The sequence below is a fragment of the Theobroma umbraticum genome, unplaced genomic scaffold, assembly GCF_002168275.2.
Source record: "Theobroma umbraticum cultivar Fairchild unplaced genomic scaffold, ASM216827v3 scaffold_51.0, whole genome shotgun sequence".
Lineage (NCBI taxonomy): Eukaryota > Viridiplantae > Streptophyta > Magnoliopsida > Malvales > Malvaceae > Theobroma > Theobroma umbraticum.
Window position 1 is genome coordinate 2,169,103 of NW_018397260.1, and position 72,089 is coordinate 2,241,191.

General features: G+C 32.6%; 4 protein-coding genes across 5 annotated transcripts; 2 read left to right on the forward strand and 2 right to left on the reverse strand.

Annotated features, from left to right (window-relative positions):
• Positions 1-3,827: 3,827 nt before the first annotated feature.
• LOC110416082 (exocyst complex component SEC5A-like) lies at positions 3,828-19,748 on the reverse strand. Its single transcript, XM_021427914.2, has 21 exons — positions 18,912-19,748; positions 18,678-18,829; positions 18,337-18,431; positions 16,910-17,104; positions 16,611-16,738; positions 16,363-16,521; positions 14,962-15,066; positions 13,488-13,562; positions 12,557-12,694; positions 12,272-12,457; positions 11,890-12,018; positions 10,164-10,290; positions 9,880-10,090; positions 8,184-8,299; positions 7,856-8,090; positions 7,533-7,626; positions 5,986-6,063; positions 5,821-5,877; positions 5,431-5,580; positions 4,741-4,956; positions 3,828-4,303 (listed from the first exon to the last, which is right to left on the reverse strand). Exons 1-21 carry the CDS (start codon positions 19,308-19,310, stop codon positions 4,082-4,084), a joined length of 3,267 nt encoding a protein of 1,088 aa, XP_021283589.1. The 5' UTR covers positions 19,311-19,748; the 3' UTR covers positions 3,828-4,081.
• A 4,745-nt stretch (positions 19,749-24,493) lies between these two features.
• LOC110417425 (ubiquitin interaction motif-containing protein) lies at positions 24,494-32,768 on the forward strand. Of its 2 annotated transcripts, none has more exons than XM_021429786.2 (7): positions 24,494-25,196; positions 29,258-29,336; positions 29,943-30,094; positions 30,800-30,923; positions 31,028-31,213; positions 31,419-31,490; positions 31,630-32,768. In XM_021429786.2, exons 1-7 carry the CDS (start codon positions 24,805-24,807, stop codon positions 32,452-32,454), a joined length of 1,830 nt encoding a protein of 609 aa, XP_021285461.1. In that variant the 5' UTR covers positions 24,494-24,804; the 3' UTR covers positions 32,455-32,768. The 2 variants fall into 2 exon arrangements, with proteins under 2 accessions (XP_021285461.1, XP_021285462.1); XM_021429787.2 differs by lacking the exon at positions 24,494-25,196 and adding an exon at positions 25,804-28,057.
• A 1,775-nt stretch (positions 32,769-34,543) lies between these two features.
• On the forward strand, positions 34,544-37,682 carry LOC110417426 (Ubiquitin carboxyl-terminal hydrolase family protein). The gene is made up of 2 exons (XM_021429789.1): positions 34,544-35,000; positions 35,731-37,682. Exons 1-2 carry the CDS (start codon positions 34,985-34,987, stop codon positions 37,029-37,031), a joined length of 1,317 nt encoding a protein of 438 aa, XP_021285464.1. The 5' UTR covers positions 34,544-34,984; the 3' UTR covers positions 37,032-37,682.
• Positions 37,683-66,448: 28,766 nt separating this feature from the next.
• On the reverse strand, positions 66,449-68,547 carry LOC110416941 (vacuolar iron transporter homolog 4-like). The gene has a single exon (XM_021429089.1). The coding sequence runs from the start codon at positions 67,404-67,406 to the stop codon at positions 66,723-66,725; it is 684 nt and encodes a 227-aa protein (XP_021284764.1). The 5' UTR covers positions 67,407-68,547; the 3' UTR covers positions 66,449-66,722.
• Positions 68,548-72,089: the final 3,542 nt, after the last annotated feature.

Genomic DNA, 72,089 nt, shown 5'->3' on the forward strand with positions numbered 1-72,089 from the left:
CTTAAATAATTAGATTGCTAAAATTTGGTTAATTATGGAAAAGTTGGCATTTTTCGAAAGCCATGAATAATTAATATTTTTATATTCTGATGTGTTTAAAGGGGAAAATGGAGTTAAACCAACTTGTTGGCAAGATAGAGGGAGATTGGAGACTAAAGACCAAAGCTTGGTTAGAAGTATCTTCAATTTGTCACTGTGAGTGGGTTTGAATTAAAATGCATGTAATGCATGACACCTTGATAAAGGCACTGCCATGGTATTAACATGTGTGTGTGTGTGTGTGTATGATTGCCAAGATGTAAGTGCCTAGCCAAAAGAACTAAACTATTGAATTGGTGTTTGTGTGTTGTGATGTGAGTCACATGGTCGGCCTATGCTATGTGTACCTAGACTAGGATGTCTTCAGGCTACAATGAACCTTAGGAGCAAATTTCCTTATGCAAAGGATATGTTAAGAGAATTTGATCCAACAATGCCTTTGAGATTTAGAGGCACATAGAACCTAACCGAGCTTAAAGACGATTAAAGCTTGATAAATGTGAATTGAGATTTGATAAGGAAAATGTGAATGATAAAGGCATGATGGCCTTATTTGTGGATTTATGTTTCCATCAGAGGGATGAATTTTGGACGTTGATCCGATTTGTGGATGAGTGGAGTTTAGATCCCTCTTGTGACTGTGTGCTTGCAAGGATGGTGGTAAACAAGGAAGGTGGCATTAATCCCACTTGTGATTCATGCTTGCAATGCTTTAATGCCATCCATTGAGATTACTCTGGGTGATGTTGACCGTCAGGAGACTACTCCTATTGATGAATTTGATTCTCCACCAACTATTTCAACACTGTACATGATTTGTTCTCTACCTATTGCTTCGGCAAACGCGTAATCTGTTCTCCGCCAACGATTTTGCCTTGAGTGTGATTTGATTCTCCACCGGTTAGCCATCGAGTGTGATTTAACTGTGTCCAGGGGAGGAACACACATTGATTTGATTTGTATATAACATGAGATAGCCATGGAAAGGCTTAGATAAATATTAAATGAACCTCATGTGATGCTTCGACAACTAGAGTGTACCGTGGAGAATAATTTGAATAACTTTGACTAGCTTCAAGAGTAAGCCTAACGATGTGTGATAATCTTCGAAAACATTGAGGATGATGTTATGCCCTCACATTGGAGACTTTAGGGATAATGATATACCCTGTATTTGAAAATGTTTGCTAGAATATCTAGATGCACAAACAGTGTATATATTTTATATATGCATTTAATATATATGATTTCTGTCTATCTGATCCAGTCACTAAGTATTATAGCACTCACCCAATTATATCCCATGTGCAAATAAATAGTCCACAGAGCTGTGTGGTAAAGGTCATTCTGCGACAAATCGATTTTAGCATCTGGTAAGTTCCCATCTGCTATGTCACGCCGCTACGTTAGTCATGAGCTTTCGCTCCGTACTTAATTTGTTGTGTATATAAGCACGTTGTGCCATATGAATTTATGTATAAGGGTTGTTATATACGAATCCACCTTAAATGACCAACGTATAACCTTATAAACATTTATATGAATTATGTTTCAAGGATAATGTATTATATTTAGTTTTATTGTGAATATTTAATTATTGAATCTCATGGCTTTGTGTTATATGATTTTAGATTTTAACACTTACTCAGATCTAGAGAGCTTACTTGCTAGACTCGCACCGATCACACACCCCTAAATTAGGTCGTGACAATTCAGATTTGAGTAGCTCAAAATTAACAATTACCCTAATCATTGACGTCACTAGTTGTGACAGTTGCAAGACCGACTTTTTCTTTCTTTTTGTTGTGCTTAGGACTTATATTCTTTATTGCTGTGCACGAGTTATTGGACGTTCTCTTTCAAGGTCTTTATTAGGACTGTTGCTGTGTCTGTCAAGAAACCTAGGCTCATCTAATTTTGTGTTAACACTAGGAACTTTGGTGAAATTCTGCTCTCGGAAAATTCGAATGATCTGGGAAGGGGCTCTATTTTGAGGGGTTAGATTTGTTGTATATTCACTTGCTTCAAGGGTTTATGTTGTCGCATAAGCATCTTCCCTTCTCAGTTAACCTTTTTGGTAATCTGCACATTTGTGCCTTTTATTAATCCAAGTTTCCCACCTTTCAAAAAGAAAATAAAATTTATACTATCATGGAGCACAATTCAGAGAGGTCCTTTAAAATATGGTAATGGTCCTACTAGTCAATATTTGAACAAGGATCTATCAGTTAAAATCTATAACTTATGATGATTTTTGGGAGGAAGTAGAGGGAAGAAAGTAAAAGAGGCTATTTGAGGGAGGAAGGACCACTTGGGGAAAAGAAAAGGCGGAAGAAATGAAGAGGTAGAATGACTGGTCAGAAAGGACAAGGAGAAACAAAGTAAAAGAATACACAGTGAGATAAAGACGGAAGAAGAGAGAAGTTACAATGGATAGAAGGTCGACATGCCCCTCACCCCACCTACTACCCACCCTACGAGTCAACATTAGGTAGGGCCGAACCGCTCCCCTTGCCTTGTACACCGACCAAATCTTGCCCACTTTCCCAATTGCGGGAGGAAAGAAAGCAAAATGTGTTGGACTTTTCTTTTTTTATTTTCCCATATTTTTATTTTATTTTCTTTAATTTTATTATAAAAATAATAATATAATGTTTAAAAAAAAATTTAAATTATTTAAAAATTTTAACAAATTTTTATTTTTATATAACATTCAATCAAGCTCTGTATTTTTATTTTTAATTAAATAAATTTTTATAATTAATAATTGATTAATTGTCATTAGTCATATGTTCACATTATGTTGACGTAAATGTTGAAAAATATCACATGATTATATAATTATGTTTTATCAACATATCGCATCATTTTTAATTATAATATATCAATATATCACGTAACAAAATAACAAGTAATATTTTAACTAATTTAATAATTAGTTTTAAAATTTTATTTGAGTCAAAATAAAAGTATAAATGTTTATTTAATTTAAAATAAAAGTATAAAAAGTTGATTAAAGGTAATAAAAAATAAAAATTTATTCGAATTTTTTTTGAATAATTTACCGTCTTTTTAAGTATTATGCCAAAAATAAATTTAAAAAAATAAAAAAGTAAAATAAAATATCTTAACCTCTTTAAGTTTTGATCATAATTCTACACATATTTATTAGTATTTAAAATTAATAATCTGTCACAAACATATAAATGATGTTAATAGATATACGTGAAATGTCTTAAATATTTTTTTTACACTCTTTTTTGATGAATTAGAGAAAATTTTTTAAATGAAAAATTATAATTTACATAATGTGTTAATTACCCGAAAGAAATTTTTTAAACGAACTATTTATTTCAAATTCTGATAGATCCGTATGAAATTATAATTAAAACTTAAAAATTAAGAGATTTTACCTTAATAATATAAGTTTAGTCAATTAATTTGTTCTTACAAAGGGGAATGAAAGATAGGAAGTACAATTTTTTTCACTTTCTACAATAAAACATGTTTTTGGCCTTTCGTGAAAATTAAAATAAACAAATTTGGACCTTTTTCTTCAATTTTTTTTCCTTCATTCTTTATTTTTTAAGCTTTTCCCCTTATTCTTCTTCAAAAATAAAAGGTTATGATTTCGAATAATTTTAGAAAAAAAAAATGAAGTAAACATACATAACTGATCTATCAATTTGTATTTTTTAAATTAACAAAATTTTAGGTTTTTCTTGAAAGAAATAAACATATAAAAATTTATATTCCTAAAAGTTAAGAGAAACCCCAACGACATCACGTGACTTTATCACACTTTAATAAGTTGATGATCCAAAATTTTTAACCACAGATCAAAATTATGTGCCCATTGATACAAAATATGGCAAAAAAATATATGGTAACAACCTAACTACTATCAAGGCAATTGAAGCTCTTAGAACAAATAAATACAGATTTCATACGAAATTATGCGTATCAACGAGTACAATACAACTACACATGAACATGGGCAATTTTATTTTTTTTTAAAGAATACTGATGGCTGCCGGCTAATTTATCTGCGCCTACGCTGGGTGAAACTTGGGGATCCCATAGCTTGTGTGCCTCTGTAATTTCTGCTGGGAGAGTCCATTGAACCTCTAAAAGAAGCGTATGCAGCTTTAGCTGATTCGGGAGCAGATTCCAATGGAAGTGACTCCACAAAGCATGCTGTATTGATGCGGGTCCTCTCGAGCTCTGCTTGAAGCAATTCTGAGCTATACTGCTGTGCAAGAGCCTGGGAAAAACCATAAACAAGTTAAGATCATGTCCACAGAGTGGAAACCAAACCACACAAGATGGATTTACTGAAAAAGCTATGATCATTGCTTCTCCCACAAAACTAAACTGGGAAACACATAACAAATCAGATAGATTTAACTTCAGAGCATAGACACTATAGTAACTCATCCCAACACTGTCTGAACCTACATGGAATCCTCACATGACAATAACCTCGTCAATTAGTTCAGTAATTCTCAAAAATGCAATTCTCACTCCTACTTCATCTTAATGAGACTATGATTTCATAAAAACAACTGAATATCAACAGCCAACTTGTTTGAAATTTCTCCATAAAGAACCAGTATCTTAAAAGAACAAGGAAGATATCCTAGAAGGAAGATAACTGACACAAACAAAAAAGGAAGATATCCTAGAAGACGAGAATCTTACAATCAGGTCATCAGGAGATACAGACACCCCTTGCTGCCTCTCATCTGCAAGAGCATCTTCACTTCCACGAGTTGGTCGCCGATGGTGCCCCGGATTTTCAACAATTTCAGAGATGCTTTCAGTGGCTTTCTCTAACAGCACCCCTTGCAAAGACTTCATAGACTCCCTAGCATCAGCTGTGAAATACGGATTTAAAATGGTCTCGAAATATTCAAGCTGCAGAAGACACATCTCACAGAAATCAACCATCTAAGCCACTGAATTAATAGAGTAATCATCAATACAGGTATAGTAAAGTAAAAGAAATCCATGAGCAGCCAATTGATCTTAAGCATAAAAAGGAAACATCAACCCCGTCAACCATTTCATTCTCAAAATGTGAGAGGAAAACTGGAAGAGCAAGAAGGGAGAGACAGGGTTGATAAACGTGTATATGCCAAATAGGAGTACATACTAATATATGAAAAAAAAAAAAAAAACAAGGACAAACCACAACAATGTGTTCCAATTTCTAACACATGTTAAAATCACAAAGCAAAAGCATCAGTTATTCTAAAAAACTTCGGTTGCCCACCATGCTAGTGGTCAATAGTAAGTATCCAACCATTGAAGCACACAAAAAGGAAACAGTAATTAATGGGTCAGATTCAAGATCATTACAATAACTGAAGTAAAATGCAATTATAATACCTCAAGCATGAGCTGGCAGAAACCATTTGCATCAAGTGAACTGAGATCTTTAGTCTCATTCTCATTGAAAAGGCTGATAAAAGTATCAATCAGACCTTCCACAAGAATCCCAAGTGTCTTGTCCAAGAGGGGCTTAGCACCAGCAAAGACCTGGATGAGGAATTAGTCACTTTAATAGACAAATTGAGTTTATTACCAAAAATAATTACTTAAACAGATCACGACAGATGATGCTTCAAATCCTGAAGAGTTCTCTGACAGACTGTCAACAAGATAAATGATAAAAATAATCGTTTATGCAGGTAAAATCCACAAACAACAGTGACATCCAAAAAAAACTTAGAATGCAATAATCTAAGATCACATGGCCACACAGATGGTGGTAAGTACCTCAGCATGTACAGCTACCAGAGTATGTAATAACTCAACAGCTGCATCTCTCACACCCTGAAGATAGGAGCAATTCATGTTACCCCTTGAGTAAAAATCAATACTTGCTAAGCTGACCAGAGGGAAAAAAACTGATAAGCAATTATGAAATCACAAAATCCTTACTTTTACTGCAGGTGCTGATCCCCACTGAACACCAGAGTCCAACAAATAGTTCATGGCAGCTGACCTAATCAAATTTGCCTGATGAGAAAACAAATAATTAAAAAATTAAAAACTAAAGAAATAATGGCCACAAACAAGTCACAATGGAAAAGTATTTCATGGAACATGGTTCATATTTGGCATTTAATCAGCTTGAATGAACACATACAGAAGCCAGCCTCCTAACTTCCCTTCAGAAATATAAGGATAAAACAAATTCAAGTATTCAGACAACTAACAACTCCTTATTTCCATGAAAAGTATAATAGCAATAAGAGCATACAGATGTTACAGAAGGTAGACATCCTTTGCAACAACAAAAGAACTGGGAAGGCGTTAACCGACAAGAACCTGCAACAAGGCTAATAGAAAACAATATTTAAATTATGGGTTTAAATGGTACAGGGGAACAGCAATTTTCTATGCCAGCTGATATTTCTTTAACCACCAACTACTCCTAATAGAAAACAATATTTCAATGTGGTTCTAAAATACAATCTATTTCAATTTCTAGATAGCTCATTTCTCAGGTGGTTCGTATCTTGCTCCTTCCGGTAAGACATACAAATTAGTTTTTGTTTTCCTATTATTATTCTAACTGCGATGCAACAAACAACATCAGAGAGCATAGCATTCTGTATAAACATATTCAAGTAAATTAGTATTTCACAGATTTCCGTTCTTCCAAACTATACATCCATGGCAGTTGGTTAAACAGCAAGGTGCACTTAAAACCTAAAAGTAGAAAGATTCAAACTCTTGATAGGATGATGTTCTCCTCTGTATTATCACAAAAAGATGAAAGAGGATAAAAAGTGAGTAGCCTGTCTAACAACTCAATGGTTTTTCACAGGTTGTGGGGTCATATTAGCTCAAATAGCTTGTTTAATACTCCCAGCAAATGCATCCAGCACCATGGTTCATGGTGCTTCAAAGCTTATTGACTTTCTCACTTGTCTCTGCTTGCACCGTCACAGCAAAAACACAAGCATTATTTTTGGACCTATAAACCAATTAGCTTACATCACGCAGTAAGGACTTAATTTTTTTAATTGATACTGCTTACAGCTTTATAATTTAAACCAAAATAAGTATCACTTTAAACAAATTAGCTTCATGATTTTGCCTAGTAAATCCAGATTGTGATTTTTCAAGAGGATGAATCTAGGATGTTCACATCTTAACATTGAGCTCAGCAATCAGAATGAAAGCAAAAATTAAGATTAGAATCAGCTGAGCATTAATTATTTTTATTGCCATGCAGAGTCATTTTTATGATCAGAAGCAAATATGCTAAGCCAGTATACCAGTGTTCATGGCTTCCAACTCAACTTTCCAATCAGTTGATAATTCTCGTAGGTCCATCAAAAGGCTCACAAGCTTACTCTTTTTTTCCGTTCAAACTTTTTCTCTGTTTGTATGTTTGTGCTTGTTATCTTTCCAAAAATATAACAATAAAAATAACATCTGGTAACTACAACAAAATTTAGCAAGAAATTTTGCCATACCTTTGCATAAGTATACTGCTCAAGGACCTTTTCTTCAAGTCCAGAGAAAGACATTAACAGATCTTGTATGTCAGAGTCATCTTCATCTTTTTCCCTACAGCATTGACAAGCCATAAATGAGCAAATATAGTGCATAATATAAGCAACAGATCAACTTGAATTAACATGGTTTGGGAGAGCTAGGTGGGCCAAGTTGATTCCTTCTGCTAAGGTTAGGGGTATCATTATGCTACCACAAGAAAGAATGACCCTAAATATCCCGCAATAACAGTTTCAACTTTATTGATGCTCGAGGTATTACTAGCAAAAGAATTCCACCATACCTAGATTGGAGCCAAATGCATTTGTACTTGTTGTACAACTCAGAAGAAAGCTCATCTTTGCAATATCCAATATTACTTAAAACTATTAACAACCGTTGATGTGGATCAACAACACTTCCTGGGAGATCAGATGATAACTTGTTCTCTGGTTCATGAGAATACCCATTTTGCAAATGCAGACTTTCTTTGATTGATTTGTTTTGCGCAAGCTCACTTCCAATATGCTCTAGATGACCTGATCAACATGAACATCATGAAAGCATCATGACTAACCAGGCAACTGTACTAAAATTTTCCAGACCAAATAAGATACTGTTGTCCATCATACCAGCAAAATCCAGGAAACAATTTAGAAATGCAAGCCTCACGGATTCTTGGATTTCTTGAAGTTGTGCAAACATATCTTCAAATTTTGTAGCCTCGCTCCTCAGAGACTGAATCATCCTTTGGATAAAGAAAGAAGGGGGAAGACATATTAAACAGCTTTAAAAGAAGAGTATAATCAACTCTCCAAGAATAGATTGATAACAATATAATGCATAAAAGCATCTTTCCTGAGATTTGAAAGAGGGTGAGGAAAGAAAATTTTCACTAGGAGAAACCAAAAATATATGCTTCCTCAATTATATGTAATATCATTGGATACTGAATATTATAAATAGCTATCAAATACACTTGTATTACAAAATATGGATAAACAAAAACAAAGCCTTTTCTCACTGGCCGGCCATATTACAAAGTATGGATAAATAAAACCATTCATATAACTTGACAACTCTATAAAATTTGAAAGTTCTTCCAATTTGCAATAATGCTGGGGAATCAGAAATACTCCTACCAATGATCTGCTCGTTTTATATCATGGCAGATCAGTAACCAATGCCTTTCATTTTGACATGGCAGAGAACATGCTAAGAACAGCCTAAGGCTATTTAAGTTTGTTCTGATTTAAAATTATATTGAAAAAAAGCACAATCTGCCTAACTAGCACAATTCTCAGATTTGACAAATACTATAATAATATAAAAGTTCTTCAAATTTGCAGTAGTACCTTGAAACAGAAATACTCCTACAGAGGATCTTCTGGTTTTATATCACGGCACGTCAGTAACCAATGCTTTCATAAATTTGACACAGCCACAAACAAGCTAAGAGAAAAGCTTAAGGCTATTCAAATTTCTTCTAATTTTAAAAAATAAGAAATGCATAACATATTAAAAAAATTTAAAAGTAAAAATCAAACCCACATCAAGTTGAGCTCAAGTTCACAAGCCCGAGAACTAACTAGCAACTTAATTGGAAGGCTCTCAGCCCATTAGGGCTCCGTTTGAGTAATGCTTTTGCTACTTCCTTTTTCTTTTTATTCAATTTTCATTTTTTTCATTTCACTTTTTATTCATTTTTTGCAAAAACAAGTAACAAAAAACAAATTAACCAAACAGATTTGCTCATGAACCCTCAAAACCAGCTCATATATGTTTGTGTCTAACTCATTTAACAAGTACATTCAGAAAAAAGGGATCTAGGTTGTGATTGAGTCCAGCTTGAGCAAGCTTCTCGTTGAACCAAGCCCAAGCTGAGCATCAACAGCTTAGCTCATTGTAGCCTAGACGAAACCAGAGACTATTTGAGACATCACTTATCTTCAGCAGATGTTCATGGTAAACCACCATCATAATGCAATTAGTAAGGAGAAGTGCTTCAAACATGGAAACTTTTTTCCTTTCTGGTTGCATAGGGAAGATGAAGGCAGCAGTCATACATTGGTCTTTTCGTAGTCATCTCTAGTCAGCAATATCAGAGCCTAAATCACACTTTGACAACCCATATCAAAGACCTCACATAAAAAGGCCATTTGCACATCTGTCCAATAGGTTATGGGCAACCTCACTAAGCTTGATCCATGTTAAAACCACTTACAAACATCATGAAACAAATATAAAAAAACTACTTACACTAACCACACAACACTATAACTAATTATGCCTCTTACAAATTCAACATCATAATCTCTAGATACTTACATATTGATCTGATCCATTGCTGAAGCCATAACTGAACGGAAAGCCAGAGGTAAATAAGAGATAGCATATGGAGATTTGTTCCTTTCAAGAATAGATACTGGGACCCATGCTTCATCTTTTGTTATCCCCTCTGTTGATGCTCGCATCCAAGAACAAAGTCTTAGTATGTAAATCTTAGTAACCTCCGCCTGAAGTGTCCTGAGTGCCAAGACTGCCAAATGAAAAAGAAACATTAGAACAGTTTAGAAGTTGACTACCACAGTTTCAGAGAAAGTTGGGAGTACCAGCTATAGGAGGAGCAGACTCTTTTGCTTCAAAAGCAAGGCATGCTTTAGATATTTCCTTTATAGCATCGCTCATGTAGGAGTGAAGAATATTAGATTCTTCAAGATCACGGAATGTGTTCAATACCTATATCAAGAGCAAACTCAGTAAGAACCGCTACAAAACAAAAAGATTAGAGGAGAACCACCTGTGAGAAAGGCATATTGATTGGACTGGAAACATTGCAGTTTAATTTGTTTTAATATTTTGTGAATTTGTTAGTCAGATCTGGAACCATTCAACAAAATAGTCTAAGTGAAAAATGTTAAAAGTGTTCAATAGGGAAGAACCTACTTATTGCTGTTTGTAGAATAGGTTCAGTCAAGACAGTAAAAACTTTTATTATCAGAGAATGTTGTTGCTCTATTAAATCTTTTATGCCTCTAGTCTTTCTATTTCCCTTTTTTGCCAAATATTCCATCTTCTCTCCCTTTCTCAAATCTACACTCTTAACAAAACCCTATCTAAATCTAATACATAAACATCATCTCTTCCTCCACAACCACCATATCACAAATAAAGCATTTCTTTCACTCTCTTTTCTTTGTGGTAGATTTTCAGTTTCTCTATTAATTATTTTCAATCTACTTTGCTAGACTAAGTTAACATTAGGTTTATGCTACTTTATTGCAACAATTTATGCTTTTTTAAATTCATTTTAATTGATAAATTTTTAATCTCCCAAACTTTATATATGTAATTAGAATTTTAATGACTGTAAAAGAAAACTTTCATATAAGATAATTTTCAAATTTTAGCATCTAGCCATCTGCAATCATCAAAAAGCCTAACTGCATTTACTACGTAGATTCCAAAAACATCCTGAGCAGTTTTTGCAATTCAAATTCAATGTCTCAAATTCAAACCCAAAAATTCAGCAATTGTTCCAGAATTAAATTCTCAATTTTATCAAACAGTACCTAAGTCTAATTATGAAGTTACAAATTAGTAAAATTATCCAGAAAATAAGCCAGAAAAACCTTAGCATAATATTGGCCATTTTTCATTTTCAGTCCCTCAGGATTATCTAGTATATCTATACTTCAAAAAGAAAAAGATAGTGAAAAAAGGAAACAACCCGAGTCTTGATAATCTCAACAATTAGAAACACATCTCTTAATGAAACAATCAACCATGTCTTCTGGAAGAGAACCATGCTTTTTACATTCAACAACAAACAACTTTCAACGTGAATCTTCTGGACAAAATCCCAAATCATTTTGGTACTTTCATTAGGAATTTTACATATGCATATCTATAGAAGCTCTCAAATTAAAATTTTGAAATAAGGGTCAACAGTTTAGAAACTCATCTTTATGTCATTACACTAATTATTTATTGGACAGAGAGTCAAGTAGAAAGAAGAAATATGGATATTTATTGTTGATGGTCTCAGTGTACACAGCAGTCAGATTTCATGTTTCTGATTGAAATAAAAAATACTATTAGATAACAACGGATGCATGTATAATTTCAGAGTACTCCAGGGACATAAAGAGAACTGGAACTAAGTTATAAAGACAACAAATTTTCAATCAATGACAGGAAATAAAATAACTCCAACAAAACCAAAGCATCATAAATTTCATTCCTAAACTGCTATTAATTTCAGAACACAAGCACCACTACATAAAGGTAGTAAAACAGGCAAGCCATGAAGTTTTGCTCCAAGCAAAGTATATTCACCTTGACTTCATATACAGATATTGTACTGCGCATCATTCCTGCAACTTCATCAAGAGAATGACTCGAGTATCTCCCATCTCCAACTTTTTCCTCACTTTTACTTGCCAAAGAATCAGAAACCTGTGAAGACTGAAGAATAAAAACCAGAATAAATGTTCAATTCAGTGAATCACATTATTGTCTTGATAACTTGTGATTTAAGAAAAGGCACTTATAGCAATGAATTTGTGGCCATAGAAAAGAAACCAAAAGTGAGGACAAAAAAAATATGTTGGCAAACTCTAAGAATTACTATACAAGATGAAATATGAATATGCGATGTTAATTGGGGCATAACTATATCCAACTCTTGTAAATATAATTTAGACAATTTTCAGAGTACCTTTGCAAATTTCCCACTAAAAACAGAAAGTGCCACTTTCCAAAAAGCTGGTATGTGATGGACAAGTACAGCAGTTAGCCTTCTGATATATCTTCCTCTAAGAACATCTACTTCTCCTCCAGTCAAGTCCACAGATTGCAAATCTATAGGCAGTTGGATGTTCCCAAGGGAGTAGTTGACATCTGACTGAATAGTAAAAAAATAGATGAAATAATCTCATAATTAGGTAAAGAGCCAAGAGTTTTTCCTCAATATCAGATCATCAATCTAGATAGTAGCACTTACAGACTGACTTAAATTTTGTTGAATTTGTTGCCATTTCGCATCAGAGAGTGCTCTTTCCTGTATTTCATTATGCAAAGTTTCCATCCGAGCTTCATGATCTGAAGTGCACTTCTCAAGCAACCCTCGAATTCTATGATTCTATTAAATAAAAGAAACCTAAATATTTCAATGACTTGAACTTCAAGAGTAGGGGAATGTAAGCAAGTCAAGTTGCTTGCAAGCACTAAGGAGCTTCTTGAACTAGACCTATTATCAAGTTCAAGATACTTGAATAGAAGTTTGACTCAAAACTGATTTGTTTAGAAGCACTCAGGAGCTTCTTCGAACTGACTCTATCATCAGGTTGAAGTTACTTGATCAGCAATTATGGATAACAAAAATATGCTAAAACTCAACTCAACTGGCTTACAAGACTTACTGATAAACAACCATATAATTTTAAAACAAACACTGGGAAAATAATCTGAAACCTCAATTGTCAAAATTCAACCGACTCAAGTCTCAAATTATCAAATCCTACCTCAAAGTCCGACAAAACCCCATTTATATGAGCTTCTAAATTTAAAATAAGCCAGCATAAATGTAAACAAAGCGAAGTGCAACAAAATAACCCACATAACAAAGACCCTTTATTTTTTTCTAAATTTTTACCTAAAATCAATGTTCCTCAAAATTTTGGACAAAGGCCCTTCATCACTTGCATCCTTTATGTAAGGGCACTTGTTTTTGGGTTAGGGGGATGGAAATGGGAATTTATAGCCATTTGACTATACCAGCCAACCAAACGATCAGCATCGAAAGAAAAATGTCAAGCACATGTTAAATAAATCAAATAGCAAGTAAAAGACAAGTTAACATAGAGCATTTCATTAGCCCAAAAGAAAAAGCATAGAGCATCGAGACACTACAGGAAAGTTCAGAATTTACTAACCTGTACATTCAAATAATGCCACACTGGATCTGACTCAGGTTCAAGCTCCAACAACAACCTCACCGTATTCTCAAGCTACAAGAGACAAAGAAATCTCAGAAATACTTATGAGAATGGCAAAACTTGTGTAAGGTTTTGATATACTAAGTTTCTAGGTTCTTTCAAAAGAACACACAAAAATATAGGATGTAAACTAGATCCTGTTATTTAACAGATCTATTTAACAAATCAGTAATATAACAGGTATTCAACGTAAACACATCGTTTATTCAGTGTTATTGGATTTTGCAAATCTTGTCATAATATGTCAACCTAAATTTTTATTTCTACAGAAAAGCAAAAGTTTAAAAAAAAAAATTGTAAACTCCCAAAAACTAGTTTATTTTTGTAAACTTAAAAAGAAAGTAAGATCAATTGAAACAATGTTTTGATGAGTTAATATAAACTTGACAAGGTTACTTGAGGAACTTCTTTACCTTTATGAGATTAAAAAGAAAAAGGAAGACTGGTAAACAATCAAAACAGTCTTACATAAATGAAAGCGGTACACAATTGACATCAGATGCGAAGCATAAGTAGCATATTAACATCTATTCTTCATTGGTTCTTACAAACTGTAGGTGCATTATCTATTCATCTTAACTAGTCAAACCAGCACTATACTATTCATCATACAATAATGAAAACTACGTGTTGCTTAGGCAACACCTTAGCCATAAAATAGACCAAGAACAATAAACCTTTCTTTTTTACTTTCCAAAGAAGTATTTTACTAGATGACATCCTTATTAAGATCATCAAATCAGCTGTCTAATGCAACAAAATCAAAATATGCAAATAATATATCTATAACATATCTAGTATAGATATTTGGAGAAAAACAAAGTTGCCATCTTTGTTCAATGCGAAGCTTGAACAACCACAATAAGTTACTTCATACTGTCGAAAAGAACATTTACAACAATCTCGTAGAGCACTAGTTTCATACTCTCAGCAACCCAACAAAAAATCAGGATTCCATGTTCAACCATCCCATTACATTTCAGCATATATATTCCATACTTCCACTCATGCTAAACTTACAAGTGCAGATAGAACATTACAACTCAAGAGAACAGAATGATTCCAACATAGTTAACTGAAGTAAATCTGCTTGATTGGCTTGTGAAATGGTGGGTATTTTGGCTTATGGAATAACTTGCACATTCTCTTTTATCTTCCTTCCCATTCAAAACTTGCCTAATTAACTCCCCAATATTTTGTTATAGGTTGATTTTAACGATACAAGATTGCTTTAGTGAGAAACAAAACCTGGCATCTCATGGATTAGTAAGCATCAAGCAGATCGTATTTTAATATCATGATCACTAAACTTTAACAAAAATCCATGGACAATCCAGGAACAATTGTTCGTTTACCGACCAGCTAAACTGCATAGTGTCAAAATATTGAAAAAGGCAGATCAAATGCTTACGCTTGTTAGGTCTATTTGAGGATCTTCCATAGACTTGTAAAGCATGGCTTTGAATTCTTGCATCACTTTTTCAACCTCTTCAAGAACTCTTTTTAGTATATTTACCTGACAGTAAAGAATAAGTTAAGTACTCTTGCAAAAGACCTCTATCTATGCACAGACTTGAGCATACATCAAATGCTCACCTGGGAATGCAACCACCAGACTTATGAGAAACATGCATAAATAAAAAAAGGTCCAATACTGATGTTAGCCATCAGGGAATCAATGCATAAAAATAATGTATTACAAACAAAAATGATAGAAGCAACGGATTTATGGCTATGATTTTGACTTAAACCACTCAACAATTTGTTCACTACCTGAGCTAAACCCAACAGTAGACACAATTTCAGCTTGTGCTATGAATTTTGTAAAGAGATGTGTGAAAATCAGCAGCAATGATGTAAGGTAAAAACTAGCTGGCATACACAAAATTTGTCAACTAAGCAGAAACTAGAATTCCATGAAATTTGTTGAGGAGGCCAAGGAAGCATTCTACAAGCAGATAAAGATGCACATAACATTATTGAATAAAAACTTTATTCACATATTTAAATAATGTTAGAACTTAAGTAAAAACATGCTCAGATATAAACCCCTAGCCACATGTAAGCACTATTTACAAAAATTGAAGAATTAGAACTGCAAATCCAAGATGAATGTAAACTGGATATACATAGCTGGTTAATACCTTATACATTTCTATATTGTGTTAATTGAAGCGGATAAAGTAACATTCCTCAAATTGTTTCAATCATATATCTCTCCTTGAAACCATAGGATAGAAAGCGATTTTCACCCAAAACATGAAAAAGTAACTTATGCTTATTGATATATGTTGATAGATTCTAATTTAACCTAACATAAATAAGAGGTGTCAAATTATTTGGAATTTGGATCACATATACAATCAACTAAGAAGCAAGAACAAAATACAGAAAAGCACATAGTTAACAATATAATACCATAACAGATTTAAGATGTTCCAGAAAGCAATGAAAATGACTTAGCTTAAACAATAAGCTTGAGAGACTCAGAAGTTGAAGAAAAGTAACTTTGAGGTTTGTAGTTTTCTAGATTTGTCTTAAATCATAGTTATTTCTAGAGATTGAATTCTATAAATATCAGAGATAAACTAAAATGAAAATGAATTTGAGAGTTGGCCAAAGTTAAAGAGGTTCTGATTCAAACTTAGCATAACACATACCTGAGAAAACAATTAAATTTTCTTTTCTTTTCTTTAGTGTAGACTTGTCTAATACATAAAAGATGTATGTGAGAATTGGATGCAAGAATGATAATGAAGCAATTGCAAAGATATAAATCTTTTACATAGCAATTTAAAGTGTTCTTGCTTACATGGGAGGGGAGAGCAATTGATTTTGCCTTCTTGTATTCCCTAACAGCCAAATCATATTCACCCTTACTAATACTCCCACGAATTGTACTAGGTAAATTAAAGAGTGTCCTGAACCTCTGAAGCATTCCCTGGACAGACCTGATCTTCTCAGCTTGAGCCTACATCAAATCACAAAAAATATACATAATATATATCTCAGCCTCCCTCTATAGCACCAGCATTCATGGATTTGAAAGCAAAAACCAACCTGTCTCTCAAATAGAGGCTCAAAGGCACGATTTGCCAGTGAACTCACTCCTTGCATACAATTAAACAAGTGAGTTGTCCCTGAACCTTCAGGGTCTTCTTCAATTCGCTTCAGTTTTGACTCGATATCTATGCAATTATTTTTCTCCACATTAGAACCAACTATTGCTAATAGCTAAAATTCTATAAAATTATTATGGCAAAGACTATGAGAAGAAGTTGGTTTTAAACCCATCAAACACTTGCATTGCCACAGTTAAAAGTAGTACCAGACTCAAGTGAACTGAGGTGCTTTCATACCATCAATTGTGGTTTTGCATGAAACAAAGCAGTCAAAATTGTCTTTAACCAATTGTTTTCTCTGTTGAGTCCGCCCTTTGAGATCAGTTTTTAGGGCAAGAGCACCAGCCTCCAAGTCTGCTGCAGTTGTATCTTGGTGTATTCGGGATAGAAACAATTTTGCATCAAACTTTTCAGAGAAATACATCAATTTTTCTGCACAATTTCACAAAAAGGATGTAACACACTGGCTTTACAGCTCTAGGCATTAAATTAGAAATACTCAAGGGAGAAAAAGTAGCTCATTGAGGAATCCAACATCATGGACATTCACTAATCAGAGGTGCAAACAGAAGCCAGCAGAAAAATTGATTAGAAGATGCATTCATGAGATGTGAATTCTAAAATCCAGGGCAGCATGGACAAATATACTCAGTAGCAAACAACAGAAAATTGAACATTAGAACTTGAGAGCTTAGATAAGTCTCTGATGGTTGTTATAATCTCCAATATAAAAAGCACATGAATACCGCATTTAACCCAAATTAAGAAGACGAATGCCTTCATAAAATAGCAGAAGTAAACAATCATTGCAGTGAAGCTTAGAGACGAAATTAAAATATAAGAATAGAGATCAGCAATAACTGGACTGCATCTCGTACTCCTGCTTCAGTAGAGCTCTTGCTGCCTTGACTATTATAAAACTATGGCAAATCAACACATGCACTATTCCGGATACATCAAAATTGTGGAAGAGCATCACAATAATGTTACTGGTGACACACTACTTACCAATCAACAAACTTCAACAAGATAATTCACTTTCAAAACCACACAACTCTATTGATTTAAAGCACATGTAATAAAGAAGAACAAAACCCAGAGAATTCTCTATAGCTTAGTTGCAACACTTTCAGGTCTCTATTTTGATATGGACAAACCACTTATGGTGGAAGAAGAACAAATACACAGGGAACAGAAATTAAATACCAGTAATAGCTAAAAGTAAGATTAACCATAGGCAAACAAAAAGAAAAAAATTGATAATAACTCTAGTCAATTCCTTATCACCAAACAAAAAAATTGACTGATTTCTAGGAATTGACATCATTAACATAATCTTCATTAATATAAAAACATAGATAACAAAAAAACACCCAGCAGATCTTATGATATTTCTGAATTAATATTGTCTACAAAAGGGGTGAAGTGAGTAATGACTTTCACTGACATAAACTCCAATTTGAAGAAACTTTGGGGCAGTGAAAGGCAATAAGCCAGGGGCATCGAGTAAACTTGTATTTTAGGTAGCAGAAATACAGTTCCAGACATTGTACTATTATAATTTTTAGAGACACAAATTAGAAATGGCATGCAACTTTAGCTTAAGAGATTATGACAAACTATAATCTCCAGAAAATATATTAAATAAGAAAGTGAAAAAATACCACGGAGGCCACTATCCATATAATCTCTATCAGATTTTGATGGAGAGCTTTCTGATGCCTCAGTGATCAACCTTAACGTCTTGTTGTCTATTATCCTGCCAATAAAACAAACACACAGGTTAGCTGAAGTACTTGTAGCAGATGAAGAATTGAGGAACCACTTACCTCAGTTGATGCTAAGGAAAACAATGACTTGGCAACTGTTCATATAATCATATTAGTATAATTACTCATCATAGAACAGAAGTTTCCTGCCTTGATGATCTATAACAAACAGTGCATTCCTTTAAAACAAACAATAAATGATAATCAAGCAATACAAAGATGATCAAAAGATTTACCCCAGTCCAAGTGGATCAACACATTCCATGCCGCGAGGGAAAGATTGCAGATTGTTAAGTATTCTCCCAACTGTTGCCGATGGTTTACGCTCAAACTTTTGTGCCACCGGAGCTGTTCTCGTCTCTCTCATCTCGCGAACTCTACGAGTAAGCTGTCGAGGAAGGGTAAAAAAAAACCCTTAACTAAATCATCTGTCAATAATTTACTTTGAATTTAAATTTCATTATAAGTACCTCAGCTTCATCGACACGTTTCCAGCAATCAGGCTCTTCTCCATCCCAGGGTCCATCATCGTCTTTGCTTCCTCTGCCTCTACTCCTTCCTCCGACTCCTCCCTTCGGATCTTTTCCAGTATCCTCGTCCCCACTCGAAATGCTCAGCATCTCCACTTCCGAATCCTCGTCATCATCCATCGACATCTTTCTCGCAGCCGGCTTTTTTGGAGCCGAGGCAGTCGGCGCCTTCTGAGCCTTGTAAACAGTCCCCGGTGGCTGCGGCGGCGGTTGAACGAAGTTGGCCACTGGTTTGCGGGAATTGGAGGAAGGCGGTTTCTGGTAATTCAGATCCCGTTGAGCTTGCTCTTTCAATGCCATTTGGAGAAGCTCATCTTCGCCATCGCTGTCGCTCGACATTTTGGCGAACTTTCTGTTTGCGTTTTGCTTAGATCTGATCGATTATGAAGAATGGATTTGAAGGTTTCTAGAAAATTTGGAGTTCTTAGAATGGAAATGAAGGAGGAGTTTCCTTCGCCGGAATGTGAGATCAGTAATATTGTCATGTCACGCGAGTTTGATGAGACAATTCCACCGTTTTCCAAAACGACACTGTTTTGTCTTTGAACGAAGAAAAGTCCTAAAACTTTTCACGTTTGTGCGTTTAAGCCTCTATTGGCTTTTCCTATATTCAATTCCGTCCCGAATGGCCTCATGTATCTATAACTATACCTTTTACATACTATAAACCAATCATATAATGTCCTATCAAGTAGTCACACAATGCTTAAAAGCCAATCACACAATGTCGTATCAATCGGTCATGCAATGCCTATCAACCAATCATATAATGTCTAAAAACTAGTAAAGTAATACCTTATGAGCCAGTCACGCAATACCTATCAACTAATCACGCAATATCCTATCAACTAGTCATGTAATGTCTAAAAATCAATCACACAATGCCTAAAAACTAGTCATGCAATACCTAAAATTAATCACGCAATGCCTTACAAACCAATTGCGTAATGATTAAAAACCAGTCAAGCAATACCTAAGTTACGTAATACCTAAAAGTCAGTACATAATGCCTTACAAAGTAGTCACGTAATGACTAAAAATTAGTCACACAATGCCTATAAATCAGTCATGTAATACTCTACCAACTAGTCACGTAATGACTAAAAATCAGTAACACAATGTTTAAAAATTGATCACGCAATCCCCTATCAACCAATCATGCAAACCTTAAGTCACGCAATCCCTAAAACCCTTAAACCCAATGTCTAAAACAAGTCACGCATACCCTATCAACTAGTCACGCAAACACTAAGTCATGAAATGCCAAAAATCCCTAAACCCATTGACTAAAACCAATCACGCATGCCCTATCAACTAGTCATGTAAACCCTAAGTCATGCGATGCCTAAAACCCCTAAACCTAATACTTAAAACTAGTCACACATGCCTTATCAACTAGTCATGCAAATCTTAAGTCATGCAATGCCTAAAACCTTTAAACCTAATACTTAAAACCAGTCATGCATGCCCTATTAATGCTCGACCCAAAAACCACTGACACTACTAAATTCTATTTAACAAAATCAATAACTTAAATAAGATACCATATTACATTTAATAACATAATCAATGAATATGCATACCTTTACGGTCAAATGACTCAAAAATGCTTCTATCAATGCTCAAAATGCTTAACACTTGAATTGGCGAGAAATGCTCAAACGAGGAATGCTTTTGAAATGAATGGTTTGTTAAGGAAAGTTGAAAAATTACAATAGTAAAAAACTCGACCCAAACATATGGATCAGTTTAAGGTGCAGACCTAAACATGTGGGTCAGTTTCATTAATGGTAATTTTATCTAAAATTAATTTCTCTTGGTTAAAAAAAATTAAAATTATGGAGAAGGTTATTTTCAAAAACACCTTATGCATGAGGTATTTTTGAAAAGAACATGTAAAAAAGTTACACACTTATCACTTGAATGAAAGAATCAATGAAATCTATTGGGGTAACGAAACCTTCAAATTAAAGAGGAACAAGGAACTGGACCTTCAAAATCTAAATAAAAAATCTTAAGAGGAAGAAATCGTGAAAGGGAATAAAAAAGAGGAAAGGGGAAGAAAAACAAAGAAAATTGAAGGATTTTGAAAATAAAATCTTAATATGAACAATTGCTTGAAAGTTACACAATAAAAACTTTATTCAACATTTGTTCAAAACTCTCAAAATTCAAATTTCACATAGATTTGAAAAAATAATGAACAAAAATTACATAAAATCGAAAGAGTTGAGAAAATCATTGAGGATTTCTTTAGATCCATGCCAATTGAGAATTTTCTTAGTAGTCAAATGGTAAAAGTGAACAAAGAAAGAAAAAGAGAATTGATGAATAGAGAAAAAGAGATTTACTTGTTTTAGAAAAATTGAGAGTAGAAAAATATGAAAAATTTTTGAAGATTGTTGATTTGAGCAACTAGAAAAAGAGGTATAAACTTAAGGTGATTTTCCAAGAAAAAAGCATTGAATGTAAAAGGTAAGGGGCTTTTGTTTTTTAGGCTGTTTCATGGGCCATTGGTTGCTTTTATTTAATGGGTTTCTATTCTCTTAATTTTTTTATGTGATTACACTTCAAATAGTGTAATTAAATGGAATGTATTAAGTGTAATATGATGAATTTAGTTACATTAGAATAAATGCAACTAAAATTATGCAATAAAAGGATAAAAATATTGTAGTGGTCACTGGTGGTCAAAAAATGTAATAAAACGTATAAAAAATTCATTGTTCACCTTATTTCCCTTACTCGGGTTTATCTTAATTATCCTAGATCTAAAATCATAAACGTGTAAAAAAAGAAAAAAAAACTCAAAAGGTGTAAAGGAGTAAAGGTGGAGGAGCCATGGAAAAGTGGGAAGGGTTGGATCCAATAAGGCGTGCTTAGGTTGGGAGAGGGATCATTCATGCTTGTGAGCATTATGGTGACCACTAAGAGTTTAAGAAGTGCGAAACTTGTTATGACAATAGAGGCACGAGAACATTCTTGATGTTGGAGTTGGTTTCCCTGTGGGTACCTCATGAGTTGGTTGGTTCAGGAGATTGTAGAGCCTCAATAATTTCTATCTTTGATTTTGTTAAGTTTTCGGGTTTATTATTTATTTTCCAAATTTGTATATTTCTTTGTTGCTAGTTTTGTAAATTTTATTGGTTTTTTTGTGCTTTTTTGAAAAATATTTTCTTATCTATTTTGTGATATTCAAGATGTTGTAATTTGGTTTTTTTTGTTAAAGACAAATATTTTCTAGTTTGTTGACAATTTTCAAAAAAAAAAAAGCATGAAAGTAATAGCTTTTCTTTGATAGAAATGGATTTTTTATCCTTTCTTGTTCGAATAATTTTTCAAGAAATAACTCGATAATTTTGGTCTGGTTAAGTTATGTTGATTGAATGCTTTCTCTTGACCAAGCACTTCATCAATTTGCTTTTAGCTTAATAATCATTTCATTTGACAAGATTAAGCACAAATCTAAGATATCCAAAATGCCTTGGACTTGCAATGTTGTTGTGGCATGATATGCCAATTGCTATGCGGATTTTTCTTTTTCCTTTTTAATATGTACTACATTTTTTTCATTATATGATTTTCTTTGATTAAGGAAATGATTCAAATTTAATGTTCTAAGTTCTAAAATCTACAACATTTTTCTCACTAGTGACCAAAAATGAATTTTTTTTGGGTATTTTTAGTTAAATTTTTTTGACTACTAGTGATCGATGACAATGTTGATTGATGGACAAAATTTGGGTTTGGGAATCGAAATCTATGGAAAGAAGGGCAAGTAGAGAAGGAATGAAAGTTAAAGAAGGATTTAAAGAAGGAAAATGAAAAAAAAAAAAACAAAAGTGCTTTAAATAGTAGACTTCACACAACGTAGTTTTGGACAAAAGAGTGAAGGAAAAAAAAACAAAAGAAAAATCCATGCGGTCAATATTTTTTTTGTTTGACACATCAGTGTTATGTTAGTATTTTTTACACCTCAATGTCACGTTAGCAAAAATAATAGTGAAATTAACCCGTCTCAGAGTAAAGAGATGGATTAAATTAACCCGTTTTGGAGTAAAGAGATTAAATTGATGAAAATCTTATAATATAGGGACACATGAAATACTTTTGACTTGAGTCAATGAATATCTTTTTCTTCATATTTCTCGAGGTAGATATTTAATTATAATCTGTTTTAACTAAAAATGTAAAAATAAATGAAACTTAAAATCAATTACGATATTATCAAACCCATTTAAAGTAAGTAATAAAGTTTTTAAAGGAATAAATGACTATAAATAGATTTTTTCTTTCTAATGAATGCGTTTTTCTTCATATTTCTTGAGGTAGACATTTAATTATAGTTTGTTTTAATAAAAAATATGAAAAAATTTAACTTAAAATTAATTATGACATTATAAAACCAGTTAAAGCGAGTAATAAGACTTTTGAAGGAATGAGTGACTATAAATGAAATTTTTTTCCCAATGAATGATTTTTTTTACACATTTTTCGAAAGAGCTATTCAATTATAATTTGTTTTAACCAAAAAAATAAAATAATTTAACTTAAAATTAATTATTAGTTTATAAAACTATTTAAAGTAAGTAATAAGACTTTTAAAGACTTGAGTGACTATAAATGGACTTTTTATATCAATGGATGGCTTTTGCTTATCTTTTAAAAAATAAGAAATACAAAGTTGAGTAATTTGATTAATTGATTTCAAATTTTTTTAACCAAATCAACTAGACATAATTGATCTTGTTAATTAAATTAACTGAATTAATCGACTTGATCTTATACTCCTTTAATACACATTAAAAGAGTTGGTTTTGCTTATTAATTAGAATCATTAAAAATTTTACAATTTGATTCTATTCATGATACAACGTTAATAATTTGATTAACACTCAAAATGTAGATTTTATGACTACAAGTCTGAAGGAAAAAAGTAGTACCACAGAATATTCTATAATTTAATATAGCATGCAATTCTTGATTTGTTTATTAATATTTTGATTAACGATTTTGAATAATTTAATTTTAGTATCACAAATTTAGATTTTTATGCCAACAGTAGTCCAACAAATAATTACGTACCAACCGAAGTTAAAAAAATAAACAATAAATTTAATCAATATGTGATTTATTAAGTTATTAATTAAATTAAATGAATCAAAATTCACATGGTGACAGTGATTAACACAGCAGATCGCATTTTCAGCTCACCTCCAAATGCATTTTTGGTGACCCCACCGTCCTCCAATCCCAAATTTACTCAGCATAGATTCCCTGACACTCCAGCAAACGAAAACGCCTTTCCTCCCCGTAAAAGAAAAGCATCAAGCTTTATTCCCCAAAATACCCTTACCTTTTGCCCCAAATTCACTCCCACCGACGCACTAACTAACCCCGTGTTCAAGTGCAACACGTCAGGGCTGAAATCGTAATTCTAATAGGGCCATTCATCTTGGCAAACGGCATCGTATTCAATGTTAACCGGAGGGCGACCACCTTCAGTTTTTACCCCTTACGAGCCACTTTCCTATTTTAATTCAATCGAGATTTTTTATCCATCGTTCTTGTGCTTTGAAAACGGAATTTCCACTCTGCTTTAACGTCCAGTTCGTTCTAGTTGGCCTGAAATTCGAAACCCTAGTTTGCTGTTTAGGGTTTGTAAAAAACCCAAATCTTTTTCTTATCTTTTTATCATTTACAGAATCCAAGTCATAATCAAATACATAGCCATCTGAAAAATAACGGTTCTGTTAAATTCAATTGATCTGCATATAAATTCAATTGTTTCGAACCTTGGATTGCTAAATTTTGATCCAACGGTGGTTATCAAATGGCGGATCAACAAGAAGAAGAGGACCTGAGAATGGCTCTACGGATGAGCATGCAAAATTCGCCGCCAGAGCCTAAGAGGAGCAAGCCGAGGGAAGCTGTTAGCTCAGCTACGACGACGCCGGAGGAGAGCCGACGGTTGCAGCGTGAACTCATGGCAGCCGCAGCTGAGAAACGGATGCTGGCGGCCGCTAAAAGCGTTCCGGCTTCTAGTTCCCCTTCGAAAAGCGAAAGGAGCGGAGATTTAGGAAGGAAAGAGACTGAAATGAAAGCCAAGGAAGCGAATTTGGGTAATGAATTGTCGGAGGAAGAAGCTTATCAGTTATTTTCGATGGTTTTTGGGAGTGGGGTTTCGAAGGATATACTTGCTCAGTGGAGCAATCAGGGTATAAGGTAAAGTCTAGCTTTTTATTTATACTCCAAGATATTAGTTTTCATGTTTCTCAAAATGAAAAATTACTGCTGAGAGACTAGAAGCGAGGAAAAGAAATAATAATATTCATTGCTCAATTGAATTTTAACTAAATATGGTGGTTAAGGATATTGATCACGGGATAAATTGGCAGCTAGATTTAAATATACTAAGTATATAGCATCAAGTCGCAACTTTCATGTTGTGAAACTTCTAATGTCTACTCCCTCAAGTAGAAACACTTACTGGTAAACAATGCTTTCAATCTCTTATGTTGTACGATAGGAGAAAGCCTTGTAACAACATAGCATTAATATGTGCTTCTTCATCTGGGAAACCATATGAAGTCAAGCACGCTGCTCATTCCCATACAATTACAGAAGTCAAGTACGTGAGCGTTTAAGCTAATTTCTTATGTTTTGCGATAGGAGAAAGCCTTGTAACAACATAGCATTAATAGTTGCTTCTTCATCTCAGAAACCATATGAAGTCAAGGACGTTACTCATTCCCATACAATTAAAGAAGTCAAGTATGTGAGTGTTTAAGGTAATTTTCATGAAAATGTTGTAGGGAAAAGAAATGCCAATTGGATGAAGCTCCTTATTTGCACATTTATGTTACCTTTCAGTCTAATCCATGCCTAGGCCACGTTTCCTTCCGTGGGTTTAATAAACTTTTGCCTTAATTGAATTCTTCTGTGACTCGTGTTGGTAGTGGAAATGTCATCCATGAACCTGTGTTTTGCTTTCTCTTCTGTTATGTTTGACAAGTCTGACATTGGGAAACAATCCTAGCAATATCCCTTTTCAAACTAGGCCCAGTTGATGCTCAATCCTTATAATGATCTTATCCCATCCGAATGGCCTGTTGCTGCTATGTAATGCTATTTGCAAATCAGCTCTTCACTTAAGGATGACTTAGGAAAGAAAAGTTCTCTGACGAGATGGTACTATTATAGGGGAAACTCAGGATAATCTGCATGTTCTGCAGCTAATAAATATGTATGTAAGATGCTACAGTTTTGCAGGATGGGTAGCCTCTCCAGCAAATCAAAGCCCATAAGTAGGATGATAGCCATAAAAGTTAAGGTTTACACCACTTCGCTAAGTGCATCAATAGCCTTTTTTCTATCAATTTTAACTTTGTGCTTAATCTTAACAATCAATTAGTGACACTTTTCCATGCAATGTACTTGGACCTCAATGTGGAATTTCTGCTCAAAAGTTGAATTCTTTGTTTTTGCTCATTTAGTTTCTTATTACCAGGCAATCCAGTGATCAAATGTACTTGGACCATATGTTGAGTTCCTTCTCATAAGTTGAATACCTCTGTTTTGGTTCATTTTTCTTCTTTTGAAACTAAGCAATTGGATGATCATCTTGGTCAAGTGCACCATAATTCCTGTATGATGAATCATGTGTCATGCCAAACATCATACAGATTCTTGGAAGATGTAACATAGGAGGTTTTAGGGCTGAGCAATGGGCGGTTGAAACTGGCCAACTGATCGAGGTCGACAATTTTTGGTCAGAAACCGGTCAGTTGATTGGCTCTGGTTGAGGAGCCAGTTGAGGGCATCGGCTTTTATGGTTTATCGGCTTGGTCGTCAATTGGGAACCCTTCTGCCTGACACTGACCAAATAACCGACCACCATTTTTCTTTTCCTTTTTTTTTTAAATTTTTGGAGTTGGGTAATTCTGTAATATAATTGTGATTGATCTTGTTGAAGTTTTCTGTTAACTAACCTTCATTGTTTTGTTCAAATAAAGGGGCTGTGACTGACATCAGTTTGTTCAATAACCTTCATCTTGTTGAAGATAGTCAAGGACTGTCACTGACATGGGTTGAGCTTGTATAGGTTCTTTTTTTGTTCAAATTTGCAAAGGGTGTTTTTCTTTTAATCTAAGGCATGATAAAAATGAGTCTACTGGTTAACAGACTCTGTTTACAAACGCAATAACAGGGACGAACGGAGGAGAAAAAAAAGCAAGCCAACTTTTTCATCTATTACATGCATTGCATTACATCCTTTATATCGGCATGGAAACATATTAATTAACATCAAAACCGTTGTCTGGCCTTTGCTCGAAAATCATGGTTGACTAAGAGAAAATTCAATGATCGGGAGGCATGGTTTGGACAGGTCAAGTCAATGCAGGTTGTTGGCCTCCACCATTCCCAAACCCAAAGCCAAAGCCCAAAACCCATAATTGATTGCATAACCAACCGACCATGGTTGGTCATGGTCTGGTTGGTTCCCCACCAAATTCAGTCGGGGGTGGTCAGTTCCGCCACCATGGTCAGTTTGGTCGGTTATGGTCTCCTCCATGATCGAAACTGACTGATTGAATCGTTGCTCAGCCCTAAGAGGTATCATCATCCTTTTTTTTTTGACTTATTTGAAAGATTGAGATACTGTCTCAGCTAAATGCCTTTCATACATGCAATTGGTGATGAGCATCATTATTAGTGCTGAAATTTCTAATTAAATGCCTATAAAAGTTTTTCAACACATGAAAACTTTGAACTTGATGTAATGTAGTAGGGCTGGCCATTCCTCAATAGCTTTAACTTTTTCCTCTTCAACTTTAAGACTTTTAGAGTTAATATTAAGGCTCCAATGTGCAACACATTATGTTGTTAATAGAAAATTTTTTAAAGTTGTTATAGAGCTTTTCTTAGCACATAACTCTAGTAACTTGTAGATTGGAATCTGTTCCTCCTTACTAGCATTCTATTGAGATGTCTAATAATGAAGAAATAACCAGCAAGAGGCTGAAATGCTTGATGATGGAGCATCCTTTTAGCAGCCTTCAAAAGTGTTTAAAATGTGAGCTAAGGTTGGTTCTAATACCCAAAACTTAATTAGTTGAATGCAAGTTTTAATATATGTTCCTTTAAGCTAAATTTTCTTATTTGATCACCCTTTATGTTAGTTGACTATGTCTTAATTTTACATTTCTAAAGTTTCCTATCTGATCACCATTAAAAATCCTAGATACTAATCCATAAAATCCTAACTACCCTGGCTGTCCTCCTACCAACAAGCGAGCCAGTTTACTGCATACAGAAGTTCAGACCTTGTCCGAATATTGATATAGGAACTTATCTTTGATGTGATGTATGGTATGAGCCTAAGAGGTGACTCTAAACCAGTAAGAAGCATGAGAAGAACTGGAAAATCTTAAATTGAAGGATCTTAGATATGAGTTGTAAATATGTTGTACACAGTTATAAACTGCCAGCACAAAATTTCTTTTGTTATCTGGAATGCTAAGGTTTTGATCAGAATACACAATAATAATGCTATGAGCACTCAAAGATAATTCATAATGAAGTTTCATATTGTCAAGGCACAATATAAGAAAGTATGCTCTGAAACAAGAATGCATTTACTGAAAACCTTCTAACGCACATTGTGATGAATAGTCCTTGAAGATGTAATCCTTCATCAGAAAAGGTGTTGTCTGTTTTCTGTTTTGTTTGTATGTGTGGGGGGTGGGGGTGGTTGTAAATGAGCCAGAGTTAAAATGTTAAAGGTTTTATTCATGTATGAGGTGTTTAAATTCATATTATGCAGTGTACCTTTATACTTTTTCCCATAAGTGCAAAAGTACCTCCCTGATTTTCTTCATTGTCAAATACCAAGTATAGATAGTATTCTGAGGGAAAATTTTGGTTTAATTGCTGTATCTCTGTGTTTATGCACATTGATTGGTTAAATATACCAGCACAGGTTAGCAGGCTATTGATGCATTTGCAATTGATTGGTTATGACTGTTTCTTCTGCATTTCCTATCATTTTCTAGTATATTTGTTATGAACCGAGCTTGGTAGTTACTGGTTTAGCAGAGTCTCTGGTAGACTTGTTGTTCTTCATTGAAAACTCTTACCTGTTAGTTTTTGTCTTCTTCTTGCTTTTTGGCTTTTGATTTTTATGGAAATATGAGTTTCTTGGGATGTTACAAACCATTTGCAATATTGAGGAAGTTTCATATGTTTGCTTTATTTTGGCTCATATGTGACAAAAAATCCTGTAGGTTTAGCCCTGATCCAGAAACTTCTATGGGCCTAGTGCAGCATGAAGGTGGGCCCTGTGGTGTCTTAGCAACCATACAAGTAATTCCTTTATTTCTCAGTTATATGAGTTTCTTGCAGCATGCAGCATGTGAATTGCTAATTAATTGTTTTATGCCATCTGAAATTCCTAATGCGTTCAACAATTATATGTTTTTCTTATGTTGCACCAGAACTTACTTACATTATATCTTCTGAATGTTCTAAGTTTCTACACTGACACTAATAAACTCACTAAAATTTGTTAAGAATGTTATTTCAGTGGGATAGCTTGTTTTATAATTGTTAATTGTTAATAGAGTAATCATATTATTGAATGGTGTTTAAATATGCTATGGAAAATTGTATCCATTTTAACTATAATTACTTCAGTCTAACCTTGTAAGATTTTAAACAGTTATTTTTGCCATTGCTGCACTTTTCTTTATTGTTATGCTACTGACATAGGTGATTAATTGCTAGGGAAAATTCTCAGTAGATGTTGAGTTGATGGTGTAATTGGATATTTGCTAGGTTGTGTCTTAGCCTAAATCTTATGAATGGCCTCCTCCTTAAATAGCCTTTCAACATTTTTGTTTGTTCTGTTGTTTATCTCATGATGGTATTAGTACTCTTATTGCTGACTATACTATCTATCGGTCTGTACAGGCATTTGTGCTCAAACATCTTCTTTTCTTTCCGGATGAATTAGTTAAAGTTACACCGAACATACCACAGAATTTGAGTTCCAGGAGATCATCCAAAAATCAATATGTTGCGTTAAATAATTTTGCTGCTTTTACTGAAGATGCAAAAGCAAGGTGATTAATTTTGTATGTTAAATTGTGCAATATACACTAAACCATGCCAAGGCACATGCTTTTATTTGCATTTCAAGGTTTTATAGCTTTATATTTCATGTAAAAAAACAGGGGTTCAACTGTTCACGCTGTATTAGTTGTGTTATCCAACAATGTTAATTCTTTTCCTGCAGATTCACATATTTGTTTTTGTTATATTAAACTTGTAATTGTCACTCGTGTGCTTCCTTTTATTGGATTTCTTAGGAATTCAGTTCAATATGCTTTTATGCTTGTGAAATTCTTGTTTGCGATCAGAATATCAGAGAAAAGTCACGTTGCATTTGCACTTTCCTTTTGTATGTGTGTTTGCACAGGCACAAACACACAGGCACATTTGCATATATAAAATGGGCTAATGGGCCATGGGGTATATTTGAATATTTTCTTAGTGTTTTGATTTAAGGTTTTAGCTCAGTTTTAGAAATGATCATCCAAGAATGTCAAGATCTGAAGTAATGTGAAATCTTGTGACAAATCTTAATGGATATTCATGATTGCTTGTCATGTGGACTGGTATTGCTCTCTGTCATGTTTTACTTCATTTCTGGAATAATCAATTTGAATGGATATTTGTTGTTCTTTAAAAGTTTTGCTGCTGCTTTGCAATGCATTAATTGTTTGTTCTGTTATCTATTATTCAATTTAATTTTGTTCTGTTTACAGAGCCCTGGTTAAAAGTATGGGTGAGATATTGTTTTTATGTGGAAATAATAAAAGAGCTGTAATTGCAACTTTGAATGCTATTGGCTATGGCATTGAAGGATCTGAAGACAGTCCAAAGGATGTGGTTAGTGGAATTAGGTTAACTTGAATTGTTGTTATTATGTTGGTAATTTTGTGTGTATATCGTTTTATCTGTTCTTTGCTGATAAGTTTCCATCTATCTTACAGACCATTGTGCAAGCACTTGAAGGTCTTTCAATTGAAACATCTTCTGATTTGCAGAAAGTTTTAAGAGTTGACACATACACAACACCTGCAAGTGCCTTTAAGAGGCTCGAAGCAATGATTCCTGTTTTTCAAAGTCGCATGGGAGCATTGCTATTCCTTATCTCTGCATTACTTTCTCGAGGATTGGTAGGTTTGTTTGCTTTAACACTTGAAGACTCCCATTTTGTCTTTATCTATGCGTCAATGTTTCAACAGCTATATAATGATCTCTCTTTCTCTCTCGCTTACTTTTATTATCATGTTCTTAAATTTTTAAGAACAAGCATTATCTGTATGTCGAGACTGTTTTGTTTTCTTAAAAACAATATCTGTGCATCTGAATGTTATCTAGGACTGGGTTCAAGCTGACCGGGATGATCCCAGCCTTCCTCTAGTAACTGCACCGTTTGGGCATGCTTCTCAGGTACATAAAATTGCATATGTCCCTTGAATGGATAGGGCTTTGATATCTTAAATTTGGTACTTACATTATTAAGTCTCTGTATTGCTATCTTTGATGAGTTTTTGCTATGTAGCTGCATTTGATGCAAAAATTATTTCAGGAAATTGTGAACCTATTGCTCTGTGGGCAAGCTGTTCCAAATGTTTTTGATGGAAGGATGGATTTAGGTGGCGGCATGTTTTTGAAGGGTATATCTACAAATGTGGAAGTTGGATTCCTCACTCTTCTAGAATCCCTTAATTTCTGTAAGGTTGGCCAAAATCTAAAATGCCCAAAATGGCCAATATGGGTTGTTGGGAGTGAGTCCCATTATACGGTGCTATTTGCTTTGGATACAGCTGTTCAAGATGAGAATGAACTGGAAGAAAGGGAATCACAGATCCGGAAAGCTTTTGATGCCCAAGATCAGAGTGGCGGTGGTGGCTTCATTAGTGTGGAAGGTTTCCATCAGGTCCTCAGGGAGACGAATATCAGACTTCCATCTGAGAAACTTGATAGCCTTTGCAGCTCGGGCTTCATTGTGTGGAGTGAGTTCTGGCAGGTTATTTTGGACTTAGACAAGAGCTTGGGGGGTTTAAAGGATTCAACTGGTCAGATGGGTAGAAAGGTGTTTGATCTTTACCATTTTAATGGGATTGCAAAATCAGATTTGAATGGCAGCCAAGCCACATCTGGAGGTGAGACTCCAATACAAAGACCCAGGCTTACAAAGTTGAGGGTTTCAGTACCCCCAAGGTGGACACCAGAGGAATTCATGGCGGATGTAGCAGTTCCATCTGGTGCTGCGGGGAGTGAATCAAGTGGGAAAGACACTGAAGTGGCTAAACCTGAACCTCCTCAGCATGCACCATTGGTGGATTGCATTAGAACGCGCTGGCCTCGTGCCGTTTGTAATTGGGCGGGGGATCCCCCTAGTATAGTCTGAATGTATATGAATCATGTCAGAGATCCCTTTGGGGCCCTTGCTGGTGGGACTTGCGGAACATGGTGCTCGTAATTGGAAAGCAAAATTTAAAAAAAAAAGAAAGAGAAAAGAAAAAAAAGAAAGAAAAGCCGCTAGCGGTAAACCTAGTTGATTGGATTGCGCACAACTTTGGGCAAATGAGAGAAGAGGTTATTTTTTCTGGTTTTGTCTGTTCAGCTTATGTGCATCTCCATTTCTGTTGTGTATTTGCTTTAGCATTGACATTCTAATTCAATTTTCATATGTTAAATGCTGAAGGAAAAGGATTATATAAAGTCTATTTTGTCAATGAAATCTGCATTCATTCATATTTGCCTTGGCTATAGAGAAAAAAAGCCTTCTCCGAAGGTGTAAATCTGCCGAAATTTTGATCTTTAAAGACCTGTTTGGTGATCAGAAGATAATTTGTTAAGAAAAATTGGATAAAATATTTTACAAGAGAATTAGATATTTTCTATTGTTAGAATAAATTGTCAAAAAATATTTTTTTATTGTTTGAGTTATCTGGTGAAAAAATATAAATTTTTCATGAAAGTATTTTCTTGAAAAATTATGATTTTTATTGTTGGGATAAAATAACAAAAACAATATTTATTAATTTAAAAAGATTAATATTATTTAATTAATTTCTATTATAATAATTTCAAAATCATGTATAATTTTTATTTTGCTCAATAAGCTGTGAATTTATTAAGAATATCAGTGGTACACACTGATATTTGAGTTATGGTCAATGGGCACACATTTTGTTGGACTCGAAATCCTTTTATTGCGAAAATGCCATATATTCAAGATGATTTTGTTTTTCAAAAAACAAAAGTCCGTTATCTAAAAATTTGAAAAAAAAAAAAATCGAAACTCATACAAGAAAAAGAAAAAAATAAGCCAAGTTCTGTTTTAAACATCTATAATATTATAAAGTTATAAGATACAAATAAAATCAATAACTCGAATAAAGAAGTCAACAATGAACATAGATTTTTTTTATTCTTTTTATTTTTCTTTTGGGTTGACAGGTCTCCATCGACGGTAAAGCTCTCAGCAACAAAGCTTCAATTGTTGCAACTTGTTGGTCTATGATGGATGGCTATCGTTGGCAACAGAAAGGAAAGAGGGAGATTTGCTGGCAGAGAGGTGTAAAGATAAAATGGAGAACATGAGGGAGAAGAGGAGGTTGTAGAGGTTTAGCTGGGATCGTGGCTTCGTGGGGATTGCTGATGAAGGAGGTCAACGCAGGAGAAGGTTCGACACAGAGAGGAACGTGTAGGATCGGAACAAGAGAGAGGAAGGAAAGGGTCAAGATAGAGAGATACACAACTGCTGCCATGGAATTTTCACTAATGTCTAATCAATATAGAATAGAACAATTTGTATAAGCTTTCATATTTCAGAATTTACTTTGCGTTTGTAACTATATATTTATATTTAATTAGTGATAACTATATATTTACTTTGCGTTAATTAAATATAATAAAAACTACTTCTACGCAATGTTATTTCGCCCAATAATAATCGATTTGTTTTCTGATGGTTAGACGTTCAAAATGTCAGACACTTTTTAGTATTTATTTATTTTTATTGAATTTTTTTCATGTTTTTTTGTTTTTATTAATTTTTCAAATAAAGAAAAAAAAAATTGGAAAGGAGAGCGAATACTACTAGTGAAGTATGGACTTCCATCCCATCCCAAAAAATATGAATAAATTTTTTAAAAAATTTAAATTAATTAAAAATTATATTTTTTTATTTTTTATTATATTTAATTAAATATATATTTTTATTTTATAATAACGATTGAAGTAGTTTTTATTAATTGAAATATTATTTATGATTTTTTTATATCACTTAAGTTTATGAGAGAATAAAAACATGTAATTATGTCATCTAATATGATATTTTAATAAATTATATTTTTAAGTAATATTTTAATTAATAATATTTAATTATTTTTTAATAATAAACATATATTTAATTTAAAATATAATTATAAAAACTCTATTAAATATAATAAAAATAAAAAAAATTATTCGAATAACATTCCTAACTATTATGTCTTTCCAAAATTATAGAACTATTTCACCGGAACTGAATCACTGAGTTCTCGTGCTGACGCTCTCGAGTCTGAACCCATCTCCCTCTCTTCCTATCCCTGTCTCTCTCACTCTTTCTTTCAGACATTCACGGCAAACTCTATCATATTCTTCACCTAAACAGCAGCCAGAATGAATAGTTTCATAAGATTATTTTGCAGGCTCAATCTAGCCATTCAGGAAAATGTACGTGCCCATGAAAATTTGATTGTTTCCTCTATTGGGTGTTCGTGAAAATGCCTATGAGAACCATTTGATTGTCTTTCCTTGATGAAATCTACCCCTTTCTTTGTTTGCTTCTTCATATCTATGGTCTGCTTGGATTTTCCTTGTTCAGTGCAGGTGAAGCTGCTATTATATGCGTTACAAAAGATTGTATCCAATAAGTCAGAGTGCTGTATATGATCAAAATAGCAGGTTGGTCTTCTTCCTACTGACAACTGTCTTCTAATTTATAATTTGGTTGTTGCTTTTGTTCTCTGACTTTTAGAGATATTTCAGACACTTGACAAAGGTATTCTATTCATACAACCTTCCTCTTTTTTTTTTTTGTTTGGAATGTGAAGTAGTATTCGATAAGTCTAAGTTGTTGATCCATCATCTCTACTAGCAGTATTAATTAAATTTAAAGCCATCAACTTTAAATTTCTGAAAATGGCTTTGTTTTGTTCAAAATTACTTTCATATAAAATTAAAAAGTAATCATTCAGTTGCCATAAGTTTGTTTGATATCATTGGGTTTCCTTTCTTTCTACCAGAGTGATAAATCTTAATTGAAAACTTTCTTTGTTGACATTAATTCGTAGCTTTTTGTAAGATTTGTCTTTCTTCTTAATTTTGTTTTTAAATTTTAAGGTTAGCTTGAAGTTTGGCATAAAATAAGTAATTAAATCGGATTGCTCAATGGAAGTTTATTCTGCACTTACATAAAGCACAAATTAGACTTTTGTGGCTCAATTTTTTAAAAGTTTTTTGAACATTGGCTGTTGGCATAACCATGCCTGCAGCATTAAGTATTTAGAGTAGTGGTGTAAGCAACCATTGAAGTGTTCTCTAGGCAAATTGTTACATTCCATTAGATTTCTAATTTCAGCAGTGAAAAGTTAAATATGATTTTTTTTTAATTTTTTTTCCTTGCTCTTAACAGGTCTGTTCTTGGAGGAAAAGAGACATGCTAAGTTGAGTGCAATGATCAGTAAAAGATTTTTCCGGAGGTTGGGTTGTTGCTATTGTAGCCTGTACTCTCAGCCTTCCCTTCTTTATCACTTCCGAAACTTCTCTCTTTGGTCAATGAAGAAAGACCTAGTTCTTGAATCAGCCCTTTCACGAAATCGTCGTTGGATAGTCAATAATCAGATTAAAAACATAATACTTAGATACCCAAACCAGGTGACACCTTTGAAGCATCTTCAGAAGAAGTTTAAGACTCTTGATCTTCAAGGCAAAGCTCTCAATTGGCTCAGGAAGTATCCCTGTTGCTTTGAAGTTTATCTTGAGAACGATGAGTATCATTGTAGATTAACAAAGCGGATGATGCATTTGGTTGAAGAGGAAGAATCAGTAAAAGATATGCAGGAGCCAGTATTTGTGCAGAAATTGGCAAAGTTGTTAATGATAAGTATGAATCAGAGGCTTAATGTTATGAAACTTAACGAGTTAAAACACAGTTTTGGATTTCCAGATGACTATGTCATTAGAATCTTACCTAAGTACCCAGATATGTTTCGACTTGTTAATAGTAGTTGGAGGAAGAGTTCAATGGAAATTGAACTTCTGGCATGGAGCCCTGATTTAGCAGTTTCTGCTGTTGAAGCTTCAGCTCAGAAACAGGGTTTGGAGCCTTGTTTTTCATGTTCATTGCCTTCAACTTGGGTTAAGTCATGGCAGAGGTTTCAAGAATTTAATGCAATGCCTTATATCTCGCCTTATTCAAATTCTAGGAGTTTAGAGATGGGATCAAAGGAAATGGAGAAGAGAATAGTGGGCGTTGTGCATGAGTTGTTGTCATTGACCCTGTGGAAGAAGTTATCAATTTTAAAGCTAGGCCATTTTAAGAGAGAGTTTGCTTTACCTGAGAAATTGAATGTTTTGTTGCTCAAGCACCCAGGAATATTTTATGTATCAAACAAGTATCAGATTTACACTGTGCTCCTTAGAGAAGGCTATAATGGTCCAGAATTGGTTCATAAGGATCCACTAGTCACTGTAAAGAATAAATTTGGAGAATTGATGCAGGAGGGTCTTCATGAATATAATCAGAGGCGCTATTCAGTGAATTTGGAGAAGAAGAAAAAGAAAGGCATGAATTTGGTAAAGGCAGTGAGAAGGAAAGATGGGAGGGCTGAGATGTCTGACCAAGATGACAGTGGTGATAAGTTAGGAGGTCTATTTGATCCTGAGGAGAGAAAACGATTTTATAAAGTTCTTTTTGATGAAGAGGCTCCATAAAATTAATCTGAGGTGATTTTTATTTCATACTTTTTTTTTCCGGGTTCAATGGATGAATAAAAACTACAACTAGCAATGAACGAAGCCTAGGGAAGGCTTCTACTTCGGCAGCATCTGCAGTTAACAAGTTAATCACTCCTGGATGTGGTAACTCAAATAGTTGAAATACTGAATGTGTCAATGAATGTGAAATATCTTCCAGGCTTCCAGCTATAACTAGGCTGAGATAAGGGAGATTCTCAGGTGCTACAAGCCTGATCATATGAACTGAAGGTTCTGAATCAGATTCAGTTCAACCTTGTTCAAGCCCATATCCCGGGCTGCTTCAAGTGCATGATGGATACCAGAAGTTTGCTTATTTTCATGTTCTTGCCTACATCTATTTGCTTTCAATTCTATGGTGGTTATTTTTCCTCTTCCCATTAGTTTGTTTTTTCTTTTGCGGTAAGGATTCCAGGTTTTCAGTGTGGTGGTGATCTTATCCCTACTGCAGCCGTTCACCGATGTTTTATATATATATATATATATGTATGTATGTATGTATGTATGTATGTTCCCTTGCTCTTTGTTCTTATTTAATGTTTTTGTCCATTTGTGTACTTCAATGTTTCTATCCATATATATGTAATGGCTTAATATGACGTGTCAAAAGGTGTATCCAAGCGCTATACTTTCCAGGGTAGCTTCAATGCTATACCTATGATTGTATTTATCAATGATTTCTGTATAAAATCTCACACATGTATTTAAAGAGGTACCCGAAATTTCCTCGCCATATCTTCCCCGATCTCACTTCATCCTATGATTGAAAAGGGAAAATTATGCCATCACCCAAACTTGTTTATTGCTCACCACAATCTTCGGCTCTGACAAACTCCTCTATGAGCCCTTTTTCATCATCTTATAAATTGATTAAACCAAGTTTCTTATCCACCATTCAAGTTTCAACAGCTTTCAATCAAAGAACCCGATTTCTATTTTCTATGTCCCCATTGGTTAACAATCGACTCCTCTTTATTTTCTTTGGTTTTTTGCCTCTCTCCCTCCCTCTTCACCAGCTTCTTATTTCTTCCCTTACCGCCACTTGGTCCCTCCTCTGTTTCCGCATACTCCTTCCACTTCAAACTTCTCATTAGGTCTATCCGCACCTAGCTCTCTTTCTTCTTCTACTTCTTGCTCGGTTAAACCCACCCCCTCCCCCCTCATGCCGCTTCCCCTTTAAAAATTACATATTCTTGGGACATGACTACTCTTTTTTTGACAGCATCGCCAATCCTCTCACCATCCTCACCCAACCGGTCACCCAATTCTCTCTCACTTTCGGAATTGGTGCCTTTGTTCAATCGTTCAATTACTCGGCGCTTTATAGCCAAGCCATCCGTCGATCCTCTTGCCTCACCAAGGCCCGTTCGCTCTTTAATTTGAAACAGCCCAGAAACTTCGGCCATTTTGTCAGGCTCAATTGCCTTAACACATTTTGGGCTTCACGATCTACCTATTAGATCCATTGGTCTGCTATTCTAACATGGAGAACCCGAATCCACCATATTCACTTCATGCAAGGAGGCTTTCGAGTTACGTAGGCTTCCGGGCTTGTTTCCTCTAGCCTTGATGCCTTGTCATTTAACGCAGGTCCCTCCATGTTAAAAGCTCTTCCAACCTAGTGTCTTCTTCGTGTGTTTAAGAAATATTTCCATATTTGGCTTTCATTTGCATGCTTGTGTCCCCGTGAATTGAATATTAAAAATTTTTTAAACTTAAAACTCAAGAAGCTTTGATTTTTAAAAACCCTTTTCTTTAAGAACCTTCACAGATAAAAAAACTTTTTTAAAAAAATTTGTTTTTGAAAATAAAAAGTATAGTTAGAAGGAAGAAAATCTATCTAGACACAATTGTTTAATAGAGGATCAGGCTCTTTACTTACATTCTTCCCTTTAGTTCACTAAGGGGTTTGTAATTGAGCATATCAACTGGTTTTTTAAGAATGGACCACAACCTTTACGTTAAATCTGTTCAAAGCTAAGACTTAAAGACTTAACTCCTTTACCTTGGTTAACGTATACCCAAACAACAATACCTTTTGAATGTTAAGATAGAAGCTATCAATGCAATATGAGATAGAAGCTATCAATGCAATATGAGAGTAAAGATATAAAAGCTCTCATGCCACTATAAGGTTGATAGTTTCAGTAAGTACAAGATGTTTATAAGGAATATCACTAAAGAATGATTTATACAATGAGAAGATAAAAAAGTGAGAGAGAGAATTTGATAAAAAAGTGAGAGAGAGAATTTGATAATTTTGAGGATGATTCTCTTTTTACTCAAAAAAATATTTTTCAATGCCTTCTCATGTGTTAAATCAAGTTGAAAACTTGTATTTATAGTTTAGATGCCCTTGGGAGTTCAAATGAATTTGTACAAAAAATAGGCATTATTTGTGCCTTTTTCGTGCTTGATAGTTTTGAGGTATTGATACTTTTTGCTTGGGTATCAATACTTTGTTTCTTGGGTTTTTTGGATATTGAGACTTCTCATTGAGGTATCAATACTTTCAAGTCAAAATGCTTTCTGTTTGAAATGTATTTATATTATTCTTTTAGGTATCGATACTTTTAAATTTGACTTCTGATCTTTGACTCCCCAGGTAACAAGGTATTGAAGCATGGGGGTTAGTATCGATACATGATGCATGATATGAATGAGGTATCGATGCTTGCTAGGTATTGATACTTTTAAGACGGAATGGTTTCTATATAAAATACATTGATGCTTTTTCATTGGCTATCTTACTTTTTAAACATAATGGTTTTGGTTTAAAAAGTATTGATGCTTTCATGTTGGGTATCGATACTTCCAAGATAGAATGGTTTCTGTCTTGAATGTATCGATACTTATTTAGCAAATCTTGTCTTAAAAATGTTATTTATGAGCTATTTTGACATTTAAACTTGTCCAAACATTTAGCCATTTTACTACAAGGTTCATTGGAACTTAGAATATATTTGAAGAACATGTATTTACAATTTTGATAATTTGTCTAAGTCAATTCAAACCTTAAGGTCAATTGTTAAAGCTAACAGTCCTTTTGTGGCTCGAAATCATGCTCGTTTTTCATTCTCTTGTCATTTGACTGCATACTAGCCATTAGAGATCTCAGGTTGCCCATTTCCTAACTTTTCAAATATCCCTCCCCATTCCTGTTACTAGAGATCCTTACTGTCACGATTGTAGGGACCTCTCACCTTGAAAATAATTCTAGTGCCCAAATCGAAGATCTCTACTGCAACAGATAACCACACTTAAGTAGGTATCAAGGAACTTCGAGGTGAGTGTGAAACAGCTTCTGACAACGGGCTTTTGGGTGAGTTTGAATTGGTAAGCATCCCCTCTGCTCCTAGAGGCATGCCTCAGATTAAGGTGATGTTTGACATCGATGCTAATGGTATTGTCACTGTTTCTGCCAAAGACAAGGCCACTGGGAAAGAACTATAGATTACCATCTGTTCGTCATGTGGTTTTTTAAAGATGAGATTGAGAAGATGGTCAAGGAAGCTGAGTTGCATGCCCAGAAAGACCAACAAAGAAAAGCTCTTGTTGATATCAAAAGCAATGCAGACACCACTATTTATAGCGTAGAAAAGAGCTTGAATGAGTACAGGGACAAGATTCCTATTGAAATTGCAAATGAAATTGAGGATGCTGTTGCGGATTTGAGGAAGGCAATGGAAGGCGAAAATGTTAATGAGATTAATGCCAAGATTGATGTAGCGAATAAAGCTGTCTCAAAGATTGGGGAGCTCATGTTTGATGGTTCTGGTGGTGCGCAAGGAGGTTCTGCAGGAGGTGCTGACTAGGTCCTAGAGGCAGAATATGAGGACGGTAGTTTCTTTTGAGCGGCATTGAACTGCTGTTAAAGATGATACGTTGTTTTTTTGATGCATATGGTATCTAGCGGTTTTGTATCTAAATGATGAAGGTTGAATGTATTAAGCCTATTAGGATTTTCAGTCCAAAGCACTTTCAACATATTGGATAACTTCAAAAGTTTTCTGAAAGAGCAAGAATAATAAGGTCTTCTTGCCTTGTGAAGGTAATGTCTTTTTGTGTTACTTTTTTGGCTGCGTGTGCCCATTTGTCATATTACAACGAGGTGCAACAAGATATATAACAACATTCGATCATTTAGTTTTTTCAAAAAAATAAAAATAAAAATACAATGACCCCTTAAGTTTGGTTATAATTACAATCTATGAATTTTCAAAATAGACAGTTTACCTTAAAAGAATATTTTTGTTGGACACATAAGTCCGGTTGTTAATCAAACTTCAATATTTCTATTAGTTTGATGATGTAGTATTATTTTTAAGACAATTTCACCCTTTATCAATTTTAAAATTTACTACTATATAAAATATAAGTTTTCATTTTAAAAATTTTTTTCTTTCTTTCTTTTGAAAAATTCTCTCAACTTGGCCATTGTCGTCTAATTTTCTACTTACACAAATATATGTACCGAACAGAAAATATATTGATAAGCAGAATATCGATTTCATAGAGAATTGATCTAGAATTTCATTAACTACTAAAATTAACTCAATTTAGTCTTATCTAAATAATCAAAATCAAATAATTAATTAAACTAAAAATTAACTAAATCTAATTAACAAGAACTAAACTAAAAATCAAAGCAATAACAGTACGAGAGAAAAATCAATTCAAACAAACCTAAGATGACAATATCATTCTTGTTGGATCTAAATCTTACCTCCCTTTCTTTTTACTTATTTCAGTGGGTTGAATTTCTAACCTAAAGTCTTTAAGTATTTATAGGCTCTTTTAAAGCTCTTATAAAAATATTTATTTTAATCAAAATACTATATCTTTATGTGTATTGAAATTAAAATAGACTCCTTAAGTTCAAGCTCTAATCCTAACTACATACGACATATAGGTATATTCTTATCCTATACACAAATCAACTTATTCATCCAAGCAAGCAAATATAATCATATACTATTTCAATTTTAGCCTACTCTAAACTCCCTTTCTCAAGTTATGTTTAGGTTTCCAAATCAATTTTAATTGGTGATCAAGCAATGAAAGGCATTAAGAATAAATTGGAATAAAGAATTCAATTTTATTGAAAATAAGCAAGAAAGAGATTAAAAATTTAACTATATATAAGTTCAATTGCAATCTTAGAAAAAAGATTAGTTACTAATAATTGAAAATAAAGAACACAAAACAATGGACCTTAACCATCTCAAACAAAAGAAACAAGAAAACTAAAGAGAGAAAGAAAACTAGAGATTGGTAATCTTCAATCTTCCATGGTTGATCTTGCTTTTCTTGAGTTTTTGGTGGCTAATCTTCTCTTAAAATAACCTAAAAACTGATTACCTCTTGCCTCCTTTCAATTTGGCTTCATAAGGTGTATTTATAGGGCTCACAAACATAATTTTGGTCCAATTCAGACTCCCATCTTCGAAAAAGTGTCTTTACAAACCCATAACACCACGTCGTTAGCTTTCTAGCACTATGATGCATTTTTCTCCTTCGGGGTAGAATTGGGTAAAATGATGAATATGAAAGTTATAACTCTGCCTTTTATCCTTCCAATGATTTAAGAATTACGTTAATTGAACTTTCGAATTGAAAGTTATGCCTAAAATACCACAACATGTATGAATAGAGCATCAGTCTATTATGCACATTTTTCCACCAATTGAAGTTATTTTGGATCTTACTCCTACAAAAACAAAAAAATGAACATAAATAACATAAAACTAACATTATTAACTTAAAATAAACATTAAAACATAAATTAAACTAAACTAATAAAATAACTAAAATACTTAAATTTGATCCTGAATCTAATCTAACTTTGCCTAATGAGGTATTTAATCTCCCATGAAATATATGTTTTTCATGTACACATCAAATACCCCCAAACTTGAATCTTTGCTTGTTCCCAAGCAAAAGGAAGAACTAAAAACAAAACAACAAGCTAGAGTTGCAATTCATCAAAGCTTGAATTCTCCATTTTTCTCTCAAAAGTTATCCCATAATTTTAACTTAAAGTGAAACATAAATAACCATTAAATTCATGCTCCATTCAAGTGCAAGTTCATTTTCAAATGGATTTCACAAATTTTATGTGTGTGTGAATGATCTTTTACAAAAAATACTATACAATTCATATTAGTTTATGCCAACTCTAAGCACAAATTAGTACTAAAATCTCACAGGTTTGCTTTTTATCTTTCTCTCCACTAATGCAAATTAACACTTGTTTAAGGATCAGTAAGTCTTTATTAAGCTTGTAATGTAGAGTTACTGATCCTACATTTCATGAGAGACTTCCTTTATCCTACATTACTGAGCTTTTAAATAGTAACTCTATCATGAAATTAACACAAGTAAGTCTTTATCATGAAATTCACCCCAAGCACTTAATGTATCTAAGGCCTATTTAAAAGCTCAATTTTTTTTATTCTTTTTCCTCATAGCACCCTTAAACTTATGATACACTTTTCTTTTCTTTTCTTCCTTTTTTTTCCTTTTTTTTTCCACCCCAAACTTTTTTTTTTTGCAAATTATGAACAAGGGTAGATTTTCACCATCAATTACGATTTTTCATCGCTTTACCCTTCTCCCTTAATTTAACTCTAAGCTCAAGATATATCTTAGAAAGATCAAAATACTTAAGGGTGAAAAGTTTAAAATTGAAAGTACATAAAAAGGCTTATGCTACATAAATATGTATTTACAAAGAAACGGAAAATTAGACCTAAAAGGGGTCACTAAGGATAAATATATAACACGATAGGCTTAAAAAGATTCAAATGGTTCAAAAATGGCCTAAATTATTTCCTATCCTAAGTGTTATCTTAGTTTTCGTCTCAAGAGAGAATCAAACATATTCTGGAATCCTTGACTTCACCATAACTTTTATCAACACAAATTTCCTTTGAATTACATAACAATTCTAAGTAAAAGATTAAGTGTTCAAATTATTAGAAATCACATTCTACAATGAAATTAACAAAAGAATATCACAATCGTATTCATGCCTATATCAAATCAAGAATTAAAATAGCAAGATAACCAAAATATTATCCTAAGATTTGTACTATCATGGGATTGGCAATTATCATCTCAAGCATTCATGAAATAAATATGATAATTCTATCAAATAGAATTATTTTCTATCTCAAATTGTTTTTAAAAGTTAGCTAAGTTCTTAAATTCAGGTTAGAATTTAGTTATTTTTCTATTTAGTTTGCTTTTATTAATTTAATTTAATTTTACATTTATTTATCTTAATTTAATTTTATTTATTAGTTTTTATATTTTTGTAGGATTCTAGAAGAATAAGGCTTAATTGAGTAAAGAAAGGTGTTTAAGGAGTTTAGGCCTTGTGCATACATGTAGTGGTATTTTGAGCATAACTCTTGTTATAGAACTCCAAATGATGTGATGCTTGGATCATTGGAAAGCTAAGAGATAGAGATACAACTTTCAGAGATTACTTTGCCCAGTTCTACCTCGAAGGTAAAGAAAATCAAAGTTGAAGTAGATAAAGTGCAACAATTAGGCTACGAGTTTGTTAAGTTTCTATTGGGCTCTACACTTATTCTAGGCACCAGTTAAGAGTTTTTAGGCTAATATAGTTTAGTTTAGGTAGAATTAGGTTAAATAAGGTTATAAATAGTTAGCTTAAGGAGAAGTTAGCCATACACATATAGCCACACATCTATATACATACACATACGCACATTGAGGAGAAATCTTTTGAGAGATTTAAGAAGCTAGAAGTTGAGGCTAAATATTGAAGCTCAAGGTTGCAAAAATATTTATTTCTTCTTCTGTAGCTTTTATTATTCTTGTCACTCTTGATGGTTATACTTCATATATATTTTTTTTAACTTTTGCAAGTATGAGTAGCTAGATTTATTTTTCTAGGATTCCAATTAAACTCACATATAGATTAAATTTTTAATCTCTTTCTAGCTTATTTTCTATGGGATTGAATTGTTTATTCCAATTTATTCTTAATGCTTTTAATTGCCTGATCATTAATTAAATCGATTTAGGAACCTAAACAAACTTGGGAAAGTGGGTTTGGTGTAGACTAAAATTGGAATAACATATGATCATATTAATTGATTTATATATAAGATGTGAATATAAGTATATGTCATATGTAACCAAGATTAGAACCTGAACTTTATGAATCTATTTTAATTTTAATTTATATAGGAATATAGTATTTTGGTTAAAGTAGATATTTTTATAAGAGACTCGAGAGAGCATTATAAATAATTAAGGACTCTTGGTTACCAATTCAACCCATTGGATTAAGTTAAAAGAAAGAGATAAAATTTAAATGAAATGTGAGGGATATTGTAATTCTAAGCTTTTTCAATTTGTTTTTTATTCATTTATCTTTTAGTTTAATTTTTAATTAGACTAATTAGTTTAGATTTAGTTAATTAATTTTTAATTTAATTAGTATTCAAATTTTAATCGTTTGAGTAAAATTAAATTGTTTTAATTTTAGTACTTAGTAATATTCTAATGTGGGATCTATACTCGACTTACCATTATATTATTTGTTCAATACATATACTTGTGTAGGTAGAATTTTAATTGATAAGTTTTTGGCACCATTGTCGAGGAATTGCTTCTAGAATTTTTACTAATATTAGTACTTCAAATTTTATTTTTGTTATTTTAATATTAGTTTTTGTTTTCTTGCAGGTATCTTTGGTCTTTGTATTGAAAGAAGACACAATTTGAATCTTGTTCCTTATGATCCTGAGATAGAAAGAACTTTCAGAAGACGTTGTAGGGAGAATTTGAAACTTGAAACTTTAAATCAGACAATGGCTGAGGATAACAATAACAATGGCAATAATATAAAGCACTGCGGGATTATGCAAGGTTTACATTGAAGCATTAGAAGACCTTCCATCAATGCAAATAATTTTAAAATTAAACCAACTTACATTCAGTTGATTTAATCTATAATTGAATTTGGTGGGTTACCTAATGATGATCCTAATTCTCATTTGGTGAATTTTTTGAAAATTGGTGATACTTTCAAATATAATAGCGTAACTGATGATGCTATCAGATATAGATTATTTCCATTTTCTTTGGGATAAAAGCAAAGAGCTAGCTCAATTCATTGCCCAATAGGTCTATTACTCAATGGGGGGACTTGGCTCAAAAGTTTATAGCAAAATTCTTTTCACTTGCCAAGACTACAAAGATGAAAAATGATATAACCTCATTCATACAATTTAAAGGTGAATACTTTATAAAGGTTAGGAGAGATTTAAAGAACTACGGAGAAGATGTCTATATCATGGGATTTCTAATTGGTTGCAAGTTTAGACATTCTACAATGGGCTGGTTGGTTCAATAAAAACCATAATTGATGATACTACTAGCGGGGCATTAATGGCTAAAAATGATATAGATGCTTCTAATCTATTGAAAAAGATGGTCTCAAATAATTACCCGTGGCCTTGAGAAAGGTTTGGTCCAAGAAAAACTGTTGGAGCCTATGAAATTGATTCACTTAGGGCCTTAACTGCACAAGTGGCTGCAAAAGTAGTTGCACTATCCAGGAAGTTTGATACATTAAGAGTTCATGCTATTCAAAATTCATTTATAATCTGAGAGATGTGTGGAGATAGTCATTCAAGTGATCAATGTCCATACAATTCTAAATCAGTCTTATTTATGGAAACTTCAACAGGCAATAAAATAATCTATATTCCAATACATATAATCTTGGTTGGAGAAACCACCCAAAATTTTTTTTGAATAACAACTCAGGGCCTTTAAATCTAAAGCCCATCATGCCTCCTAGTTTTCAACAACAAGCTAGACCATCAATTCCTAAAAGAAGTCTCAAGTAGAAAAACTTCTCTTACAATATATATCAAAGAATGATGTTATAATTCAAAGCTACGGAACCTTCTTAAGAGATCTTGAGACCAAAATGTGACAGCTTGTAAATCCATCAATAGTAGACCCCAAGATGCCTTACCAAGTGACACATAAGTCAATCTTAAAGGTAAGGAACAACGCCATGCAATTACCTTTAGGAGTGGAAAATAAGTTGAAGGGGTGAGTGAAAAATCAATTGAATTTTCAAAAGATCATGTAGATGAAGAAGAGGCAATTGTTGAGAAAGAAGTTAAAACAAAAGAGAAATATAATGGGAAAGCTAAAAATCAAGTGAAGTCTCAAGCAAATTATCCTCTACCACCATTTCCACAAAGGTTGCAAAAGCATAAGCTTGATAAACAGTTTGAGAAAATTTTCAATGTCTTCAAGAAACTCCACATAAATTTTCCTTTTGCTGAAACCTTGGCAAACATGCCAAGCTATGTTAGATTCTTGAAAGACATTCTAACCAAGAAAAGGAAACTGGAAGACTTTGAAATAATGACACTTACTGAGGAGTGTAACGCAATAATTCAAAAGAAGCTTCTACCAAATCTTAAGGATCTAGGGAGTTTTTTTATCCCTTATACTATTGGTAGATTTAAATTAACTAAAGCTTTGTATGATTTAGGTGCTAGTGTTTCAATCATGCCTTTGTCAGTTGTTAAGAAACTTCGACTCAATGAGATACATCCTACTACAGTTTCTTTAGAATTAGCAAAGAGAACAATCAAGTACTCTGTTGGGATTATTAAAGATGTATTCGTTAAAGTTGGACATCTCTACATTCTGTTGGACTTCATTGTGCTTGGGAGGGAAAAGGATGTGAAAATTCCTTTAATCCTAGGATGAACATTTTTGGTTACTACAGGTGCAATCATTGATGTGAGGGAAGGCAAGATAACATTTAAAGTTAGAGAGGAGGTAGTTGATTTTAATATTTTCAATACAAGTAAATATCCTAGCTTTACAAATTGTTGCTATAAAACGGAGTTAGTTGATGAACGCAAGGGTGAACCTATTTCTCCACCTACAAGTGAGCACATACTAATCTTTGAGTTTAATCCACCACCTTTGCCCGTTAGACTCAAGCAGTCGTTGAAGGAGCACCCTCCACCACCATCTAATTGTCCTTTCAAGATTGGATAACTAGTAATGTTGCTTTCTTGATCATACTTCAAGCTTTTTCCATGGAAACGCAAAGCAAGATGGTAAGGCCCTTTCAAAATGGTAAAGGCGTATCTTTATGGAATAATAGAGATTTATAATGAGGATACTGGCACATTCATGGTTAATTGACTAAGGCTCAAGCTATATTTTGAGGATGAAGAACTACAAAAGAGGTGTTATAGTCAAGCAAGTGACTAAAAAAGTGTTTCTTATGAGGCAATCTAAGTTTTTAACCTTCACTTACTTTTGTGTTTATCTTCTTTATCTTTATTTATAGTTTAATTTTTTCATTTGATGTTTTTTTCTATTCTCATTGTTTTATGTTTCATTTTGTAGATCTTTGGAGTTAAACAAAAAAAAGAGAGAGCTGTTACCTCAAATCAAGAGCCGCGATACTGGAAGTAAAGAAAAAAAATTGAAATAGAGGCTTTGAGCATCGTGACACCAAAACCCAAAGCGTAATGCTACATGTGAGAGCTACGACATAAGATTGGGGCCCAGCCCTAACCCTTTTTTAAAATCCTCTTTTTCTCTTCTCTTTTCCCATTCTATTCTACGACCGTCTTTCTCCCTCCATTTTTTCCCATGGATTCGAACTGACGATATTTTGGTGAGGTGGATGCGGATGACTAGTTGAATTCCTCTAATAATTTAAGGGAGTATTATGTACTTTTCCTTGAATTTTTTTTATCACATTGAGGATAATGTTTTGTTCCAAGTTTGGGGGAGTTCTTTGAGAATTTATTTAGTATATGCTTTTCTTTATGTTAGGTTTATTTATTTTTACTTGCTTTTAATTATTTTTGCTTTTATTTTAAGTTATGTTTGTATGTTTTATTTGTGTTAAAAAAAATTTAAGATAGTTTGCATCTTATACATGATTTCCTAATCCTAGGATGATAATTTGATTATCTTGTGATTCTTAGCTTTTGGGAAATATATGGTTATGATTTAATTTTATGTGATATTCATGTGTAAGCTTTGTTTTATAATGTGACTTCCAATAATTTGAGTACGATATTCTTTTACTTGGAATTTTTATGTGATTTAGAGAAAGTTTATGTTGATAAAAAGCATGGCAAAATTAAGAATTGTAGAATTTGTTTGATTTTCTCTCGAGGTGAAATCTTAGATAACACTTAAGATAGGAAGTGATTTAAGCTATCGTCGGATCGTTTGAGCCTTATTGAGCTATCTTGTTATATATTTATCCTTAGTCACCCCTTTTAAGCCTAAATTACCTTTTCTTAGTAAATATAGAACTATATTAGCTTTAGCCTTTTTATGAATTCCAATAGTTTGAACCTTTTACCCTTAAATACTTTGATCTTTCTAGAAAGCATATTGATCTTAAAAGTAAATTAAAGGGGAAAGGTGGATTGATAAAAGAAAAAGGTGATGGGTGCTAAAAATTTACCCTTTGTTCATAATTGTCAAAAATAAGTTTAGGAGTGTAAAAAGAAACAAGAAAAAAAAACCAAAAGTAAAAAAAAAAGAAATAAAATGTGTTGTACAAAGAAAAATTTATTTCAAGTTTTGGAGTGCTATGAATTTTTTTTTAGCTCTTTATAGGTCCTAGATTGATTAAATGCTTAGGGTGAATTTGAGCCTATATATATCTTTTATCATACCTTGACCCTAGCTTTACATTATAACTTGAATAAAGACCTATTAATCTTTGAATAAGTGTTAGTCTATATTAGTGGAGAGAGAGAGAGAGATAAAAGTCAAACTTGTGGGATCTTAAGACTAATCTATGCTTAGACTTAGTATAAATCAATCCAAATTGCATAATATTCTTTGCAGGAGATTATTCACACATACACAAAAAGTCCATTTGAAAATAAGTTTTCACTTTAATTGATGCATGAATTTGAAGATTAGTTGTATTTTACATTAAGTTAAAATTATGAGATAATTTCTGAGGAAAAATTGAGAAATCATAACCTGGTGAATTTTTATTTCTTGAAAAATCTTTTCATAAATTCTTTTATATTTTTCTTTTACTAGAGGACTAGCAAAATCTTAAGTTTGAGGGTGTGATAATTCTATGAAATAGAATTATTTTTTTATCTCAAATTGTTCTTAAAAGTTAGCTAAATTTTTGAATTTGGGTTAGAATTTAGTTATTTTTTGTTATTTTTCTATTTAGTTTTATTAAATTAATTTAATTTAATATTTGTTTATCTTAATTTAATTATTATTTATTAGTTTTTATATTTTGTAAGATTCTAGAAGAATAAGGCTTAATTGAGTGAAGAAAGGTGTTTATGGAGTTTATGCCCTGTGTGTACCTGTAGTGGTATTTTAGGCATAACTCTCGTGACACAACTCCAAATGATGCGATTCTTGGACTATTGCAAAGCTACGAGACAAAGATACAGCTTTCATAGGATTACTTTATCCAATTCTACATCAAAGATAGAGAAAATCAAAGTCAAAATTGATAAAGTGGAGTAGTCAGGCTACGGGCTGGTTAAGTTTCTATTGGGCTCTACACTTATTCTTGGCCCAAATTAAGAGTTTTTAGGCTAATATAGTTTAGTTTAGGTACAATTAGGTTAACTAAGGTTATAAATAGTTAGCTTAAGCCATACACCCATCTATATACATACACATACACACATTTAGGAGAAATCTTGAGAGAGATTCAAAAATCTTGAAGTTGAGGCTAAAGATTGAAGCTTAAGGCTGCAAAAAATATTTATTTTCTTCTTCCTTAGCTTTTATTATTCTTGTTATTCTTGATGGCTAAACTTTATATGTTTTTATTTTTTTTTATAATTAGGGGAGGGGGGATTCGAACCTTGCCCTTTAAGCAGAGGGACAATGCACCAACTAATGAGCTAAATGCTCAGGTGCTTATATGTTTTTATTTTTTTTTATAATTAGGGGAGGGGGGATTCGAACCTTGCTCTTTAAGCAGAGGGACAATGCACCAACTAATGAGCTAAATGCTCAGGTGCTTATATGTTTTTATTTACTTTTGCAAGTATGAGTAGCTAGATTTATTTTTCTAGGATTGTAATTGAACTCACATGTAGATTAAATATTTAATCTCTTTCTAGCTTAGTTTCAATGGGATTGAATTATTTATTCTAATTTTTTCTTAATGTTTTTAATCGCATAATCTCCAATTAAATTGATCTAGGAACCTAAACAAACTTGAAAAGAGAAGTTTAGTGTATACTAAAATTAGAATAGCATATGATCATATTAATTGATTTGTGTATAGGATGAGAATATACCTATATGTCGTATGTAGCCAAGATCGGAACTTGAATTTAATGAGTTTATTTTAATTTCAATTCATATAGAAATATAATGTTTTGGTTAAAGTAGATATTTTTATAAGAGACTCGAGAGAGTATTATAATAATTGAGGACTCTAAGTTAGCAATTCAACCCATTGGATTAAATTAAGAGAGATAGGTACATTTAGATGAAGTGTGAGAGATATTGTAATACTAGCTTTTTTCAATTTGAGTTTTATTCATTTATTTTTTAATTTTTAATTAGATTTAATTAGTTTAGATTTAATTAATTATTTTTAGTTTAATTAGTATTCAAAGTTTAATTGTTTGAATAAAATTAAATTATTTAATTTTAGTACTTAGTAATATTCTAATACAATTCTCTATAGGATCTATACTCTGCTTACCATTATACTATTTGTTCAATATGTATATTTGGGTAGGTTGACTTTTAATTGACAAAATCCTGAAAACAAATGCATTCCTAGAATAAATTCTAAAAATAAAAATATTAATAAAAATAAACTAACCTAAAAACATCACCAAAATTAATAACAATAAAATCCTCTCCCTAACTTAAATTGCACATTGTCCTCAATATAAAAGTTAAAGAAAAAGATAACAAAAATAAACTTCTTTATCAATGGTGGCAGTGTATTGAAAGTTCTAATTTTCTTTCAACTTATCTTCATGCTTTCTAAGCCTGCATACTCAACAAAACAAGCTATGGAGAGGTTAGAACTACTTATTTAAACAGAAAAACAAAACTTAACTAAAATAACAACTAAATCTGAAATGACATAGGTTGGGTTGCCTCTCAAAGAGTGCTTTTTTATATTTAATAACTTGACTTTGGTTGAGGTCTTCATTTACCCTTTAAAGAGGTTTGAGTATGCATGGAAAAAGCTTGAAGTGTGAAAGTAGCCTCCTCTTAAGATGAGGTTGTCATGGCTTTAGCTCAAGATTTGGTGCTTACTCAACGTAAGATCGTGGAATCGACTAACTTTTATCTAGCTTTTCAAATTGAGTTCTCCTTGAATAATGTACTTTTGGTATAGCCTTCAAACATGTGCAACATTTATGAGTTCTGTTGGGACGAGCCCTACAATCAATTGGGATTGGTTAAGGCTAGGTTCCAATCATGCAACAATATCATTCATGTTGAATGATTAAAGATTTTCCTTCATGAATAAAATGTTAGTTAGAATGGGTTATAAGTCTAATTAGATGAAGTCCATGGGATTAATATGCTTTGCAAGGGAATTGTAATGGATTGGAATTATGAGATCCCTATGCATTAAAGCATAATCTCTAAATGTTCTTGGTCGATATATCATTGAAATTGGATATTAATGATACCTAGAGACTGGTACATTTTATGTTTCTTACTTAAGAAGTAAGCAACTGATCTTATAGGTTGAAATATATAGATACTTGGAACAAGAATGTAGGTGTTTGCCTAAGGGAGTAAGTTCACTAAACATGACCCTCCATGAGAAGTACATTTGGTATTTCACTAAAGTGTCTATGCAATACTTTTCATGTGTCAGTTGTGTAAGTACTTCTTAAACTTGAGACACTAGATTGTCTTATGTTTGGAGTGCTATGCTTTGATTTCATTCCTATGGGTGCCTAACCAAGAATACTAAAACAGAATGCTTTTGGGAGTAACATGAAGCATGTGAAGGTAAATGAGTGGTCAAGAAATGAATCATCACCCAAAGTGATTTAAAGTATATATCTTAACAATTCTTAGATGGTATTAGCTTGTTCAAGTTGTTGAAGTCCTTGACCAAGGTGATTTGGAGATTATGAAAAAAAGTTTTATAAGTCTCTATAAACTTAATGATTTAAATTTAAGAACGAATATGGAGATCAATAAGAGTAAACACTGCACCATGCTTTTATCATTTTCAAGATATATGATAAGGGAATGGATTACATTGATATACTGTACACTGAAAGGTTGTCAAAGAACCATTTGACTCTCTTAACAATTGGGTGGCCATATTGCATTGCTAGATGTAAATCTTGATCTGTGAAATTGAATTAATTAATTTAATAAAAAATTATAATTCAAATCCATTGCCAACATGTTAAGAACCTAATGGGTAACACACAATAAGTTGCATTATGAATTAAATTGGGAGTGCGATGATTTAAGTTGGACTTAAATCATACATTAGGCTTTTAACTTATAAAGACTTAATTAAAATAGCTTAGTTAAATATCAGACCAATATTATAATTAGTTATAATAGTAAAGCCTTAGTTGCAAACAAATAAAGTAAATTTAATTTAATTTTAATTTTCAATGACTTAATTAAATGTTGGGCCAATATTATAAGAGGTCATAAGTTAATTAACTTAGATATAAATATCACTTTTTAGCTACTCCTCATAATAATAAAAAAAAACAAGTGAAGCACACAAATTAGGTTTTTGAGTCTTTAGAAAACTAACAAGAAAGCACAGCTGCACACTTTCTTGAGTGACTTAAAAAATAATTTTCCAACGTTGTGATTCAGTTAGGAGGAGTGTGATTGTGTGGAGAGGACAAGTTGTTGTTCATCTTGCTAGCACAAATGCATGGTTGAGAGAACGCCCTCCTTGTGTAGGTTCATGTGTAACCGTGTGTGCAATCATTGGAGGCCAATCGTGTGGTGTTCATGGGTTGGACAAGGAAGAGGTACCATCGCAATAGCCATATCACTTGCTAAAGGTAATGTTTTTTTTTTATTACTTTTCTTCTAGTTTTGTTTGTATTAAAACCACCACGGTGATCCACGGGTGCCAGCATGGCATGGTACATTTAAAATTTTATTTTTCACTATATATGATGATTACTCCATTTTATAGAGTTATCTCACAATCTTCTGAGCCTGAAAATGACTAATGTCCTCTTGTTTTTAATTAATTTAGACCTTGTTTTTTATGTTTTTCTTAGTATTTATTTTATGCATGCCTTAGTAGTTTAAGTAAGTAATTTGAGTTTATTTCCATGTTATTAAGTCTTGTTTGATACCTTCTATTGATTGTGCTGTATGTTGTCGAAGTTGCAAAAGAGCTTGGAAGTCAAATTTGCAAAAGATCTTGCACTTTTGTTTAAGTTGACTTTAGACTATACTATAGTAATCAAAGTATATCTTGAGCTACAAAAATCTGATTGGCATGATTCTTAGACCTATAGAAAGATAAGAGGAAAAGCTACAACTTTCATACTCAACATTTCACCTAGTTCAAAAAGGATTCTAGCAAAAAATTTAAAGAAATTTGATTGGCTACAGTAGACTCCAGGTTGTGTGGATAGCAGCTTGGTGCCCAGCTCTCAGTGCATAGGCACCAATTGTACTGCCTAGCACCTTGAAAAACAGCCAAAGATAGAACCTTGTGGGCCTAGGCACTAACACGTTACTTTATACATTTTTAGCCATTCGATTTTACATCAAATGGCCAACAAAAACAGTATAAATACAATCTTTTAGGGCTGAAAAGAGGAGAAGGGTTAAACATTAATTTGGGAAAAAAGAGGCTGGAATGAAGAGGAAAAAGAAGAAGGAATCAAGAGATTGAAGGATCAAAAATCCACTCTAAAGAATTTATCACTCTAGATTTGATTTTCTCTCTCTAACTTTTTTTGTAGAACTGCTTCATTTTGCTGAGATTTATGTTTGTATTTTGAATATGTTAAGTTAGAACTCTTAATCTAGGGTTATGGTGAATTTTAATATGTAGCTTGGATATTGTGTTGGTTTATTACTTATTTTTTGTTAAAACATTGATGTTTACTCATATTTGCTTTTATTGCCCATTTATTTGCTTGATCACCATTTAAATGTGCTTAGGTATTTAGATGATACTTGAGATAGTTACTTTAAATTAGATGTTGATTGGGTAACATGTGTTCACCACACTTAGAAATGAATTAAAGGGTCTTGATGTGCAATTAGGGTAGGCATATGCTTAGTTGCCACATACAATCAATTTTTAGAACCTTGGCTTCAAGAACTTAATTTAGTTGTTTCCCATAGACATATAGTGATTCAATTAAGTTAGACAATTATGTAATATCTCGATGGAGAATTACATAAGCTTTAGGATTCTAGACTAGCATCAATTTCCATTAAGATGAAGTAAGTAAGCAAGCGCAATTCCAAGTGAAATATTAAAGGCTACCATAATCCTAGACTATTAGACCATTTCTTCCACCTCAATTTGACATTTGCACTTCTTAGATTAGAATTAGTTAATTAGATTTTTTTTATATAATTAGGAGAAAGGGAATTTGAACCTTGTTCTTTAGGTAGAGGATCATGCATCAATTAATGAGCCTAATGCTTGGACGCGAATTAGTCAATTAGATTGCTTTTGAATCATTTCTCAAAATTTGGTGCTTGGATAAAATTAGCTTGTTTTAGTTTTAGTAATTAGCAACAACTAGTAAACCAACTTCTTGAGCAATTGACAAACTCAACTTATCATTGTATTACTTCATGGTTGCAACATGAAGTAATAATGACGAGTTGAAAAATGAAAATGAAAAAAAGACAAACAACCTTTGTTATATGGCAATTAACGATCTCATGGATAAAGATCTTTTGGATTCTAATATGCAAATAGATAACTCACAATATGATGATGCTAAATGTTTGAGTTACACAATAATTATCAAAGAAGAAATTGTGGATGAAGAAGAAAAATGCAACAATCCTGTTTCTGAAAATGACCACTATGGCAAAAGGGTAGAACCAAGAAAAGTCACTTCAATGGATGTAGACTTCACCAAAGGAAAATCAGAAGAGTGTACAAAGTTCAATGGTGAGGACCATCATCATTGGAAAGATCAGATAAAATAGTTTATCCAAGAAAATAATCATGAAGTCTAAAGAATAATTAACGATGGCTCATGTGAGTTGACTAGAAAATTAAGTGAATGGGATGCAAGTCATTTAGAGATGCTGGAACTTAATGCCAAAGCCATGCACTTCCTTTTTTCTGCACTCAGAAGCAAAAAATATAGTAAAGTCTCTTCATGCAATAGTGCAAAAGAAGTATGGGAAAGACTAAAATAAATATATGGAGAATAAGAGCTAGAAGAAAATAACAAACTAATCAATGATGATAAGTCAAGTAAGATTCAATCTTCACAACAAAGTGATGAAGCAAGCTCATCATTCTTGAATCTAGAAGGGAAGGTAGAATATATATTGGATTGTATGTTCAAATACACTTTTGAATAATTTGAGGAAAGTTTTGGTGAAGTAGTTCATAGGTATAAGAAAATAAATTTGGAAAATGAAGAAAAGATTTTATATCTTAATGTTGAAAATGAATTTTTGAAAAATGAAAAACTTGAGTTAGAAAAAGAAAATAAAAAATTGAAAATGGATTTTAAAATATCTAAGATGAATCTCAATGATGCTGGAAATGAAAATGAAAAGCTAAAAAAATGCTCTTGAAGATTATAAAAAGAAAACTAATTGAAAGAGTTTCAAGAGTGAAGCTAATAAATTCTTATTCTAAGTTTTTTTTTAAAAAAGTTTCATTTTTGTTTACTAACAAAAGGATCCAAAGAAATTTTGGATAGCAAAAAGCAAGTGAGAATTTGTGCTTTAGGCAAATTAATGTAAGAAAAAGGAAAACCAGAATGTCTAGAATCAATATCTTTATTTTGAAGAATCAATTCTTCAGGCACAGAGTGCTTTCCAAAGGACTAAAGACTCCTTACATGGCTTGAAATAGGTATGAGAATCAAGGTGAGAACAATGATGAAATATGAATAATATTGTCTTGTTTATCTTGGATGTTTTGTCACGACTTGAAATGCATGCATTCACTATGAGAAGTTATCCAACTTTTTCTAACCCTTAGGCATAAAGGCAAAGAATCTAGGTCTAAGTTTAGTATTCTAATGATTTTCAATGAAAATGTCAAAAATTAAGATCACAGTAGTTAAATGAAATAAATGTACAAGTCAAAGTGACAGGATCCACTTAAGGAATGTTAAAACTTCAAAAAATGAAGGTACAAGGACAAATAGTTGTTCTTATAAGATTAAAGAAATGTCATTGTTTTATTCATCTACCACAACTCTATTGCAAGTCTGTTGTGAAACTCTCCCAATTCGTTTAACCATAACTTGTTCATCAAAAGAACCACTAGTCATGGCAACAAGGCATGGCAATTCTACTAAAGATTAAAAACGAGAATCATCATCACGGTCTAATCACAGTTTTAGAAAGAACTTCAACATTGACAAACAAAGACAAAGGTATTTGCACCTATTTTCATACCTTCAAGTGATTCTTGGCCAACCAATTAAATTTGATTACTTGAGCACACTAGAATTTCCATATTTAGAGAATTTCAGAGAACAAGGTTGGTTGACAATTTTATAAATGAACAAACCCTATTATGAGAATTTAGTCAAGGTTTTCTACTCAATTGCTGGCACTACATTCATTAAGAATGAAGGAAAAGCATATACTTCAAAGGTCACGTTACTACATCAATCATGGGAAAAGAAATAAGTATTTCTCCACCAGTAATCAATCATGTCTCAAGAATTCCTAATTATATAATAAACTTGGAAAGTATATGTAGTAAACTAAAAGAACATAACTTAGAAAATGAGTTCTTCATCTTCCCTCCACCACCATCATTAAAACCCTTCAGTGTGAATTGTCTAAGCTTTCATGATAAAATTTTACACTTAGTTTTGTGTTGGTTTTTAAAACCAAGTGAAAGAGAATATTCATTTGCAAAAAGTCAAGATCTCTTCTTCATACATCACATCAAACACAACAAGCAAATCAACTTGGGTTCTTTTATTCTTAGAGATATGATCAAAGTAATTAAAGGAAAGAATGAAGATTAGTTCATGGAATGGTGATTAGTCAATTAATGGATGCACTTAAGGTTGACACTTGTGCAGACTTAGCGATCAGATGTCAAAGTTAAAAGACCATTACAGAAGTAATAAAGGAGAATATCACTAGGTTGAAAGGAAATGGTATCCTAAAAGTGTGACATTTACACAAGTTCTTAAACAAAAAGAAACTGAAACAAATGATAACAGAAAATTCATTGACACTGAAAATTCTCCTTCCCAAAACATCACGAGCTCTTAGATTGCAAAAATGGACAACTACTTTGATAGTCAAATCAAAAAGCTGTTGCATGAAAAAGAATAACATAAAAGAAGATGAGTCAGCTTAAGAAGAAATTTGATTTAAGTAGTTGATCCTCAAGTCAATCCAATAAAAGACAAATATTAAGTTTTTGAACACGTTTATTATAACTCTTGAACCATCTTAATTCTTAACTTTATTGGATGACTTCTACATTTCTGTTTACATACATTCATCCATATATTCCTTATATCTCTTGATTGACATTTTTATTGTAGTGAATATTTGGTTTAATTTTTGCTACTAATGCTCTATTTTTATATCAGGTTTTCTTCCCACTTTTCTTATACTCTATTTTCTATTCCTTTTTTTATATAACAAAAAAGGGAGAAATATTATAAGTAAATTTGCAAAAGCTTAACTTTTCATTATCGTTGGATTTTCAAAATGATTTCACAAGTGCTTTTAAACTTAAATATATAAATCTTTTTGAAAAGGCACAAATTCAAGTGGGGGGACTTTGCTTGAAGAAAATGCATAGAAATCTTGAGCATAATTTTAGAGGGAGTTTTTCTTCACTGAGTAAATTTAACTATTAATTTTGTCATATCAAAAAGAGAGAGATTGTTAGCTTTATTCTTATTTTAAAATAACAAAATTGATTAAACTTAATAAGCTTTGAAATTGAATGAAAAATACTTTTAAATATCAAGAAAATCCTCAAAGAAGTGTTGAAGTTGAACTTAAAAGAAAGATATATTAAAATGTTAAGATTCTTTGAACATACTTTAAATGTGAATGATTATGCTCTTCAACTTAAAGAAATATCTCTTAGTTTTCTTGAAAATTTCTTGTTTTCAAAATTCCAAGTGCTAGCTTAAGAATCAAATTCTCAAAAGAAACAACTTGATTTTTAAATGAAAACACAGCAAAATCTATTTCTTTATCACAGGAAGAATCAATTCTAAAGAAGGAAAAGTCAGTTCTTAGGTAGAGATCAACAGTAAAGAATCGATTCTGAGAAAAGAAAAAGTCGATTCTTAAAGGACAAAAGCTTTAGGATTTGTAAGGAGCTGACACCTCAGAGATAAAGAATTGATTTTAGAGAAATAAAATGCAGAAGGCAGAAATGAAAAGAAGAAATAATTAATTCTACATGGAGAAGATATTCGTTCTTGAAACAACAAAAGTAAAATTTAGAAACTTGGTGACCAAGGAAGATATGATATAAGTGGATAAGATTAAAGAAAAAAAATCAATCTTAGATTCAAATTTTGGTGCCAAACCACAGTGAAGAAAACAACACCTTAAAGCAAAAGAATCGATTCTTCAAACTTTCAAAGGTGTCACCTTTAAACTTAGTTGTAGAATAACCGACACTTTAAAATAGAAGAATTGATTCTCCAAAGACAAAATGCTCCAAACTTTGTGAAGAATGGACAACTCAACAGCAAAGAATCGATTCTACATATGTGACAAAATTGTGCAAGTTAATGGGAACATACAAGAAGTGATTCAAATTTCACTTCAACGAGCAAAAAATCACAAAGGTTATAAATACCTACCTTGAGAACGTTAAAACAAGGATTTTGAGAGATTTTGAATAAATTTGAATCATCTATGAAGAAGAAAAAAGTAGAAAAACAGGAGAAAAAGCTATGAGCAGAAAGTTCCTATCTTTGAGCAAAAACAGAGCCTAAAGATCACATTTTTATTCTTTGATTGATATTTCCTAAGCTTAAACCTCTTTCATCCTTCATAACTTTTGAGAAAGCTTTCATCCATTTAATCCTAAACTTCTTTATCAACCTTTCTAGAGGTTTTGAGTTAGAGATTCTTTAGAATTCACTATTGTATTGGTTATACCTTTAAAGAAAAGGTAGAAAGGTTACGCCTGATCCTTTAAAAGGCTGCATCTTGTGTAAAGGTTGTGTTTGAACCTAAAAAAGGTAATGTCTTGATAGAGGTTACGCTTGATCCTGCAAAAAGCATGTTGTGAAGGTTACGCTTAATCTTAGTAAAAGGCATGTTGTAAAGGTTATGTTTGATCCTACTGAAAAGGCAAGCTGATAGTGGATTCAAAGTCCTTATGCTATCAAGGGAGAGGACATAAGCATTGGAAAGCCGAACCTCTATAAAAATCCTACTGAGTACTCTTTATTATTTTGTTGTTTACTCATTCATTTCATATTCTGTTTTGTTGTTTTATTCTCTCATATTTTTGGTTCATCTTCAAAGATTTTTGAAAAGGAGGAATTTTTGTTTCACAACCAATTCACCCCCTTTCTTGGTAGTTTTACTTTAAATTTTTCTTTCTAACAAAGACTTATAATCTAACTATTATATTAACTCCTAATCAAATTAAAAATTGCCTAACGCATTGGGTTGCAATGGGCTGTAATTCTTCTTAGGCCATTACTAATTGATTAGTCCATTAATAATTTAACCTAATTAAATAAAACAAGGTCCAATAATTTAATGAAGCAATCTGAACACCAAGTTGGACACTCATATCAATTTACGCTATGACCAATTTCATACTAAATTACAAGTTTGATCCAATTAAGCATTTACGAGGAATTTCGAAAAGCCCAATTACTACAATCGTGATGTCGAAATGTTCCCTTTGTCATATAAGCATATTGCTAAGTCTCTTTCATTCCTTAAAGAAATCACCACTTACATAAAGATTTCTTGGGATACCCTAAATCTCACATCCATCGATATAGGCTTTATCTAAGCTTTCTGCCATCTTTAGTTTGAGCTATACCATGTGATTATATCCTCATATAATCCCTCAAGACTTAGTTCATGACTTATCTTCAAATAAACTCCTTTATTTGAATTCTTGCAATAAACTCAAATCCTCATGAATTGAACTCTTCAATCTATATATCTATGCAGTGTTTCAACTTCATTAATCAAATCTTATATGATTAATTCCCAATTTAATCCTTGATAGTCACCTTATGTGTGTGACCCATTAGGCTTCTCATCATGTTGGCAATAAATATAAATTGGAATTTCAAACCTCTTAAAGAACTACATGAAAAAAGTCAAATTTGACTTCATCACCAATTCTCTAATTGGCTAGTCATACTTATAAACCAAGATTGACTTCTAACAAAGCATCATGGCCACTGAAATGATAGAGGAGTCATATGGTTTGACTTAATCTTTCATTTCTTATCTTACTTGTGTAATTATTATCCAATAACCTACCCATGCAAATATACGTATCGAACAGATAATATAATGGCAAAAAGAGCATCGATGCCATAAAGAATTGATCAAAATTTCACTAAGTACTAAAATTAACACGACTCAATCTTATCTAAACAAACAAAATCAAGTAACTAAATAAATTATAAATTAACTAAATCTAATTAGCAATAATTTAAACTAAAAAATCAATACAATAATAAAATTGTATAAAAATCAACTCAAGCAAGCCTATTATCACAATATTCCTCACACTTCATCCAAATCATATCTTTCTCTTAACTTATTCCAATGGGTTGAATTTCTAACCTAAAGTCTTCAATTATTATAAAGCTCTCTCAAAACTTTTATAAAATTATCTATTAAAAAAAAGAGAAGATTTATGAGCAAATTTAATATATGCATATATTGAGGGGGAGATTTTGAAATCATTTCAAATGTAAATTATGCTCATAGTTTTGTCATATCGAAAAGGGGAAGATTGTTAGCTTTAAAATTATAATAGTTTTGATTATGACAAGATGATCAAATTTACTTAAACATTATTTGAGTAAATGATTTAACTCTCATACATTTATTCTTACATAGTTACAAGCTTGACTATTGAAGCTATTGAACTATATTTATAAACTTATATGCCTTAGTTATATAAGTGCTTATGATTCTTCATTCATTAAAGTTTAATTTAAAGATTAAAGGAAAATCTTGAAATTGTTTTTTGTGCACATATTAAGGGAAAGCATATATTAAGGGGGAGTAATCCCTCGCCTGCATATAGATATAAAATATAAACATAGACTTTGCATTCTTATTCTAGGAGTTTTTTTTTAATCATCAAAATAAAGAGAGAGAATATTGACTCCATGTGTTTTTGATGATAACAAAACATTCTCATTCATTAGTGTCTAATTATATTATTGAAGTATGCAAGAGAAAGCTTAAATTATTTAGCTTATTTGTTGTTTGAAAGCAAGTCAAGAAGCTTGCTCAATGACAAGATTAGTTAATCAGTTAAACAAGAAAGAAGATAGAGCTCAATGGAGATAAAATAGTTTTAATTGATAACATGAGGCTTTAATCAATTAAGACTATTCAGGGCGCTACCAGAGTGCAAAACAGAAGCCTTTAGTCGATTAAAAGAACAAAGTTAACTGGTTAAATGTCAAAGTTAAAGTGTCAAGAAGCACCAAAATTCAAATTCAAAATATTAATGACTATCCAAGGTGCCAAACCAAGAGATTCAAAGTTGAAAAATTCTTAATATCGAAGCCCATTTTAATTAGTTAATGGAGAAAGGAGAGAAGCCTCAATTAGCTAGTAAAAGTTCTAATCACTTGAAGAATGATTGATGAAAAACAGTGTTTAAAGGCGTTTGAAAACATAAAGTTATTAATCAATTAAAACTATCATTAATTAGTTACCATAAAAAATTAATTTGCAGGTTAGAGAAGGCTTAATCGATTAAAGCTTGTCATTAATTAGTTAAAGCTTGTTTGCACATTTGAATTTTAGCACAAAAGGACAAACTAACGGACAGAAACTTTTTGTAACAGTTAGTTTCTATTTCCAATGGCCACATGTGATTTTTCAAGCATTTAAAGCCTCTTCAATAGTCAAAAATGATAAAGAGAAGCTATCTGGACAGAAAAAGAGCCAAAAAGAGTAAAACCTTTTCTTTTACACTTGTATTCCACTGCTATCTTTGTGAAAATGTTTGAGCTAAAGCTCATACAACTTAGATTAGCTAGGTGATAATTTGTACCTCTTTTTATCTTCTATTTCTTGTTTACTTAAAGTGTGTGAGACATTCTGAGGGCTAGTCTAAGCTAGGATAAGCTTAAGACTTGTCATAAAGGGTTAAGCTTGGGTCAGAAGCTCACCTTGTAAAACATTGGTAGAAGTTATTAATTCCATTGGTTTTAGTGAACGTGGGTTGTAAATCCTTGATTAGGAAGATCAAGGTAAAAGATGTAGATCAAGTAGACTGAACCATTATAAAAATTGTGTTTTGTCCACTTCTATTAACATCTCTTTACTTAGTGTTTGCAAACCTTGATAAGTTTTCAAACCATCCATCTTAAATCTTCCAAACAGATTTTAAATTTCAAAAAGTACCCTCAAAAATAGTTTTAAATACTATTCATTGCCCCCCCTATCTAGCACTCTTTTCTGGACCAACAAATGGTATCAAAGACTAACCTTTGAATTTAAGGCTTAACATCTTAAGGGAAAAATCTAATGGCTACTTAAAATTCTAATGATGCTGATGGTCAATCCACAAATAGGCTTCTTCTATTTGATAAAACCAATTATCAGTTTTGGAGTACTAGGATGTCCATCTATGTTAGGGCTTGTGACTATGAGATGTGCAATGCCATTACCAATGGTCCCTTCATTCTCTGAATACCAATTCGGTAAATGGTGAGAAAACTCCTGAAGATAAAAGAAAGTGGACAGAAATGAGGAGAGTACAAATAAACTCCAAGGCCATGCACACTTTCATTTGTGTACTTGATTATAAAGAATAAAATAAATTGTTCGTGTGCAAAAAAACCAAAGAAATTTGAGAAAAATTAGAAGAGTTATATGGAGAAACAATGAAGAAAAAGGAATTGGAAGACAAGCTTTATGGGAATCAATGCTCAACAAGCAGCAAGACAAATGCAAATAAGAAATCAAGTGAAGATGAATCTTCAAATCAAATTGAATTATTCCTCATGGCTCATGAATAACTAAAGGTAATCTCTTCATCTTATGAACTTAATTCATATACTTTTGACGAATTGTATGATACTTTTAAAGATTTAGTATTTCAATTTTGTTGGTAATTAATGATGAAATTGCCGATAGATATTGTTTCATTGGTAATTAACGACAAAATTTATCAAAGAATTTCAACTAATATCAATGAACATTTTACTAATGGAACCAACTCCTTTCCAACAGAACGGCCGAGGGAAATTTCAATCGGCAATTTACAGGCAAAAAATTTCATTATCAATAGATTTTGCATTACCAATGACGTTTTTTCTGATCAAGTGTTAATGGAATTTTTCATCAGCAAATCCGTTGGTGATGCATGATACTGACAGAATATTATGTATTACCGATGGAACTTTTCATTAGTAATACCCTCTATTTTTGTCGTGTTCTCGACTCTGCTGCTGCGGCCTTGGCTATATGTTCCTGCTGTACTGATGTTCTATTGATGTTAGTGCTACTTTGGTTGATTAACCTCTTTCATCTTTAAGTGGTCTCTGTCTTGGCTTTCTGCTTTGTTGTGATTTCTTTCCGAATGTGTTACTGTTTGGTTTGTTTCCCAAAGTTTTGTTTCCTGCTTTTTATAATTCAGGGTCTTTTTTTTCGTTTCTTTCTTCTGTTTTTTGCCGTTTGGGGGTCTATCCATGTTTTGTATTGATTCCCATGGAAAGATTTCTTTCCTAGTTGATTAACAAATTTTATCTTTCAAAAAAAATAGTCAGTTTCTCTTTCGCTGCTTGACTGCACATTATTCAGTTATGCTTCATATTGTCATGATATCCTTCCTTATATTAAGGGCACCTTATAATTCTTGAATCTTGACCTTTCAGTTCTTGGTGCACTCTTTTTCTAGTGGTATGCTTCCTTTAATGCCAGCTAGGTGAACGACCCGACACTTACCATCCATCTGCTATTACTTTTTTTTCTTCTTCTTTTTAGAAATCTTTAATTTATCCTGTGACGTGCAAAAAGCGAATGGTCCAACTTCCATCTCTCACGGAAGTAAATTATATATCTCAGGCGATTGTCGATAGTAAATTACAAGAGCTCGTTCGAATTCTTTAAGTTCTGATGGGTTACTGTTTTTTTATATATATTTATAAAAAATAAACTAAAAAGACAAAAAGAAAAAATTAAAGCTAAATAACGAGATGCAAAAAACAAAAGTAAGTAAAAAACGAAAACATTAACCGAACAAAATTTTAATTTTTTTTAATTATAATGACACATAGCAAGTTTGTACGATGACATTATAAAAAACAGTGAATAAAAAGTAATCAAAACATGATTAATATGTATAATTGTTAAATTAAAAATTTTATTCGAAAACAAGTTTTATGAAGACAGGTGATAAAAATATATATAATCTGTTTAATTGTTAAATTAAAAAAAATTGTAATTTCTCGCCATAGAGGCATTGTTATAATAAAGGCCAGGTTAATAAACTGCGATTGATGTTATCTCGCAACATTGAAAACGACAGAAAAAGGCATGGCAATAAATGAACCTAAAGTATCCGCGTATTAGTTTCATCACTATAAAAGCAGCTGAACTGATAGAGCTTGCGTAAGAATCCACCCAGAAAAAGCCTCGTCTCCCCCTTTACAAGCTTGTCTCTTACGAGTTCGTGCGTCTTTCAGACAACTTACTTTTCCTCTTTTATTCCTAATTAAAGACCGATCTACTTGACCAAACTTTTTTAATTTTTTAGATTCAAATTAAATAATTTTTACAACTTTATGTTTAACTTGCAATTTCATCACTTGAATTACAAAGAAATGGTGTTCAAACTTGAAAATTCATTTGAATCTTGAGATGAGAAGAATTACCTCTGTTGTATAGTTTAAAATTATGTACATATATATAGAAGAAACAAAACTGAAAAAAGATTGAAAGGAATCACAACTTAGCGTCACTGGAATTTGTTTAATCTAAAATTTACACGAAATCATCATTTTACAGAGAAGTTATTTATATACTTATTTAAGTTAAATTGAGATACTTAGATATTACATGAACAATTCTACTTAAGTACCCTTTCTAAATATATTGTCAATATATAGAGCAACCCATCTTCCCATGCACATATTGCGTCCTGGGAAGTATCAACATAGGAAAATATAGCAGACAGAAACAACATGGTAACAGTTCTGTGACTCACATTGACCAAAAGGCATGGAAAAAGGATGTTCAAAGCCCACTTGATCCAATCAACTTGGTTAAGCCGAAGGTGATAGCCATGGCCAGCCACCCGCCAACCAACACCCTAACTGCAGACCTCACGGTTGGAGCCTTCCCTAACACAGCCCCCAACCATCCGAACACCAACAAAGCCAAGGTCACTGCTCCAATCACTACACCTAACCTCACCTTATACTCCCTTATAAAAGATGCAGCTAGCAATGGCACCATTGCCCCCACTGAAAATGAAAGAGCCGAGGCTGCAGCTGCTTGCAAAGGGTTTGGTAAAGACTCCTTTTCTCCTTCTTTTCCAGCTTCTTCTTCTTCTGTTTCTCTATTTTCACCTCTTTGTTTGTCCCTTTTCATCTTCGCCAGCTCAATATCTAACTGTGAGTACACAGAAACAAATTCACCTATGGCCATGCTGCAAGCTCCGGCTACCAGACCTGCAAAACCGGTTAGTATCATGGCCTTAATGTCTTGTTTTACTGCACCAACACCCATCATCAGTGATGCAGTGGAGACAAGTCCATCGTTGGCTCCTAGGACTGCAGCTCGTAGCCATTGCGATCGTTTTGAGTAATTGAAGTCGTCTTTTGCTTCAAGTTCCATGCTTGTTTGTTGCTCAACATCATTCACCACCGGAATAGTGAACTTCTGGTTATTGAAAGATGTTCCATTGGTGGTCTCCATGAGAAAAGGATTGAGAATGGTGAAGAAAATGAAGGCAATTAATGAAGGAAAGATGGAGAATTGTGGAGGACACACGCCTCCTAGAAGGGTATTTATTGAGGGAGAAGTTCACTGTGATGGAGCCAAATGTGGGGCATAAGCACTCATTGATATGGAAGAAGTATAATATCTCACAAGGAAAAAACAATGAATAGCTGTCTATATTCCCTAGAAATAAAATTTTTCTTAGATGGTGTGCCTAAGTTCGAAATTTCGTTATCTGCCTAAAGAAGCCTTACTTCGTCTTAGTGGTTTACACATTTTAATATTAAAAGAAATAAAAAATCCTCCTGTGTGACTAAATATTATGTATACACATATACAAATATATATTCATCAACCTCACATCTCTTGAAATCCTTTATATGCATCAAATAAGGGATTATTTTCTTCAAGGAAAGTTTAAGAAGTATGAAGAAGAAAAAGAGAAGAAAATTTCCTCGTTTTCAAAGAGACTACCTGATTGCTTTTCCAAAATAAAGACTGCCTGACCTGATACCAGTACCTTTCTAGCATAGAAAAATAAATAAACAAAGGTGATATATCAATGACTGTTAAAGAGAAACAAAACAAACCTAGAGTAGATAATTAAGAATTAAGATGATAAAAATTTCAAGGTCATAAACTTTATGGAAAAGAAGAAACTTTTTTGTATGGCAGGTCTTAATTTGCGGGGGGTGTCATGATCTGATATCAACTATGTACAGCAACCACACTATTCGATTCCTGCTCATCCCATTACTATTATCTCCATGCAGGTCTTGGACAATCTTTAAAGAAGCCTAATCAAGCTGATTTTTGACCAAGAAAAGGAAGCTTTGCCGCCCTGTGAATCACTTCTACAATGAACAGAGACTCGACTCTTCATATTTTGTACGGCCACCACAAATGGTATTTGGTAAAAATGTACTGATTGTTACTCCACTTTGCAACCAAATTCTACATGGGATATTGCTCCTGTTCAAAATTGTTAAAGCTTCAAATTGTTTGAAAAGCCAAAAAGGAAACGGGAAAGAGTTATAACAGATCTAAAGAAGTAAATGGATATATACAAAAGAAAAACTGAAAGCATAGAAGTACAAAATTTGAGGTTCTGGTCGGCAATCTATATGTGTCAATACGTTGTGGAGATAATGAAATTTGCAATAATGCTTATCCCAAAAGGAATGTACTTCAAGGCAGTTACACCGGAAGACAAGTTCATGCCTAAAGCATGATATTGAACAAGACAAAAGAAGAAAAGCACAAAGCGTTTCAAATCTTTCAATTTCTTCGGTTATATATATATATATATATATATATTTGTGCTTTCTCTTTCATTAATTTTTTATTATTATAGATAGTTTATTTTGGTTGCTACTTTTTAAGAATTGTTTGACAACATAGTACTATATAGAGAATGATGAGAACAACTACAACAAATGAAGGTCTACTTCACTAGATCAATTAGAGCAAGTGAAGCACTACTTTACACAGATCAATTAGAGCAAGCAAAACACTCCTTCACATAGAACAACGAAAGCAAGTAGAGCACTACTTGCGAAACAACTAATATAAGTGGAACAACTACTTCGCATAAAATAACCACTTCACACAGATAGCAGTGACAACAATCTGAAATAAGTGACAAGGTTTATAGGTTACTTTTACCTTGGAATGTATCAAAAAGTTTGGTTTCGTAGCTTAAATATGGTGGTAGTTAAGAGGTTTTCCTCTTAACCTTTTCTTGAAGTACAAGTGTTTCCTCTTCTTACCTTGCTTTCTTGTATTGATTCATATACACCTTTTTCTTTTGTATGTGAATAGGTAAGAGAGCAAGGTAACAAGAGAAAACACATAAACTTCAAGAAAAAGTTAAGAGGAAGATCTCTTAACTACTTTCATATCTGAACCACCTAGTCAAACTCTCCAAAACATCTCAAGATGAAAATAACCTTTTAATTTTATCATTTATTTCAAGTTGCTTTCGTTACTATCTGTGAGAAGTAGTTATTCTATGTGAAGTAGTTGTTCCACTTGGATTTGTTATTCTGTAAATAGTGCTCCTCTTACTCTAATTGTTAATCGTGAAACAGTGTTTCACTTGCTCTAGTTGTTATACGCAAAGTAGAGCTTCACTTATTCCAATTATTCTCATCATTCTTTATATAGTACTACGTTGTAAAATAATTTTTAAAAAGTAGTGACCAAAATAAACTATTTACACTTTTTTGAGTGTCTAGAGGAAATGTGATCTTCAATCAGTCTAATTTGTATCAGAAAGTCTCTTTAATGTGACAGGATGATAATTGGACATTGACAATTGCGCTCACATTTTCATTTCTTAATGGTCATCAGGAGTTTGGTTTTTAAATGTTTGAGTTCTTTATCTATTCTACAACAAAGTTTATAAAACCTATGGTTTACAGTTTAAACACTCTCATTATATTAGATAGATAAATCTCTTTTTCTACTTCACGTCAATTACTTTTTTTATATAAGCTTGTGAATTATTGTTATATAAGAAATATGTAGTTTACTATTTAACAAAACAACCTCGACTTGACAATTGGAAATAAATATAAGTTATTGATTAGCTTTAGTGTAAGTGGGAAATTCATAAAGTTGATATGTGTCGTACAAATCAATCGACGTGTAGTCTAGAAAACATTGATGTTGATTTTACGCATTTGCAATAATAAAATCTTTTCTTTATATATAAGTTTACACATTTTCATATGGTAATTGCTATAAGATAAATTCCATGGAGTGAATATCATGAATCTTATTAACAGCATGAAGAAAAGATTCCAAGATTGTTCTGTTGTTAAGATCCCAATATCTACCAATAATCTTGTTGATCGATTGGCTAAGGTGGGTGTCAATTATTCTGATGATCTTTTCCATGTCTTCTGTTATTCAGTGCTCTATTTTGATCTTACTTCTTTGCCTTTTTGAGTTATTTCACTTCTGTTTGTCTTTATATGCTGAGTTGCAAGTAGTTCATTTGTTGTCTATTTCGACTATGCTTTTCTTTGCCTAGCTTATGTGCTCTGCTATTGATGATTTTTTCTAAGCATCTATATTGATTTTCTTATCTTCTCTGTATAGATGATTATGGAGCTGACATGTTTGTATCTGCACTTATTAACACAAAATCTTTTGCGATTGAAAAAAATATATCTTTGTGTGGGAATTATAATGTCTTATAGTTATGAAATCCTCACTACATCAAAGGCTTACTCCTAATTAGTTTCTAGTCGATATTTTAAGACAAGGCATTGATATAAGCCCAAAAAGAGGATTTATTGTGTTTTTTACTTGTGAAGTAAGCCATGAATTTCATAAAATTAGAATGTCAAGATACTTGAAACTAACATGTGGATACTTGTTCCAAGAACAAGTTCATTGAACATGACTCACAATGAGAATTCTATTTTGTGTCTCACTTAAGTGTCTATGAAAATATTATCATGTGTCACTTATGTAAGTGATCCTTAGACTTAAGGTCATCAAGTTATCTTATGTGAGGATGGTTATGCTTTGATATTACCTTAAGTAATCCTAACCAAGGATGTAAAATAAGGTATGCATTGGGTATAGCATAAACCACATGAATATAGATGAATAATCAATAAATAATGCATCACCCTTAGTGTTTTCAAAGGAGATATCCCATTGCTTTTGGCGTGTCTTAACTCAAGAAAATCCTTAACCAACGTAGAATGAAGATTTAGAAAATAAGTCTTTTAAATTTCATTAAAGAGGTAAGAACAAGCTTCAAGAATTAAAATCATAAAGACAATTATAAAGTAGACAATGCATCATACTCTAAAAATAATATAGAGTAGAAACTACACCATGTTCTATATCTTCAAGAGATATTTGATGATAAAGGATTGAATTACACTGAAAGATGAAGTATTGAAAGATTAAGTCAAATCTCTTTGACTTTTCATAATATTTGGATAATCATAACACATTACTAGATATCAATTTTGAATTATAAATATGAACTAATCAATTAGGGATTTGATGATGAATGCAAATTGTTTGATTCATCTAATCCTTAATGGTTTTGAATTGTAGTTTATATTTATTTTCAACATATTAAGAATTTAATGGATCACACACATTAAAGGATTATAAGTAACAATGTAAAGTTGTGGATTACTTTAAAGGTAATTGAAAAGGTATTGACTTCTAAGCACTTAATTGAAATAGTTTAATTTTGTCATAAGCAATTTAACAAATCCTTACTAGGGTTAGGATTAATCTGTTTGCCTATAAACAAGATGGATATGCTGCAAACTAGCGACACTTATGCACTACTTGAGAAAGTTGAAACCCTAAGAGAGGAAGAAGAGAAATTGATGCAGAAACGTCTAGGATTATATTTTATTTAATTCAGTTTTTTCTAATTTTAGTTGATTTAGGAATTATAAGTATAATAGAATTCTTCTTTTACTTTATTAAGAATTTAAGCTAGTCATGTTCTATTTAGGAATAGAACATCTATTTTATTTAAATATCTTATTAACTATTCTAATTGCATTAGACAACTAGAAGTAGAGTTTTATTAAGATGTGGGCCTATAACACTATAAATAGGACCTTTAAGCTTAGTTACTATTCACATGCAAGTTGAGAGTTAATAAATAATATT

Excerpts from the sequence above, each read along its gene's own strand:
- LOC110416082 (XM_021427914.2), bottom strand. The coding sequence starts at position 19,310 with ATGTCGAGCGACAGCGATGGCGAAGATGAGCTTCTCCAAATGGCATTG. Across the intron at positions 16,739-16,909 it reads ATGCAAAACCACAATTGATG|ATATCGAGTCAAAACTGAAG; the intron begins GTATGAAAGCAC and ends ATAATTGCATAG. Across the intron at positions 10,291-11,889 it reads TATCTGTATATGAAGTCAAG|GTATTGAACACATTCCGTGA; the intron begins GTGAATATACTT and ends CTCTTGATATAG.
- LOC110417425 (XM_021429786.2), top strand. The coding sequence starts at position 24,805 with ATGGCGGATCAACAAGAAGAAGAGGACCTGAGAATGGCTCTACGGATG. Across the intron at positions 29,337-29,942 it reads GTGTCTTAGCAACCATACAA|GCATTTGTGCTCAAACATCT; the intron begins GTAATTCCTTTA and ends CGGTCTGTACAG. Across the intron at positions 31,214-31,418 it reads CATTACTTTCTCGAGGATTG|GACTGGGTTCAAGCTGACCG; the intron begins GTAGGTTTGTTT and ends AATGTTATCTAG.
- LOC110416941 (XM_021429089.1), bottom strand. The coding sequence starts at position 67,406 with ATGGAGACCACCAATGGAACATCTTTCAATAACCAGAAGTTCACTATT.